The 72,089-nt window shown below is 32.5% G+C and overlaps 2 protein-coding genes across 4 annotated transcripts; both read left to right on the top strand.

Annotated features, from left to right (window-relative positions):
- Window positions 1–13,461: 13,461 nt before the first annotated feature.
- On the top strand, window positions 13,462–17,613 carry LOC18598765 (Haloacid dehalogenase-like hydrolase (HAD) superfamily protein). The gene is made up of 6 exons (XM_007028432.3): window positions 13,462–13,838; window positions 14,029–14,135; window positions 15,972–16,080; window positions 16,158–16,319; window positions 16,807–16,980; window positions 17,356–17,613. The coding sequence occupies exons 1-6, from the start codon at window positions 13,545–13,547 to the stop codon at window positions 17,383–17,385; spliced, it is 876 nt and encodes a 291-aa protein (XP_007028494.1). The 5' UTR covers window positions 13,462–13,544; the 3' UTR covers window positions 17,386–17,613.
- A 3,836-nt stretch (window positions 17,614–21,449) lies between these two features.
- Window positions 21,450–46,376, top strand: LOC18598763 (P-loop containing nucleoside triphosphate hydrolases superfamily protein). Of its 3 annotated transcripts, none has more exons than XM_088806807.1 (33): window positions 21,450–21,721; window positions 21,809–21,898; window positions 23,091–23,209; window positions 24,634–24,747; window positions 24,829–24,910; window positions 28,993–29,060; window positions 29,136–29,216; window positions 29,366–29,511; window positions 29,610–29,712; window positions 30,321–30,401; window positions 30,611–30,679; window positions 30,766–30,825; window positions 30,910–31,071; window positions 32,404–32,460; window positions 33,823–34,065; window positions 34,137–34,202; window positions 34,427–34,483; window positions 34,603–34,707; window positions 35,657–35,743; window positions 35,929–36,075; window positions 36,243–36,356; window positions 36,480–36,566; window positions 36,668–36,871; window positions 36,952–37,128; window positions 37,686–37,892; window positions 38,019–38,108; window positions 38,216–38,356; window positions 41,807–41,904; window positions 44,713–44,791; window positions 44,888–45,031; window positions 45,111–45,230; window positions 45,326–45,397; window positions 45,952–46,376. In XM_088806807.1, exons 1-33 carry the CDS (start codon window positions 21,598–21,600, stop codon window positions 46,177–46,179), a joined length of 3,822 nt encoding a protein of 1,273 aa, XP_088662933.1. In that variant the 5' UTR covers window positions 21,450–21,597; the 3' UTR covers window positions 46,180–46,376. The 3 variants fall into 3 exon arrangements, with proteins under 3 accessions (XP_088662933.1, XP_017977671.2, XP_007028489.3); XM_018122182.2 differs by having other exon boundaries at window positions 34,292–34,483; window positions 36,513–36,566; XM_007028427.3 differs by having other exon boundaries at window positions 34,292–34,483.
- The last annotated feature ends 25,713 nt before the right edge of the window (window positions 46,377–72,089 follow it).

The following is a 72,089-nucleotide window of genomic DNA, read 5'->3' as shown; positions in this document are numbered from 1 at the left end:
ACCCCATTTTTTTTTTTTTTTTAATTATTATTTTTTATTTATTTTATTTAATTTAATTATTTTTTGTTATTTATGTGTCTACAGTACACCACCCCACTTCATTCATCGTCATGTGCACTCCTTACTCGCACATAGCCAGGTCATCATCATCAGCTCATGTGCACTCCTTACTCGCACGTAGTTGGGTCATCATCAACTTATGCGCACTCCCTACTCACACATAGCTAGGTCATCATCATCAGCTCATGTGCACTCCCTACTTGCACATAATTGGGTCATCATCGGCTTATGCGCACTCCTTACTCGCACATGGTCGGGTCATCATCATCATACAACATTATTCATCAATGCACAACACATATTCATATATATACATACCAACATAATATAGGAGCACATGGATTCATCTTTTTACACATTTCACATTTTCACAACATCAAAACATTTTATCAAAGGCTTGTTCCCATGCATAATTTAATGAAAACCAAATAAAATCATTTAAATTCTTCATCCAACACATACGTATTTTCTAAAAACACTTTGATGGAAGTTCACTCACTGGTCTTGTTGATTCTTTTGCTTGACTCTAACCTCAACTAATGCTCCAAATGGACATGTGAGGCCTTGTTGGAACCTTAGTAGTTTTTGTAGTTGAATTCTCTTTCAAAATTCTTCAAGCTATTATGGAAGTTCCCTCTTTCTCTCTCTAAAACACCTAGCTAGTGAGAGGAAGTATGGAAGTAAGACTTTTCAAGGGTTTTAAAGTGAGAGAGTGAAAGAGCACAAAGTTTCAATGAAAAAGTGCACAAAAGCATAAAAATTGGAGCTAGAGAGAGAGAGTTATGGAAGTTGCAAAGCAAGCTTCCATGGAGGATAAAAGGAACATGAAATGGGAGGAAGAAGCTGCTGGAAATCTGCTGGAGCTTTAGATATTTATATCTAAAGTTTATCCAATTCTCATGTAATTTACCAAAATGCTCTCCATAAGGTGACTTTGTCTTATTATTTCCTTTGGTTCAACTTTTTACTCTTTAGACACTGAGACAAAGTCCATGATGGTCTAGAAATACTTAGGTTCACGAAAACATAAAAATTTAGACCCGATATGCAAAATGACCATTTTGCCCCTACCTTGAAAATTATCATTATTTTTATCTTCTTCATTTATTTACCATCATAAGCATCATTCATTTACCATCATAAACATCATTCATTCATTCCTTAAGTTTATTTAGACCTTAATAGCATCAAAAAAACCCACTCATAGGAGCCCACCAAGAGAAATTACGAAATTACCCCTAGTTCGTATTATCGCATCTACTTCTAGTTACGTGTCTATAGAGATCGAGATTTCACAGGTTCACTTCTGAATTACCCTTTTTAACTCGGTAATTAACCTCAATTGGCATACGTAAACTTTATTATCCACCGTATCAAAATACGGGGTACTACAGTCATTTTAAATCGATGCATTCTAAAATGACTTTGTTTCAAAATTTCTCATCCAAACCACACTTAGTACCACATGCTTATTTAATTAATTGATCAAATATTTATAATTTTACGAACTAAAGAAAAATGTTACGAACTTATGAATTTTACAGTATACTAAAAAATTTTTGTAAATGTGAAAGGGAGTGGGGAAGAGGGAATATAAATTTTAGGTGGGATCCAAGTAGAGTTTTACCATTCTTTAATTTATAAAAGGAAAACTAATGTTAAGTAGAGGTGGAAAACGAGTCAGGTTGGATAAGTCATTTTCTAGTTTGGGTAATATAAGGTCAAGTCATATTGGGTTTGGATCTCAATAAAGTTGAATCATTTTGGATTCGGAGTGTTTTAGGCTTGATTATCTTCAATTTGGATTGTCTGGAGCTTCGATCATTTCGTAAATAAAGTTGTTTTGAGTTTTGGATTAAGTTTGGGTTCAAATTTGAATAAAATTGATAATTAAATTTTATATATTGTAAAAATTTATTCTCTTATAAATATATATATATATATATATATAATTATTTTAACTTTTAGTATCAAGTTGGACGTATTACAAGTTGAAGTCAGTCAATGTTGGCTTCCATTCCTTTATAGCATGTTTGGTTGGGGGAATGACTTATTCCCAAGGAATTTTGGTTCTTTGATTTAGTTGAAAAATAATCTAAGGAATAGTCATTCCATAGGAATGACTATTCTCCAAAATCCTTTAAAACCAAGAAATAGCTAATACCACCATCCCTCCTGGTATTAGCTATTCCATGGTTGAGAAATAAATTCAAAAATTAATAAAAACAAAAATACCCTTTACAAGTTTGAAAAATTACAACTTCATTTGCATAAAATATTATTTTTCTCTCTCTCCTCTTTCTCTCACTTGATTATAATTTTTAATAAAATATTAATATTAAATTATAAATAAAATATTAATATTTAAATTATCAATTATTAATAAAATAAATTATAAATTATTCCTATTTAAAAACAAAATAAATTAAAAATAAATAAACATAATATCATTTAAATTATATAAACAATATTAATAATTAAATCATCAATTATTGATATTTTAAATAAATTACCAATTATTAATATTTAAAAAATAAAATAAAATAAAATAAAAAATTAATCATAATAATATTTAAATTAAATAAAATATTAATATTTAAATTATCTATTATTAATATTTTAAATAAATAATCAATTATTAATTTTCAAAAATAAAATAAAATAAAATAATTGATCATAATAATATTTAAATTAAATAAATTATTAATATTTTAAAATATAAATAATTAAATTATAAATAAATATTAATATTGAAATTAACAATTATTAATATTTTAAATAAATTATCAATTATTAATATTTTAAAAATAAAATAAAATAAAATAAAAATTAATCATAATAATATTTAAATTAAATAAAATATTACTATTTAAATTATTAATTATTAATATTTTAATTAAATTCTAGATTATTAATATTTAAAAAATCTAATAAAAATAAAATATCATATAAATAATAAATTATTTTTTATTTTTTATTTTTTTTATTTTAAAATTATTATTACCAAACAAATATTATAACAAATCATAATAATTATTCTTATCATATTTCTTTTATCATATCAAACTGAGTAATAATTATTTTATTATATTTTTATTTTATTTTATTTTTATATAATAATTATTTTATCAACCAAACGTATAGTTAATGTTAGAGAAATAATATTTTCGGGCCAAGTCGGGGATGGGAAGAAAACCGCCGTCAGTACAGGAAGTACTTCACCATTACTCGGGGATGAGGTATATAGAGACGAGGCTGGTCCATCAATAACCACATCGAGCGTCAGTTTGAAGGCTAGGGAGTGGGGACCCAACCCAACCGTTGTCTCTATCTTCTATTATTTGTATGTCCGAATGTTCACCTTGGCTTCCATCTGTAAAGGATGGGTCCCACTCAACTTTTCTCCTTTCCAAACCAATAATTCAGAATCTGTGGTTACGGTTCTGTTTCATTTGCATCCTCAAAATGCTTATGTGGTCCTCTATCATCCTCAATATAATACAATTAATTATATTAAAAATATATAAAATATATAAAAAATAAAAAATAATTAATAAAATTATTTATTCTCTCACTTTTTTTAATTATATGTCAAATAAATCTCAATTTTTTTATCATTTTTTTATTTCTAAAATGTTACTAATTTTTAACTATATTTTTTTATTTTCAATCAATTAACGATCATATATATTTAATCTCTAACAGTTATTTTTTTTCTCACATATTTCTCTTATTTCCAATCAACGCATTTAATGATTTTCAATAGCTATTTTTTTCTTATATATAAAACTAATTATTTTTTTCAATGTATAATATTTACTTTTAAATTTTTTTTTCTCATTTGCTCTTTCTTTCTTTAACTTTAATTTTTCTCCAAAGAATGCACAAGAAATTTGTTATTTTATTATCTTCATAAAGTCGTGAGCCTCATTTTCTATTTACAATAAGTATTCAACAATTAGGTACTATTATTTTAATTTTTACAAATTTTTTTATTTTAATTTAAAGTTTATATTATATTAAAAGAACTTAATTGTAAAAGTTTAATTAAAAATTTTATATTTTAAAAAGTTAAAAAAATATAAATTTTAATAATTTTTTTAATTTTAATAAAAAATTTATTTAAATATTTTATTTTAAATTTTTAAATTTATTGGACCGCCTATGATATTAATAATCATCCATCAAAACCACAAATAAAATCTAATGCCTTTAGTCCCAAATGTTGACAGCAAACAATTCTTGTGTTGACATTTGAGTAAGGGTGGGTATCCGGCAATCCAATCGGTTGACATGACGTTATTTTGTTTGTGAATTTGGAATCGGTGGGCTTTTTCTTGGGGTGTTTCGTGGGTGGAGTTTTGAGGCTAAGGTTTTTGGTTTTCTCTTTTTGCATTTTTTGTTTTTCTTTTTTTTTTCTTTGTTGGTCTTTACTTAGAATTTTGATAATTTGAAAAAAATTTTAAGGATGGAGATTGCTTTGATAAATATTTTTTATTCATTAATTTTTTTATATAATTATAAAATTTTAAATTTTATTTTTTAAGTAGAGATTTATACACTAACTAATGAACTAAATACTCAAGTACATTCATTATTATGTTTTTCTACAATAAAAATTATATTTAACATTTTTATTCATTCTTTTACTTTTTTTGCTTTAAAAATGAATTTATTATATGTATATATATCTATCTAATTTAAAATAAATTTAAGAAAATATATGTTAAGGTGGGAATATGTTTGGTAATATGCTTTGTTTGAAATCACTATACTTTCTATTTCACAAATATATTTGTTAAAATTACCACGATGGTAAGAACTAGAAAACACCCAAAACAAAACACGGGGCTATTTCAAGTTAATAAAGTAATAGAATCCACATATTATTTATATTTATATCACAAGCTGCTTTCACCAATGATTAATGAAAGATTTTATTTATTTTATAATTGGAATGCTTTTGACAGGTTATGGGGAAAAAACACACATAATTTCATTATTTATATTTTAATGGCATTTTAGTATTCTAAGGCGAAAGATTCCTCAGTGCCCTGACAATTTATGAGTGGAAGATGAGAAGGTGTCGAGATTGAAAACAATATAATAAAATGGTTTCATTTTCATGGAACTCAGAAAGAGTATACTAATATTAAAATTTTAATTTTAATTGCAGTGATGGATATTTTGTACTCTTCCATAAAAAGAAATGAATTCTCCATAACGATTTTTTAATTAATTTTTCTTGTAATTCTCATTTGCTCGTTTCCTTCCAGTCTCAACCCTTCTGTCCACTGGCAATGAATTGCAAAAAGAAATATTTAAAAAACAAATATAAAAATACCAAAAAAAAGAACAGAAAAACAACTTGGGAGGGTTTATTTTTATTCGTTTGTTTCTTTGCGGCCCCAAAAGCTGCCGTATTCCGAGGGGGAGACTTCAGGCCTAGTGGTTGGGGATGGCGATTTTTGGGGGGTACAAAGCTTGGGGCCCACGTCAGGTCAGACTCCTTGTAGTGGTCCCACTTTGCGATATGGATGATGCTTCGGGTTTCAGAATGTGATGACGTGGATCTTAATCATATTCCATCGTCTTGCCACACCGTCATTTTTGCATGTTATGGGAAAAGCAATTACCCGAAATGCCCTCTTTGTTTGCTTGTTGGAGCCTGCTCTTCAATCACTTATTGGATTGAAGATATTATTTTTTTTATTTATTATTTTGTAAAAATTAAAAAGTATAAATATAAACTATAAAGAATCTTATTTAAAATAAAATAAAAAATTCAGTATATAAAATTATGTCGTCATTTTGCTAAGAGCTGGGTTAACAGAGTATTAGATATTATTGCAAAAAGGAATCATCACAGCGTACATGCATATATATATTCTACTAAAATTGACTACATTAGATTGTTCACGAAAATTATGTACCATTAACAATGTTAAACTAATAAAAAGCGACTTAAATGATTTCGTGAATCACGCATGGATACGTGAGTTGTATGTGTATCTTCTTTCCTTAGTCCAAAGCTTTTGTTTTTAATTAAATTGGAGTGAAGTTTAGATAACATTTGTTACCTGATATGGTATCGATTTGACAATTTTTTCGCACATACCACGATTTTGATTACCAAAACCTTACTCTTATAAGGTTTAGGAAATTAATAACCTTTTCGTTTATTTTTAAAGCAATGGAAAAAAAAGTTTTATCAATAGATGTTATTTTCCTTGCATTGTTAAATTTCAAGATTAAAGTTACAAATTCCCTTTTCTATTTTGAAAATTTTAAAATAATAGTAGGTGTAGTGTTAAAAAAAACTATATCATTACAATTTACACAAAATACAATTTTTCTGAAGAGAAAAATTGTGAGAAATAGTTAATTTCATAAATTCAATTCAAAAGTAACTTTCAATATAAAGTTAATTGTTTTTACCAACTTTTATAATGACTTGATAAAAATACTTTTTAAACTATTTCAAACAAATTAAATATTCTCGATTTCTCTTTTGCCATCTAGACAAATTAAATGTTGTTTGTCTCTCTCGCCATCCACCTCTCTAATTTTATCACTATCATCATCTCTTTATCTATTTCTTGCAATCTCACTATATCGTCGTCGATTTACAGACCAAATAGTAAATATAACATCAATGTGTTCTTAGGTTTATTGGTTTACATTCATAAAATCTCAAAGTTGATGGATTGAAATTATAAGTGAAATTTATAGATTAGAATACTGTATAGAGTTATTACTCGCTATACTTGCATGTAATAACTTTAATGCACTTGATGTGTAACAAATTTTTTGAAAATGGTATAACATGTAATAATATTTTTTTTAAATGACGTGTAGTAAAATTTTTTTCAACATAGTGTGTAATAATAATTTTTTTAACATAACATGTAGTAAAATTTTTTTGAACATTACATGTAACAACAAAATTTTTTCAACATGGAGTGAAACAAAATTTTTTTATCTATTTCTTGCAATCTCACTATATCGTCGTCGATTTACAGACCAAATAGTAAATATAACATCAATGTGTTCTTAGGTTTATTGGTTTACATTCATAAAATCTCAAAGTTGATGGATTGAAATTATAAGTGAAATTTATATATTAGAATACTGTATAGAGTTGTTACTCGCTATACTTGCATGTAATAACTTTAATGCACTTGATGTGTAACAAATTTTTTGAAAATGGTATAACATGTAATAATATTTTTTTTAAATGACGTGTAGTAAAATTTTTTTCAACATAGTGTGTAATAATAATTTTTTTAACATAACATGTAGTAAAATTTTTTTGAACATTACATGTAACAACAAAATTTTTTCAACATGGAGTGAAACAAAATTTTTTTCAACATAACATATAAATTTTTTTTTTCAAAATGACATGTAACAACAACACTTTTCAATATGACGTGTAACAATTTTTTTTTTCAACATGGTATATAGCAATTTTTTTTTCACATGCGTTTGGATATGATGAGATTTTATTAAAGATAATTTTATCTAAAAATCTTTTCTTCTGACTAAAAATAATTAAAATATCTTTATCCTGTTATGAAAAATAACTTAAAAGAATAAATAAAGATAACTGAAAGAACAATTAAAGAGAAGAGAGAAAGTATTTAGGGGAAAAATAGATCTTATTGAAGTGTATATTTACAAATGAACTGAGGAGGCCTATTTATAGGCAAATAACTCCCTTATCTTGATAAAATTTACAAGATGAAGATAACACTTAGAGATTAAATGAATTAAATCATAATCCAATCTAATTTGCATCAAATCTAGATATAGATAGAATAAATGGATATTCACAAAAATATTCATAACACTTCCCTTTGAATATCCATTGTATTAAGAATATGCCTCGTTAAAACCTTACAAAGAAAAAACCTTATGAGAAAAAATCCGAGTGAAGGAAAAAAAGTACATAATTCTTTTCAAGAATACACTTATAAAATACTACCTCATTAAAATCCTTATCAAGAAAAATCTAATGGGAAAAACCTTGATGAAGGAAAACAGTACAGTGCGTATTTTACTCCTCCTAATGATTGCATTATAGAGATCTTTAAAATGATACATTCCAACTTTTTAAATGTTGCAATAAGAAGGGCTTTAGTGAACAAATCTGCTAGATTGTCACTTGACTCAATTTGTTGAATACTAATTTCACCATTTTCTCAGAGATCATGAGTAAAGAAGAATTTTTGACGAACTATGTGTTTTGTTTAATCGCCTTTAATATATCTTTCCTTTAGTTGTGTTATGCAAATAGTATTATCCTCATATAACATTGTTGGAATTTTCTTCTTGGTTGACATGCCACATGTTTCTCGAATATGTTAAATTACATATCTTAACCAGACACATTCATAACTTGCTCATGAGTTGCTAAAATTTCTGTATTGCTAGAAAAAGTAGCAACTATAATTTGCTTTATAAAATGCCATAAAATAGTCTTACCTCCATATGTGAACAAATAACTTGTCTAGGATCGAGCTTTATGTGGATTAGATGAATATTCTGCATCTGCATAAATAATTAAATTTTATTTTGATGCATTTGAATTATATATGTCATATCCATTGTTCCTCAGAGATATCAAAGTATATGTTTAATTCCATTCTAATGTCTTCGAGTTGAAAAAAACTATATCTTGCTAATAAATTCATAGCAATTGCTATATCAAGTCATGTATTACTAGCAAGATTCATTAATGCTCCAATTTCAAAAAGATATGGTACTTCATGACCATGAAGTTCTTTATTATCCTCATGAGGTCGAAAAATATCTTTTTTCACATCAAATGACCTTACAACCATTGGTGAACTCAATGGATATGCTTTCTCCATATAAAATCATTTTAGCATTTTTGTGATATAATTTGATTGATGGATAAAGATTCTATTTGCCAAGTGTTCATCTAAAGACCCACACAAAACTTTATTTTTTCAAGGTTTCTCATCTCAAATTCTCTTTTTAAGTAATCCATGATTTTTGATAACTCTTCAAGAGTTCTAATAATGTTCAAGTTATCAACATAAACAATAATTATAATAAATTCATATCTAAACCCCTTTTATAAAATACATAGGCATATAGGATTATTGTTATAGCCTTCTTCCAATAAATTTGCACTAAGTGGATTGTACCACATGTGTCTGGATTACTTTAATCCATATAAAGATTTATTTAATTTTATGAAATAAATTTCTCAAAAATTCAAATTTTGTGCTTTAAGCAACTTAAATCTTTCAAGGATTTTCATATAGATATCGATATCAAATGAGCCATATGAATAGGCTGTAGCTACACTCATTAGATGTATTTTCATTTTCTCATTTATTGCGAGACTAGTTAATATAGAATTATAATTGTGTCCACTACAGAGAATATCTATTTTCATATTTAATACCAGATCTTTGGGTAAAACATTGTGCGATAAGCCGTGCTTTATATCTCATAATCTTATTTTTCTCATTTCGTATTTCCACAAATACCCATTTATATCTCATTAGTTTTACATCATTTGATGTACAGACTACAGGTCCAAAATCTTCACGTTTTGCAATTAAATTCAATTCAACTTTGATTGCGTCTTTCCACATTGGCCAATAATTTATATAAGTTCAAGATCCTCGTTTTTCTTTCATAATAGTTACCTTTATATTATATACAAAATATTGTTGATGTTTATTTATCGATTCCATCTTTTCCCATCATAACATAATTGATTGAGATTTCTTCATTGTCAATGATTTCTGGTACCTGAATTTCTTCTAGAATTTTTCTCAATTATATCAAGGGTCTCTTCAGAGTTTATACTTCCTCTTTCTAACCATTTTAAATATTTGCTCTTTTTTTTTTTCGAGGATTTTATCTTTGGAATCGATTGATTTCTACGCTTTTGGCATGCCTTGTCTTACAAGGACATCAATGCTAATAAGAGCATTTGCAGGCTGGTATATAAGATTTAGTTATTCCCGTTAGGTTGGTAAATACGTTTGACAATTGACAAATTTTGTCATGAATAAATCTCCTATCGATAATTCTAAATATTTAATTACAAATGGAGATTTGTATCCAACATATATTCCTAACCTTCTTTGAGGACCTATCTTTGTGTATTGTGGTGGAGCAATTGAAACATATACCGCACATCCAAAAAATTCTTAGATGGAAAATATTTGGTTTCTAACCATAAACCAATTGTCTAGAAAGAATTTATAATAACTCGTTTGGCCTGATGCATATAAATGCTACTACATCCAAAATGGCATGCCTCCAAGTCAACATTGGGAGTTTGAATTTCATAACCTTGCAATCAGTTGGAAGTGTTTAATAAATAATTTTGCTAAACCATTTATGTATAAACATAAGCAACAGGTTGTTCAATAGTTATTTCAACTAATATGCAATATTAAAGGCTTGAGATGTATATCCACCAGCATTATCAAAATAAATAATCTTAATTACATAACCAGGAAAATGTGCTTGCAAATGAATGGTTGCAAATACCAAATTGCAAGCTATAATAAGCACACATATGACTATCTAGTCGATACATTGATTAAAATCATAAAATATCTAAATGGTTCACAAGATGGATGTATGAATCCACATATAACCTTGAATATTATTAAAAAATGTAGGGAATTCAATCCTAACTTTAGTTTGTGATAGCCTTATAGTTTATTTGCTTTCAGAGCAAGCAGCACATAAAATTCATTAGATTGAAAAATCTTCTGATTTTTCAATGAATGATAAATTTTCAATCATTTTTTTTGCATCATTATTGATCCAGGATGGTCCAACTGATCATGCCAAACATTAAAATCATTATAAACTTCTGATTTACTATGAGTTTCAATTAGTCTAATATTTATATAGTTTAATTCTAAGAACAAAGCGAGTAATTTTTTTCAACACACACTTTATGCTTGAGATAATTGCAATATAGAGGTATTAAGTGTCTCTTTCATTCATTGTCTTAATATGATATCTATTCAAATAAATATTTTTAAAACTTAATAAACTTCTTTAAGACTTAATAGAAAATAATACATTCTCATTACTTTATTCCTCCAGGTAGTAAAATATTAGCTCTTTTGGAGCCTTCAATTAATTTTAGATTACCAGATATTGAATTGACATTGGCCTTTTTTTTGTTGTCAAGTAGAAAAAATATTTTTTGTCTTTAAATATAGTGTTTGTTATAGCAATGTCTGCTAAACATATATTTACATTATTGATCTTAGATCCAACAAGATCAATATCTATATTTCTTCAATAAAATAAAATATATACAATAAGCAACTTACAAGTTAACATAAAAGAATATTAAATATAAAATTAAAACACATAATAAAAATATATCATTTAAATATAATGAAAACATATTCAAGTATCTTCATAATATAGTTATACTAAATATACCAATTACTATTAAGTCCATTCTCAGATATTTCTATTACCAATCATGTAATCAATTTTTTTTTTCAAAGTGGACAAATATCTTGATGTGCTATACCAACTTGGCCATGATTAAAATTATCACAAGATGTTTTAATTTTCAGTGATACTTGATAAAATTTAAGACGTACAACAAGTACGTGATCAATGATCTTTCATGTCACATCAATAACAATACATTTTTTTATATTTTTTTTTATTCTTTTCATTATTTATCCACTTCTGATGGGTTACAAATATTCATCCACTTTTTGATTGGTTATTCACTTCTAGTGGGTTAGTGGTTTAAAGTATCTATCTACTTTTTGTGCATTGAAAGTATTCATATATTTGTGGTAAGTTACAAGTATATATCCATTTTTGGTGAGTGATCCACATATGATGGGTTATCTACTTCTGGTGGATTATATATTTTTTAGTAGGTTTCGACATTCATCCACTTCTGGTGGTAAATTATCCATCCACTTCTCATGGCAAAATTATTCTTAAATTATAATAGTAAAATTATTATCCACTTCTGGTGGTAAAATTATAATTGAAATTAAAATAGTAATAGTGTAAATTATTATAACGACCTCTTCGATATCTATGATCATAATTATTAAATAATGTGACATTCACTTCAGGAAATAGATAGATTTATAACTATGACCATAATTATTAAATGATATCGCATTCACTTTAGGGAATGGATAAATTTATAAAATTTTTTATTAGCAACTTGTTTGTCACATTCACTTCAGGGAATAGACATTATGATTTTTCATTAATAGCTATATAATAGCAAATTCACTTTTCAATTAAGAGATAAAATATAATATATACTATATGATAGTAAAATTCATATTTAGGTTGATTTTAAGAAAATAAAAATACTAAAGAGATATCAAGTCACTTACTTGATTTTGTTACAATAAAAAATTAAAGACCAACCATTGAAATCCTTTTAAAGCTTTTGAGATGATGAAAATAAAGTAATAGCAACACTTACTTGATTTGCTAAAACTATAAATCAAAACTGAATCATTGAAATCTTTTTGAAACTTGAAGATGATGAAACAAATAATTCCAAAACTTGAGAGATCCGAGAAGATCGTGCTGAGAATGTGTTATGAAAAATAACTTAAAAGAATAAATAAAGATAACTGAAAGAACAATTTAAGAGAAGAAACAAAGTAATGAGGGGGAAAAGAGATCTTATTGAAGTATATATTTACAAATGAACTGAGGGGGCCTACTTATAGACAAATAACTCCCTTATCTTGATAAAATTTACAAGATGAAGATAATACTTAGAAATTAGATGGATTAAATTCTAATCTAATCTAATTTACATCAAATCTAGATATAGATAGAATAAATGGATATTTACAAAAATATTCATAATATATCCAACTATTTTTAAAAATGCCTTTTTCTTGAAAGTAACTAATGGCTCTTAATGAAGTTTAATAGAATACAAAATTAATGAGTCACATAAATTATAAAATAAAAAATTTCCTTCAAATATAGGGCTCAAGCATTAATTAAAATATCTTTCAAAAAATATAAATAAAGTTTTTTTATGTGATGTTTTAGATATTCAAAATAAATTCAAATATTAAATTTATTGACTTTGAATTCCATCTTTAAGAGTTTTCAATCTAAACCTTCAATGCTAATCAACAATTTTCATAATATTCCGTATGACTGATATTTTGTTATTTATTTATTTAATAAAATAATACATTAAAATAAAAATATTAAAAAGTAAATAATAAAAACATAAACTAAATGGAGTCCAAAGAAATTAAACAAATAAATTTCAAACAAAAATACCAATTCATGGCATGCTTTAGAAGAAGGGTATAATGGTAATATGAAAGAAGCGCAGATGCATATAATGGTAAGCAGTTTCTTTGTTTCATTGAGCTTCTTCTCTTTCTCTCCATGGAGCTCGAGAAGTGAATCAAAAACAAATTAGAGGAGAATTAAATGAAGCTCAAAAAATGGCATTAATGGCAACAACACGAACCAAGCTCTGTAGGCTCTTAACCCGGACTCTAAGACCGGGGTGCAGCGCTTTAAATGGCTCGATTCGGCCAGACCCATTTAACTGCAGCTTCTCTTCAGCTTCATCTGCTGCAGCTATGGCTCCTCAAAGAGAGGCTATGGGATTGGAAGTACTGGGAGTGAAAGACTATGAGGATTACAGGCGGTCTCTTTATGGAGAGATCACTCACAAGGCTCTTCTTGTCGACGCTGTTGGCACTCTTCTTGCTCCCTCTCAGCCCATGGCTCAGGTCTTCCTTTTACTTGTTTCTTATATTACATTGCGGAGAGCATCTTTATGCATAGGAGCATGTTTTATGTTTCTTTTGGGTTTGCAACTTTTGTTTTATGGAGAGTTTCCTTTAACGCTCTGCCTCTTGTATCTGTAGAAATTTGATTTTGTAAATTTTATTGTGTTGGTTTCATTTGTTTTTGTTGTAGATATATAGAGAGATAGGGGAGAAATATGGGGTGGAGTACTCAGAAATTGAGATATTGAACAGATACAGAAGGGCTTATGCTCAGCCTTGGGGTAGATCTCGTCTCAGGTTTCTTCCTTTCTTTTTGTTCTTGCATATTAATTCCGTTCTCTTTTTCTCCACTTTCTTTATTGGTTGGTTCTCTTCTTAAAATGAAAAAAATCCGTTCATTTGTTTGATTTCCTCTGTCATGCCATTATCTCACTTTCTTGTTACTGCTCTGGTATCTGAGTTTATTTGGGGCAAGCAAAAATAAAGAGTTTGTGGTTCGCTTTTCTACTGTACTTGCAGCGAAAGTCATGTAACCTTAATCTGGAATCAGTAATCTAAAATCAATTTAATGAGTTAACTTCTTAAATAAAGTTCATACTCTTCACGTCATTTGTGATCCTGGATTTTGTACTCATCTTACACTTACCGTTAACTATATGTAATTAATGAGTTTCATCATGGAATCTTTCACATGACTCGGTACTATAAACGGAACATGAAATCTGGGTGGAACAATTCAGTAAAGAAGGAAATATTTCTACTGTAATAAAGGCGAAGGTTGTAGTACTTGAGACATGTACAAATGATTCACAGCTTTAAAACGCGGTGCTTTCCATGTTGCATCATATTTGAAATCAAAATTTTGTAAATTCCTCCTAGGTTTTTCTTCATCTAGGATGTATCAATGGATTTGGTCATGGGATATTACACCTCACTTGGTCATTAATCGAAAACTGAAAATGAAATTTGAGTGGAACAATTTTGTAATGAACAAAACTTTGTATTCTAATGAAGGTAATGGTAGCATGGGATCAACACCTTTTTAAGTGTGTTTTTGCATGACATTGATAAATTATTGAAAGCTGTAAAATGTGGTTTTTGCTCATAAGTGATATCAGATTCTATAAATTCTCTTCCTATATTTCCTTATCCAACATTTAATCAATTGACCACAGTCATAGGATCTTGGCATGACTTGGTTATAAACTGCAAATGGAAAATCAAATCTAGGTATAATATTTTGCTAATGAAGGAAACTTTTATATTATAATAAAATTGGTGGTCTGTGATCAAGCTTTTTATACTTGTGAGTGCCATTGATAGATGACTCTGCTCAGCCATGGTGCATAAACATTCAATAATATCTCAACTGTAATATTTGAGTATCCTCATATCACTAACATTATGGCAAAAGGTTTTTGAGCTCTTAAATGCAGCAAACCTATGTTTCTCCAAATCTTCATTTTCCTTGCAGAACTTGTATCTGACACATATTTGACGGACATGGGAATGGAGGTCCAACCCTCCAAATATAAGGGAAAACTTACAAAAAATTAAACATACTCGTATCTCCAACACTGACCTCCTGAGTCCGAGTAACACAGCAGTCAACATTCAATGCTGAAATAACCCTTTTTGTTGGGAAATTATTAATTTGATCAGATGTATGCCAGTGGCTTTGAGTTATTTTTTTATTGTATCTGAGCTTTTATGCATTTCTAGTATTCATTGTTTCTTAATTCTAAGTGTTCCATTTTAACATTTACTCAATAAAGCTTCTTAGATACTTGTTTTTGTTTAGTTGATTTTACTAGTGTATTGAAAGGGCAAACTGCCTTTTTCTCGATCAATTGTAAGCTGGGAGAATGAATTAATTTGGTTTCTAATCATCCATCTTGCTGCAAGCTGTTAACTTTTATGTTGTTTTTCATTTTCTCTTCTTGCTTTCTTTTTATGTTCCAGTAATTCCAATAGTTCAGAGTCATTTCAACCTAAGAGGGATTCATGCTTTTGGTTTCTTATGCCATAGCCCTGAAGGATTTATTAGTTTTAAAGTTTACCAGCTTACAGCTATGAAGGATTTACTTTCCTCCTGGTTGCTAATTTGATCTTGTTTTTTTTGCTTTATTGCAGATATGTGAATGATGGGAGACCCTTCTGGCAATATATAGTCAGTTCTTCCACTGGCTGTTCAGATTCTCAGTACTTTGAAGAACTTTATAACTACTATACCACTGACAAGGTAGGTTTGTTAGTATTTACCTCCTCTTTTTTGTGAGTATTTAGGTCTCTGAATATTTACCCATTGATTTTCTAAAGGCTTGGCATCTCTGTGATCCTGAGGCTGAGAAAGTATTTAAGGCTCTTAGAAAAGCTGGTGTAAAAGTGGCTGTTGTGTCAAATTTTGACACTCGGTTAAGACCTGTCTTGAGGGCGCTGAATTGTGATCATTGGTTTGACGCTGTGGCAGTGTCAGCTGAAGTAATCTCTCTCTCTCTCTCTCTCTCTCTCTCCCTCTATGTGTGTGTGTGTGTGTGTGTAAAGTCAAACATTTACCCATGCACCATTGAAACATTGGTTTACTAATACCATTTCCTCTTCAATATCTTAATCTTCATTTGTTTTCAGGACTGTTGAAATCTGGAACCTTGTATCTATTATCATTTATCATATATCCATTCGTTTAATTGACTCAATATTTCAAATAAAAAAAAGTCAAATTTCCATTCAGTTCTTTTGATATATCTGTGAGTTGTCACATTAATCTGAGGAAAGTGAAATGTGAGTTGTGACATTAGAAGATTTTAATATTAGAATCATTCCAGATGTAAAGATGTTTTATGTTTATCTAATTTTCTTTGCAATTGTGATGCTAATATTAATGAGCAAAAGTTGTATTTATAAGTTGCCAATTTTCTTGGTAACAACTTTCTTCTCTCTTTATCTAACTTCCTCTCATCTCCTCCAGGTTGAAGCAGAGAAGCCAAATCCAACAATATTTCTAAAAGCCTGTGAGCTGTTGGGCATAAAGCCTGAGGATGCTGTACATGTAGGGGATGACCGTAGGAATGATATATGGGGTGCCAGAGATGCAGGTTGTGATGCTTGGCTCTGGGGAAGTGATGTTTACTCATTTAAAGAGGTATGCTCTAAATATTTTTAATTTGAAAAAGGTCAAAGTAGAGGGTAAGGGCTAAGGAAGAAACTATGTGTGGGAGATGAAAGTTGATTGAAATTCTGTTCTCCATATTTAGATTATTTAGTGATGTTTCACTAAAAGAAAAGGAAAAGGATCATTGAATGATGTCCATAGATCCTTCTAAGAAAAAATTTATGTTTGCATCTTTCCTTGATTTCTGCTTTAATAGCCTTTGTCATTCTATGTTAACCTGTTCACCTTGGTATTTCAATCCAGAATATAGTTATTGAATTATAACCCCCCAAATTCCCTTTTCAGAATCTGATTTGGTCTGAGTACCTTGAAAGTTTACATGACCCACCAGTTCTGCTGATGCAGGTTGCTCGAAGGATAGGAGTCCAGGTCTAGAGGATCGCCGTTTATGTTACAACATGGACATAGTTCCAGAGGATCGTCCTTTATGTTACAACTTGGACGTTGTTTCATACGGGCAGGTTCTTCTAGCTTGTTCTTGGAGGTTTTGTACATAGTCTGTTGTAGTGTGTAAAAGAGAGATGTTAGGCTATACATGAGGTGAGCATTACAGACAGTTTATCTTTTCTGGTATTGCAAATAGTTGAAAACTTTTACTTCAAAGTCCTGTTGGTTATTCATCATCTAACCTTAAATATATTCCTGCAAAAGATAGTGCGTTTTGTTCGTTTGTTTTCCTCACCAGGAGGGGAAAGAAATCCGGTTTTCAGGGATCCACCGGATACAAAAGAATATGTGAAATGGGAAGTTATACATCCCAAGGGAAGGGCTGTGCAATTTTAGTCATCCATTAACGCTATTAATTGCGCTGAATGTGATCCAGAAAAAACCGAGAGCAAATGATTCAGCAGCTAATCCGACGTGCAAAGACCTCACGGCTGCAGAGTGCGTCTGTCTTCACGACACGCAACTTTAGCACCGGCAATTTCTCAGTTCTCGCTAAAAGCATCATCTGAGTTTATCTTTATCATTCATCTTTAGTTTACTATAAAAAAAAAAACTACTTTAAAAGTGCATTAGAAAATAATAAATGATATATATACTCTTAACAATTTATTAAGTTAACTGTTTTGTCCTTAATTAATCATTTTTTATTAAATTAAAATATTGACTAGTAATTTTATTTATTTTCTTATTAGCATTGAAACCACTCTTAAAATAAACTTTTCCTTAATTGATAATCTTTTTAATAAATTAAATACTGATTAATTTTTTCTATTTCTTGTTAACCGTGAACTCTTTATTAAAATAAATTATTTTTAATAAGATTTAATTTTACTCATATAAAAAACTAGGTTCTTTATTCCATTAAATAAAAAAGACTTTAAATAATTGTAAAATTTACATAGCTGCTGAGTTTCAATAATTTTTATGTCCAATTAAGGATGCTGGGTGACTGCAAATATAGAAAGATTTTTCTTAATTAATAGATTAACCTAAAAAGTTAAGACGTATTTTTTTATTTTATTTTATTAAATTCATATTTTATCTCGATAAGTATGATTTATGTTATAAATAATTGGGTAAATTCCATGCAAACCTCTTGCGGTATGATCCTTTTCCATATAGCACGTTGAGATTATTATTTTTTTCTTATAAAACTTTGTGTTTTATTTCTTTTCCTGAAAATAATAATGGTGTTAAATTATTAATTAATTTTTTTATAAAAAAGCAATAACTTCCTTTGTGTTCTAATTTATTTATTTATTTATTTAATTAAAAAAAATTAAGGCTTGATCCTAAACAGAGAATCATCAAAATGAATTTCTTTAAGAAAATGGATGCTGGCCATCACTTTCGTCAAAATTTTTAACTGCGTCTATATTTGGCCTTGCCATTCAAACTTCAATAACCAAAGATTCCACTTGTCCAAAGCCAGCAGGCTTAAAGAAGACTTCCAAGTATGTTGGGTATGTGAACTCCTTCCATATTTGTAGCACAATGAGTCTAGTCTTTCGTGTTTCTGTACAATCGTTGTGGAGAGCAACAGATCACTATAACAAATTGTATCTTAATGCCTAAGCGAGTTATTTGTCCAGAGCAGCAGATTGCGACTAGGAAGTGTATTTTAATGCCCAAGTGAATAGCAGTCCCTTTGCAATTAAAGTCATTCATCGAAAAGCTTTCACGCCTCTTCAAGATTGAAGAGGTTCTGCATCTAACGCCAAGATGTTGGCACAGGATGATAAATGGTCAGAATCTGATTAGAATTTTTCTTCAGTAAATATGCTAATAATAAATTCAGCTTTAGATCTGCCCTTACCATTGTAATCCAAGTTCAGTGCTTTTTTTTATTATTTTTTTAATAAAATCTGGCTGGAATTTTTCTGTATGTTTTTTGTTTGGACAATATAGAAAGTGAAGAGAAAAAGGGTGGGAAAAGTTAAAAAATAAAGAAACTCAAACATACGTTAAATTTTTTTATTTAAAAAAATAGAAAAAAACCAAAAAGATTAAAACACAAAGGTTTTTTTTTATATAAAACAAAGGTTGTTATTGTATTTGTATAAAAAATTAACTGACAATTTAATACTTTTACTATTTTTGGGGAAATAAGTAAAATGCAAGGTTTTATATTAAAGAAAATACCTCAAGGTGCTATGTGAGAAAAAATCATGCCACAAGGGATCTATGTGGAGTTTACCCTAGATAATTAGAAATAACACATAAAGATTATTATTTTCATATAAAACCCACTAGAAAAGGGTTTTGCAAAGAGAGCAAATAAGTTAAATGTAGTTTTTTTTTTAGTTTTAGTATATTACTACTATAATATCACTAATTAGTATACTTTCTTTATTAAATTTTTATGTAAATGATAATAATAATAGTGAATATATAATTAGTATCAATAAATATGCACTAATATAGTAATTTAATAAAGTAGAACATTATCATTTTAAATAAATAAATTTAATTTAACCTTATTATTGATTATCATTCTTCAAGAGTGGTCACCACCAAGTCCATGGCAATGAGGCATACTTCATGTTCTTCTTTGATATCGTTTTGGAACATGATTTCTTAAGGTAGTTAAATCTACAAAAATAGAGTTTAAACTCTGATACCAATTGTTAACTTAATTAGAATGAATAATCTAATAAGGGAGTGCATTGAATTTTCAAAAATCTTTTTCAAAAAATAAACTTTCAAAAGAAATATACCTAATATTAGGATAATTATAAATTCAAAAAATATTTAATTGAAAGTAAATGCAACAAAGATAAATAGTGAAGCGTGGAGTGAATTGCAAACTCAATTTATTGAGGTTTGACCATCGTCTTGGTGCCTACGTTCTCTCCCTTATCTTGTTAATAAAGAGTGGAATTCACTATTGAATTTCAATCAATGCAAATACCTTTTGAAGTTAAGATATAACTTTTCTATTTTTTAAGGCTTAGGTTAAAGGTTAATGTATAACCTCTTTATCTCTCAAGGATTTGAGTATTTGAGATACAAATAAAAAAACCTCTAATAGGTGAATATTGCTTCGTGAATACAAGTTTGCAAATAGACAATATCAAAGATAATTACAAATAATAGGAATGACAACTCAAATGGATTTAAGATCACATTTGATGGCTTTGAAAAACTAAGAAGAATGAGAAAAATTCTTGCTTTTAACTTGTTTTTTGGAGAAAACTATTCTTATTGGAAGAACAGAATGAAGCTTTTTATCCAAGTAAATGATTATGAAGTTTGGAGGATGGTTGTAAATGGTCTTTATAAATCGATGATGATAAAAAAAAGGTACATGAGTAATCAAGAAGGAAAATAAGTGGGATGCAAGCAACATCAAGATGACTCAACTTAACACCAAGGCAATGCACACTCTCTTTTGTGCACTTGGTGTTGGTGAATACAATAAAATATTTATGTAAATAAAACAAGCTTGTAAATTTTAAAAATTTCACTACTGAATAAATTTTTAATTTTACCTCATTAATAAGGTAGCAACATTTGGTGAATACATTGTTAATACATCATATATAAACCTTATTTTTATTATTTTTGAATTTTTTTTCAACATTTGTTAAAAAAAACACAATACTTGAAAGAAGCTCTTAAATTATTTAAAAAAATTTAAATGAATTTTTATTTTTTAATTATGTTCAATTTAATTTTTATATTTTTATTTTAAATTAAAATAAACTATTATAATTATTATTAATCATTTGATAATCATGTGATACTAATATAATATTAACGTGAAATGTGAAAAATATTACAATCATATTATCATGCTTTATTATTTTGACTAACAATAGTTAGTCTATAATTAATTATAAAAATTTATTTAAATTAAAATAAAATATAAAAATTTAATTGAATACGATAATAAAATTAAAATTTATTTAAAATTTTCTAAATAGTTAATAATTTTTTAAATATTATGCAATTAAAAAAAGTGTTACCCGAGTTCTCTTGAGCCATTCTGGTAATTTCGACTATCACTCCCAAGTCCCCACGCTTGGGGGCAAAATCCACAGGCGGGAAACATAAAGCGAAGTCCAAAATAGGGTATTTTCAAACTTGTTACCAGCAATACCTTTTCTCTCTGACGCTGAGAACTTGAAATTGGACGAAATGGAGAGAATTAACGTGGCCGTTCGAACAAGGCCGCTATCTCCGGAGGATGCGAAGACAAGCCCTTGGAGAATCTCTGCCAATTCCATTTTCATCCCCAATCACGCCACCAAGTTCGAATTTGGTAGTTCCTCTCTCTGATTAATCAATTTCTACATCTTTTTAAAGTTCATCTTTGCTTATTGTTTGACAATTTTTTTTGATAATTTAGATCGGATATTTGGTGAGGATTGTAAGACCGAAGAGGTTTATGAAGCCCGTACCAAAGAGATTGTGGCGGCCGCAGTTCGTGGATTTAATGGTGCCATTTAATTTAATTTAATTTGTATTCAGCGTTTGTTTAATTTGAGTCAATATGTAGCTCATTTTAAAAGGTTTGGTAGGTTTTTGAAGTTTGCATTTTCTTCGAAATGCTTCTAGGGACTGAATTTTCCCCTATTATATGCTAACAGGCTCTTTTGAATATATGTTAGATGTGAGAAAAGTAAATTTGAAAGAAAAATAAAAAAAAGATGAAAGCACTAAAAATATAGAGAAACTTTCTTCATGTGTTTTAACAAAATTTGGGTTTTACATTTTTCATCTATTGTATATTTTTTTAAACAATTTTTGTCTCATCTTTCTTAGTTTTCAAACTCTAATAGAGAAAGTCTATTTTGATTTTCCTTGGAATTTGGTTTGAACACACGATTTGGCTATTTTGATAATGGAGGAATACTTCACTTTTAGATTGAGATGGAGTTTTTGAGGTATTTTACAGGCCAATTGATAGCTATTTTCACTTTCTGAGTGGGAATTGCTTCTATTCTAATGAAATGCTGTTGGAATCTTTCCATTAAACAAATGCAGCTTGAGTTTAACACACAAGTATCTCTCTCATTTGCTGTGAGCTATTCATGATCTCCTAATTTGGGATTGGTGCATCTGAAGCAAACTTTTGTGGAGATTGTTGTACTTTTTTAGTGGTGTTGTTGCATATACTCTAAATTTAGAATTTGCTATGGTCTTATGTTCACCTATTACCAATCGGTTTTAGGTTGGATGCCCAACATGGTGTCACAGCCAAAGTAAATTGTTGCCCTGGTTGTTATTGTTGTTATTTGTTGCCTCGGTGGTGTTATCTCCATCAGTTAAGTTTAGCATTTGCTATTTTCTTATATTTTTGTTGATTCCATGTTGCATGCTTAACAGTACTCATTCTAATTATTTGGAGCTTGTTAACTTGAGCCACCGGGGGTTAAGTAGCTTTTTCTAGATGATATACATGGAGTCACTTACATTAGAATTTTCAGTTAGTTAGATTTTTTTTTTCTCTAAGAGCCTTTTCTCCAATTGTAGGACAAATAAAGAAATTTCTCATTCCTTGTCCTGTAATTTAATAGGTTTAGTTAGTTGAAATTAATGAGCCTGTTATACATTGCATGCTCATTTTGTTTGTTTCCAAGATGATATGTGCCTGTTATACCTTCTCAACCTTAGTTACTTTATTTCAGGTACAGTTTTTGCTTATGGACAAACTAACAGTGGAAAGACCCATACAATGCGAGGTTCGGCTGCTGAACCTGGGGTCATTCCTCTTGCTGTGCATGATTTATTTGGCATAATACAACAGGTAGGCATACTGACACTTCTAGCTTTTAAAATCTTGTGCTATTTATATATTTTCGAAAATTTTAAGATATTTGGATAATCTCTAGAAATAACATTGCAAATTAAAGAATATCGATGAATTGCTATATAAAACAATTGAAGGTAACTACAGAAGAAAGATAGTTAAGGGTTTGAGGCATTGGTTAGCCCCATTGTTCTAATTATTACATTTTTCAGTAATATTGTTTTAGTTAGAGATTAATGAGTTGGTTGAGCTATTCAAAGATGGATTTCTTTTCGTGGAAACCATAAAACAATGAGTTTTGAAGTGTACTTAGGGTAGAGGGTGCCTTGGGAACCATTTTATGAGGTAGAGTCTAGTTCAATGCATGCTTGAATGCGAAATATATGCCTTTAGCTTTGTTAATATTTGGTAACATCAATGATTAATATGCCACATAAATGATAAAAAGTTGATTTTTCTTTCTATTGGAATTCCTACACTTAGTGACATCAAAATTTCAAATGAGGTGTTGCATAGCAGAAAAGATTCTCTTAACAAAAATTTTAGTTAATATATTTGTGGTTGGCAGATGCTGGTCTGATGCAACAAATGGAATATTCTGTGTATACAAATATATGTCATGTATTTTGTTCTTATTGATGGTTGCAAAGAGATGATTTGGGCCTAAATAGTGAAAAATCAAATTGCATAGAAAGTATGTTGAAATTTTGCTTACTGTTTTTAGCTAGAAATGGTTTAATCTGGTTTGCTTTAGGTGATAGATAAAACTTCAAATGTTGTACCAAGTTGAAATTTTTTATGTATTATCTTGTTCACCAGTCTAAAGTTGTTGAAGCTCAATACATTGCCATGTGCAACTGATCTATAATGTATTCATCTCTTTGGGGGCTTCCCTAAAAAGTTGGCAATTTAGACTTGTGTCCTAGCTAGCTGTTCTTTGCAACCCAAGGTTGGTAGTTGGTGGTTTGGTTAAGTAAAAGTTGCCATTACTATGATGATTAAAATGTAATTGTCGTATTTTTTTTGCTTGGTCAAATGTAGTAATTTGTTTCGTATTCTAACATTGGTTTAGCAGAGTATTGAGCTTGGTGCGTTGTATTGATTCATGTGGTTAAATCTTTTGGCTTGTGATAGCAATAAATTATTTGGGAAAGCTACCTATTAATCACGATTTCTTAAAGTTTGATTTTTTTAACACTTTTCAAATCTTAATTTCTTATTATGCATTTAAATGTTGAAGGTTCTGTTCAAGGACACAAAAATAAGCAAGAAAAATATCATCAAGTAAAATAAAAAATATAAACTCCAAATTTATGATTGACTAACTAGTCTGTGACCTTTTAAGTTCAAAGAAATTTCCTTAAAATATTTTTGCACTATGTCTGCATGCAAATTTTTCTATTTTCTTATTTTAATTTCAGGATGTGGATCGAGAGTTTCTTCTTCGAATGTCTTATATGGAAATATATAATGAAGAAATAATTGATTTGTTAGCCCCTGAGCATCGAAAATTACAGATTCATGAAAGTATAGAGGTATTAAAACTGCAATAGTATTTTTTTCTGCTTTATTTCCTATTTTCTTACTAGTAAATCATTTTCTCTTCATAAATGTAGAGGGGAATATATGTTGCTGGCTTACGCGAAGAGATTGTTGCCTCTCCTGAACAAGTACTCGACTTCATGGAGTTCGGAGAATGTAATTTTTTCATCTTTTTAATAGTTTATACTTCTGCACAAGTTATTTTTTAATATCTTCATTTAATTTTTTTTTGATTGAATTGTCATTAGTTTTGAAATAAAATAAAAAAATGTCTAAAATTGTGATGATTGCCCTTAAAATCAAAGATAGGAGAAATGTGAAGTAGAAAAAGAAGAGTTAGCTTACGTATATTAGTATATCTTTTTCAATTTTATTCTATTTATTTGAATTCACTCTTCTATTTTTATATTTTTTATTTTTTAAGGTTAATTACACATTTGATATCTAAATTATATTGAAATTGTCAATCTGTTACTTGAAGAAAAAAAAATCGCAATTAAGTACTTGAATTATGATTTTGTCTATCAGTTTGCACTTTTGACTAACTCCATTAGTCAAATTAGTGACGTGTTAAGAAACACCTAATTAGATCATGCCACATGTCTAAAAATTTCATGTCATTTTTTCTTTTTCATTTTTGATTTTTTTCCTAATTCTTTAATTTTTGAATTAAAAATTTAAAAAGAAAAACAAAAAATTCTAGAAAAGAATAAAAGTCAATAATAAAAAAAAAAACTACAAAAAATTAAAAAAAGGATGTTAAGGATATCGAGGAGAGAGAGAGAGAGAGAGGGGCAAGACAAGAAAAGAGGGGTCAACTAGCGATGTCATGTCTGCTCGAGTGTCACGAACTACGCTCCTTCACCTAAGTATCTGATAGTTTGTGCAGCACTTGAGTGGACGCTTCCACGCAAGTAAGCCAAAACTCGGTTATATCTCCCTTGGTCAAAAGGCATAACGAGAAATTCGAATGCGCCATACCGTGTTACGCAAGTGGTTTTCGGCTCACCTTCCTCGGCCACTGTTTTTTGATGGTAACTCGATCTCAAATCTAGTTTGGAGAAGTACTTTGCAGCACTTAGCTGATCAAAGAGATCTGCTATAAGAGGGGTAGGATATTTATTTTTAACTGTGATTTTATTCAAAGCTCGATAATCCACATATAATCGTAAACTCTCATCTTACTTTTTCTGAAAAAGTATTGAGGCTCCAAAATGTGCTTTTGATGGTTGGATGAATTTGGTTTAAATCAACTTGTCTAATTGTTTCTTTAGCTCCGTTAACTTTGGTTTAAATCAACTGGTTTAAATGTGCTTTTGAGCCATCCTGTATGGCCCTTTTGCAGGCGGCTTGACTCTTGGAAGTAATTCTATCTCATGATGGACAGCTTGTTGAGGCGGTAGGACTCTTGGTAGTTGTTCTGGCATCATATTTTGAAATTTTTCTAAAACCAGTTTCACTTCTTGGTGTATTGGGTTTCTGTTATTTTCACCTTTGTAGATGGACATGGCCACGTAGGAGGGCTCACCTTTCTTGATCCCTTTTTTAAACTGTATAGCCGATATCATCTTCTTCCCGTTTGTAGGTAGGATTGTAGCTAGTACCACACATGATCGTTCTCCAAAAAACATTAAACAACTTGCAGTAGGGAAAGGGATGACTTGTGCTTTTGTCATAAAATCCAAGCCTAGGACAAAATCAAAATCATCTATAGTGGCTACAGTCAAGTTTATCTTCCCTTCTCAAGAGCTAATTTTAATCTTTACGTCTTTATCATTTCCCATTATAGCTGAAGCTAGTGAGTTAATTGCTTTCATCTGTCCAAAATCCTTCTCAACCTTAAGACTGCACCTCTTTTCCTCTTCCGAGGTGATGAAAGTGTCTAAGGCCCTCGTGTCAAGCATGGTTTTGGTACTTTTCTCATTCAACAACACCTTTACATACATTAGACTTCGTTGGGGCTCTTTCTTCATCTTTTCTAATTGTGCTTGCAAGGCGCTGAGGAACCGAATAGAACTCATTCGTGCTAGCTCTTCCTCGACTACTTCGACTGTGGTGTGGGATGCTGGTGTCTCAACATTGGCAGTCCATATCGCACTAAGAGCTGCTCGATGAGAACAGTTAGCTACTCAATGAGGTTCCTTGCGTAGAAAGCAAGATATCGGTGGCCGTGGCTTGAAGTTCTATGGCTTGTTTGTTCTCGGTTGGGGTGAATCTCTAACAGGTGGTCTTTTATCACCTCCTTCACTTGAGGGTCTGCTTACTCTCGAAAATTTTACCCCATTGTTTGAGCTAGAGCTACTGGTCTTGGATAAAGGGTCTTTTCTTTTGTTGGAGTTTTCACTATAATCAGTAAGGCGCTCAATAGCTGTCATTGTCGAAGTCACATCCTGTACCTCTGTACCTCTGTTGTTGTAACTCTATCCTCGCCCATGGTTTTAGACCTTCTAGGAAATAAAATAGTCTATCTTTTTTAGTTATATTCCTAATATCTAGCATTAAATAGAGAAGTTTCTCACGAACTCCCGTACTGATCCCGTTTGTGACAACTTCTGCAACTTTCGTCAAGTCATATACTTAACATTCTTGAGGAAAACTAGTTCTTCAATTTCTATTTTAAGTCTGCCCAAGTGTTGATACGACACTCACCATCGGTGAATTTGGAACTCCAGCACAACTTTGCGTCCCCAACAAGATACATTGAAGCCATCGCCACTTTGTCCTCTGACTCCGTGTGCATAGCTCGAAAATATTTTAGAATATTAAAACGGAAGTTTTCCAACTCCTTAGCATCTTGGACCCTTTCGCATCGCTTGGGTATTGACACTTTGGTCCTTTTTCCTCGATTTCTTGGACTCCCACTGACATTACCTGCAATGATAATCACAAAATTTATCTAAGCTTTTAGTTTTCCAATCTCGCTTTGGAGAGTACTCAATGCATTCTTGGTCTTATCACTTAGGGTATTCATCATCTCAGATAGTTCCCACTGGATTGTCTCAATTTCATCTATTTGTTCGCTTGGAACCATATGAACTTTTACTGCGGCTACTAGTTTATCCATCTTTCAATGGTCCTTTGGTGCACTCCGCGTAGTCACCATTTTTATACTTTAGATCAGCACGTCTCGCCTGTGCTCTAATACCAACTGTCACGAATTATGCTTGTTCCACTAAGTATGTGATAGTCCGTGCGACATTTGAGTGGACGCTTTCAGGTAAGTAAGCCAAAATTCAGTTATATTTGATCCAACAATAATAATATCAACAAATTAAACTAAAAGAACTCGTATCAAAATCAAAAGGCATATCGAATACCATATATGCAACCACTGAGTCATAAAAAAGAAAAATATTTTAGTAATATGAAATTAATTACAAAGGATCAAGACACGTCATCGTCGGGCCATAGGGGTAGTCCTAGATGATTCGTTACAAACATACCTTTACCAGTGAGGCAGCCTAACAATCCGCTGATTGCTCATCTCTTATAAAGAGTTTACGAGATTTTACAAGTATTCTACTAGTAGCCATTACAACACTTGAAATGAGGACATTCCTTTCCGAAAGGGTCTTTCCCCCTAAAGACTTAACAAGTATATTTAGAAGTGTCACCACAAGCTATTACATTGTTTGAAAGATGAACATTTCTCTTACAGATACAAAAGACTTAATCTCATAGATAACTCTTCCCTATCATAGTCTGGTACAAGGTTGGCTCATTACATCAAGGTAGACTAGCACCCCAATCTGCCATGGTCTAGGTAGATAGAGTTAATCTGGCTAGAGCAAGCCAGATTGGCACGATTTGCCTAGCTTGAGGTAGATTAGTGCCAATTTGCTTAAGGCTAGCTAGATCTCTGTCGGCCAGCCCTTTTTCCCTTTTCTGTTTGCGTCTCTCTTCCTCTCCCCGCTTGCCTTCTCTTTTATTTCTCTCCCCATTTTTCTAGTTTCCAATTTTTTCGAATTTTTTTATTTTCTAGATTTTTATTTTTGAATTCCAACAACAAAATATTTTTAGAAAAAATAAAAAAGGAAAAATCACATTACTTTCTTCGACACTTGGTGCGACATGACACATTTGACTAACTTTGTTAGTTAAAGGTGCAAATTGATGGATGGATGCATATTTCGAGTGCTTATTGGTAATTTTTTTTTCTAGGTACCAAATTGACAATTTCACTCTAGTTTAAGTACCAAATGTGTAATTAACCTTATTTTCTATGATCCAAAATTTAGCTCACAGGCATATTGGAGAGACAAATATGAATCTACACAGTAGTCGATCACATACCATTTTTCGCATGGTAAGTTATAAGTACTTAATCTTATTTTTAATATGAGTATATTTGCACATTTGGCTTACTATATTAGCTAACTAGATCATTGAGAGTCGGGATAGAACTGAAGATGGCGATGGAGATACGGTTAATTCCTGTGATGCTGTTCGAGTATCAGTTTTGGTAGGTGATTAAATAGAACAACCATTTTTCTTCTTTTATGTTCAATAGATTAATAAAACGTTTTGGTAGTTGTCAATGAATATCTTGTTTAGTTTTATTAATACTAATTATCATTTTTTGTCAATTCTTTTTTGTTCTTTTGCTCATAGAATTTAGTAGACCTTGCTGGATCAGAACGCGCTGCTAAAACCGGTGCAGAAGGTGTCCGGCTAAAGGAAGGTTCCCATATTAACAAAAGCTTGATGACATTGGGAACAGTGATTAAAAAATTGAGTGAAGGTGCTGAAAGTCAAGGGTATGTTCATTCGTTCGTTCATTTGCTTTTTTGTTTCTGAGAAAAAAGTGAGGTGCTATTATTTTTCAAATATTAATGATGTTAAGAACATTTTGCAGGGGTCATGTTCCATACCGAGATAGTAAACTTACACGCATATTACAACCTGCTTTGGGAGGAAATGCAAATACGGCTATAATATGCAATATCACACTTGCACAGGTAGTAATCTTTAAAAACAGCTTAGTTGATTGCGTCTTCACAAGTAAGCTTCAACACAGCTGCAATCATTCCTCTTTGTTTGTTTTACGAAGACTAATTTGGGCACTCCCTCTGTCTCTAGAATGTTTCACTTATTGACTTTTCATAGAGTTGAGGAATAAAAAAATGAAAAAAGAAAGGATAAAGTGGGCAGATTTTGAAGTTAAAGTGTCTGTTTAGGGGGTTTCATTTCTTTAAAATGGTTTTGACAAAAGGGTAAAATAGAAAAACTTGGTTTTAAATCTATTGAATGTGACACTTTTAAAAGGGTAAAAGTGACAACGTGAGAGTAGAGGGAACAATGTTTAAAGAATATAACTAAAATTTAAATGATTAAGCATTATTTGGGGGTTTGTTTAGTCTTGGACAAACATTTTAGTTCAACCTAAAGGGGAGATTTATTTACTTGTGAAATTATGCAAGCCAATCTCAGCATCATATGTGCAATAAAATCACCTTTTATTTTATTTATTGTTAATTTTAATGCTTTCACATTTTTTTGTAACTTACAATGTGGTTGTTGGCTTTGATTTACTTGCAATTCCATAATCAATCTTTTATAATGGCAGATTCATGCAGATGAGACTAAAAGCAGTCTTCAGTTTGCAAGCAGGGCATTGCGTGTCACAAACTGTGCTCGTGTGAATGAGGTTTATTCTGATTTTTGTTGTGTTACCTATGTTGAGCTTTCATTTAGCATTTATTCTTCTAGCTGGCCTTGAAGATAATTCCTAGTACCCAGTGGCATGTCAAATACATTGGATCTTTATATGTGTATTGTTAGCTTAAGTTCTTATATCAAGGCTAACATGTATGCTTGTTTGCTTAAATCTTACTTAAGCTTGTTCTTTTATGTTAGATTTTAACAGATGCTGCTCTGCTAAAGCGTCAAAAGAAAGAGATAGAGGAGCTTCGAGCCAAATTGCAGGTTTGCAACTATCTTTGTGGTTTTTGTGAAATCTCAAGAGATGCTTTTTGGAAATAGTGACTCAGTAAATATTTTGTGTGTTTTAGGGTTCTCGTTCAGAACACTTGGAAAAAGAGATTCTCAATTTGCGAAATACATTATTGCAGGTATTATAGTTTTCACATGATGATTTACTTACATTTTACAGAATGTTTGAGTATGTTATGGAAGTTGCAAGGCTCATTTTACAGTCTGAACTGGAGAGAGAGAGGATAGCTTTGGAATTGGAGGAAGAAAAGAAAGCACAAGTAGAGCGTGAAAGGGTGTTGCAAGAGCAAGCAAAGAAAATAAAAAATTTGAGCTCAATGGTCTTGTATTCAAGTAGAGATGAGAGTCGAGATCAGTTTAAAAAGGTTTATCTAAAATAACTCTACCTTCTTTGTTCTGCAATTGGTTTTCTATTATTGTGTATACATTCTCTACTTTTGTTAGCTTATCTACTAATGTGATCACAAATTCTATGAATCTAAATAATTTGTGCTGTCTATATGAATCATACTAGAGCCATTCCAAGTAGATGAGCGGCTTGAGTTTTAATATGTAAAACGAGGAATGTAAAGGATTTGGACATTTATAATAAAAACCTGAATTGAAGAATCATTAGTTAGTATTATATGATTTGCATGTTACTCTATAAACAAGGAATTGAATAAGCAAATGATAGTTGTGCTGATGACAATGCCATGTATTAAGGGTTTAGTAAACTGGTTTGCAAATTTCATCATGATTGGCTTGATTTGTGCATTGAGTGAAGTCAAGTGCAAGTGGTTTCTCAGGACTTGAATTGGTTGATCACCAGCTTCTGTAACTACAAGCTGATCTTTGTAAATTCCATTGTAATGTGCTTAGTTCATTCAAGTGTCACTTTTAGAATTACTTTAGCAACCAAGTTTTGCTTTCTGTTCCGTTTCATCAGTTCACTTCTGTTAAAGGTTCAGTAAGCAGATAAATATGTAGGTCTGTGTTGATGCCACATTCAGATCCCTAGACTAAGCTTATATGCCATTATCCTTGATTCAGTTTTTATCCATTGGGTGATATGATAAAGAATCCTATATGTTGTTTAGTTGAAGAATCGGATAACACATTTATTATATGAATCAATCACTGTTTGTGCTTTTAAAATGAGAATTATAAGTGGCTTGTTTTGGTCTAATATTTGAGGGGTGGGTGTTGATTTTGAAGTCTAAATTCATTGTTTAGGATTGATTTAAAGAAGTTCGATTTGATTTTGGGTCAAATATACTCTGAATTTTTAAAAGGTCCAAATCGAAGACTGCATTTAACTGTTTGTTGAATTCAGCCAATTAAAATTCTCTCCTCAAATCTAAGATTATTTTAAAAGCTTGAATTTTGAATTCTAGATTTATCCAAACGAAGAATTTCACATTAAAAAATTATAAATTAAAAATTAACATCCAAATCTAAATTTAAATTCCCAAACACAACCTAGAGAGTTTTGGCATTATGTATTTGCTAGCTCGTGTTCTACTCTGAGTACATAAAGCAAGGATAAAGTTTGCAACTGCTAAACATTTACCTCAAATCAAAGTTCCTTACCTTAGCACTGTTTGGTAGTTTGTTGGATGCATATTGGATACATGTAGTCTTCTTTCGTCTACATTACATACCTATCTTGGCCTTTCATTTTAATTCTTGATTAAGTTTTTTGTTTGTTGCTGTAGGAAAAGAGGCGAGATACATGGTGCCCTGGGAATCTTGCACGGGAGGCTCTTCGAGAGGTAACTTTTATGTTTCTTGCTTCTGCTAGGATAACAAACTTAATTCAGGCATCATAATAGAATTTCAGTTTCATTTTTCCACCTTCCTTATGGGTGTGAGCCCTAAATCAATGTGAGATTGTACCTTATATACATAATAAAATTAAGATGTCTTGTTTGAGCAAAGTGCAATGATGTAGGATTCCTTTAATAGGTAAAAGCATGAAATATTTTGTGATGATGTTAGCACGTGGAGGAAATTGATGAATGCAAGATTTTCTTCTTTCTTCTTGTTGTGATGTATCGCTGTTTGCTAGTGTGTGGGAGCATCAGAATGTTGGGTTTTAAAAACGTATGATGATGTAGAATTCCTTTGTTAGGATAGCATGAAATATTTTGTGATCATTTAAGCATGTCAATGAAATTGATGAACTTTGAAGGTGGTTTTCTTTCTTTCTTTATTACTAGTCTTCTTATCCTCATACTCCTCTTAAACATAATCATGGTTTGAAAGAAATAATAGGGTATAGGAAAATGCTTCATAGGATATTGTTGGACAATTTAAGATAAGACTTTGTATTCTACATTCTAATTGATATAGGATGTTAAAAGTTCTGACTCTTTAAGTATATTCCGTTTAACAGAACTTCGGAAGGGGGTTCAAATGTTAAGTTGTTTCTTTTAAAGCTTTCACTTGCTTGCTTGACCTCTTTGTTGATAATATTAGACTAGATTAACCATTGACCGCTTCAATTCTTACTTACGGAGCACTCTGCATGTATTTCTAAATGTAAAGGTGTATAGCAACGGATACCATCCAAGTTTTTGAGATAACCTACCGGCATTGAAGGGAGGGTGAAATGTTGATAGAGTTTTGTTGATGTAGCTTAGTTTAGTGGTATTGATTCCTATCATTCTGTGTAATACGAATTTTAGTTATCTATATAATTATTTAGTGACATATTGCTTTGGTTTAAATTCCACAATATTAATCTATATTTTTTTCAGTATCAGATGGCTTGAATAAAGTCAAGTTTGGATAAATTGTTATTTTCTTTAGAATTATAGTAACAACAAATGACTATTTTAATGGTAAAGTGGGCTTCTTGGATGTGGAACTCCATGTAAGTTGGAGTGGGGAAGTTTCTATCCCCATAGGCTGGGATGGGGAAGAAGGGCTTTCTAAGTGGGGCCTTGTCAAGGAGTGACTTCTAGTGCCTGCCCTGTTCTGTTGCTGTTGCTACTTATGAAGTATAATTTATAATGTTATTCTATATTTTTTCAACCTCATGTGTTTTATGCAAATTCTTGAAAATTTTCTTCTTGTGCTTTAATGCAACTTTTGTTTTGGATGTATGCTAACATTAATTTTCTGCGCTGTAGTCCTACTCAAGTATCCAATCAAACTCATCTGCCATAAAACCAACTAAATCTCAGCGTGATATGGGACCACTTCTTTCATTCGAGGAGTTGGTGGATGAAACTGAAATTGCAGATGACCTAAGCAAGCAAGATGAAGATTGTAAGGCTAGTGTTTTGGAGGACTGTACTCTTCCTGATGCATGTGCTTTACTGCATGTAACGAACAGGAGAAAAGTGCTACCAAGGAAGAAAAGCTCCTTTGTGGTTTGTACTATGCCCTTTTGTGTAAATGTCCTTGTATTAATCTTGCACCCTAATATGTATTATTCATTCAGGAGGACAGCGAACTACTGGAACTGCAAACAGAATATGAGGATTTGCTTTTAAACTTTGAAACTCAGGTCACTCATAATACTTGTTTCTTGTTATTTTACTATGCATTAGCGCACAAATTTTCTCCATCTATTTATTGACGCCATTTTATAAGCAGAGGACTATGAGTGAGATAAAAATTGATTGCTTAATGAGAAAGCTGGCTGAGGCTGATTCCTTTCATAATATGAAACATATTGAGTCTAATGACCATTCTGCGTTTCATGCCAACAAAACCAATTGTGCTGACAAGAATATTGGTTTGAGGGAATTTGAAGCTATTCTTGTGATCAAGCAACTTCAAGAGAAGGTTTATGTTATTATTTTTAGTATTTCTCTCTCTCTCTCTCTCTTTTGTAAAGTGTCTTTCGTTGCACCCACCAAGAATATGTTGATTGATGGTTTATTTTTTCTGTTTATGTCTATTAGATTAAGATACTGGAAACAGAAAAGTCTTCAAGCCAACAAAATCTCAACAGTCTTGTTGAACTCGCAACAGAGCAGAATATATGTGCAAGGGAGAAGTTTGATGAGGTAATAGTTGTTGGACCAATTATTCATAACCTCGCTATGCTTCTTATCCTGTGGATAGCTAAAACCTATGGTCTGCTTCACTCACGTTTTGTAATCTGCTGGGCTTAACTAGGCTTAAGGAAAACTGAGACCTTTTCATGTACTAGACTACCAGTTGCAAATTGACACTAAAATTTCAAGTCTATTTAGGCCTACCCTACTTTTCAAGGACCGCAACTCAAGAGTAAGAGGAAAAAGGAAATTCAATTGAAAATAGATTGAATATGACATCTTTTGCAGCTTGGCTTTGGGTTTTTTAGTGCAAATTTGTGACTGCTGTGATCTTGTTTTCAGATGCTAAAAGCAACATGAAATGCTGGTATAAAGCGTTCTTGTAGAGTATGGTTGTACAAGAGCAGCATTAGAACTTTACAATTTTAGTCATTTGTCATGACTTGAAAGATTACCTTTTCTTGTGATGTGTTTCCCTAGGAAAGTATCTGTGTATTTTGTAGATGGTTTTCATTATGGAGCTGATGTGTGCATTAAACAGTCCATCATTCTTATTACAATTTTCAAGGATCAAATGTGAGGAATCGAACTTAAATGCCTTTGTTCTCCTAATGAAACTCCAATGATGACAAAAATCATCTTTCTCATTTTTTTGAGGTAGAAGGGTAGAGGATCTTCACATATGTCAATTTGTAGGCTTCTAGCACATCTTTTGCTCATTAGTGGTTGTATCAAGGTTATTAAGCAGTAATTTTGCATCTATCTTAGTTGATTGAGTGGATAGGTGGATGGATGACTTTATCTGTGCGTCTATTCCGTATGTGTACGCTAGTGTCACCATTATCATTTTTAGAAATTGCATAAAACTCAACCCTTTTGACTTTTCTGAGCTATGTTAAGGTTTTGTTTTCTTTAATCTAGTTTCAATATGGTTTTTAATTGGTGCAATCTGTTATAGCTTTGTGAAGAGCTTCATAATGCAAGGGAGGAGGCAAGGGTGGCTCACGAAAAACTTGCTCACAGTGAATCTGGAGGAAGAAAGGATGTAAGTTCTGCATGTGTGTTTATATAAGATTTAAACTGACATATGCGTGCACATCCTTGTCTTCATTTTTGCATGGATTTTTCCTTTTCTCTCGTTAACAATGTCTGATATGTATTTTCTTTATTATGTGTAAATATTCTCATGTCAGAAGTGCATGAAACTGATTTTGAGTCTTGATTTTGTAGGGGGACTGTGATTTTGCGATCGAGCTCTTAAAGGAAGTAGAGGATCTAATTTCTGAAGCTCAAGAGTCAAAAGAAGTAGTTCAAAGTCTATCATCCCTTGTGGATGATGCTTTTCAGAGTTTTTCTGCAATAATTCAGGAATTTCTTGTGAGTAATTGTGAAATATCTTTTGAGAACTACCCTTAATATCAACTGTTAAATTTTTTTAATAATAATTCTAAATTTGAAAGAAAACCGCTGAAGGCAATATTATTATTAATTGCATTTGCATCCTATCTCCATCTAAATTGTTTAGTTTTATGCATTGTATACAGGATTTTAATGGGATGATGTGTCAGAATTCTGTACAACAAAAGATAATTATTGCGAACACTGAGAAATTACATGGTTGCATGCGACAAAGGACTTCAGAACTTGAGAATGATAAGGTGAGGCATTTGGATTTTACATGTGCATAGTGTGTATTTTCTTAATCCTGTTTCTGTTATATGAAATTATCATTGCTATTAGGATTCCAAGATAAAATATGTGAGCTAATACCTGGCTTGTAGCTTCTTTTGCACAATCAATCTGTGGATCTGCAGAAGCAGGTACAGGAACTAATGGAAGATGCTCAAAACCATGCAGCATCCTTGACGGTAAGATTTTTATCTCTCATTTTACTTACTACAGTATGCATATATGCATATCATATATGGGTGAAGATGCCATTCTCTAACATTGGTTAATATTGTTTCAGGCACTCTCTGAAGAACATGACTGGGAAAAATCACAGTATCTTTCTCAAATTCATAGTTTTGAAAAGGAGATATCATATCTTTCGTCATGTTCCTTGGCAAGAGAAAAGGAGAGTTTAAGAAAAGATTTTGAAAAAACAAAAATGAAGTTGCAAGACACTGAATCCAAGCTCAAGAATACTATTCAGGAGAAGACAAAACTTGAGGTTCAGTGCACATGTTTTGAATTTTAAAGTTTGGCTTAATTATGTTATCAATCTATATTAATCTGCTTTCACATTTCTAGGGGGAGAAAGCATTTGCTGAACGAGAGATCAAGCGATTGCATGGTCAGAAGACTCTTCTTGAGCGTGACATCAGCAGACGTGATTCACTAGCTGGTAGAAGGCGCGATTCAGTTTTTGATAGGAATTCAAAGATGTTTGATCCCAAGAAAGCAAAAGCACTTGAGCAGACAATGCAGGTGATGATGATGGGACTTGGCATGTGTTTCATAGTTCTGCAATGAACATCTAAAATGCAAAAAGAGTTAATTTGATTTATTAATTTCAAATAGAAATTAAACATTCAACAGTTTTTTCTCTAAATTCTTGCAATAATGAACTTGTTTTTGGGTGAGTCCATTTTGCACAATCTCATTGAAATCTTACAGGTATTGTTTTATATAAGCCCTTTTGTACTTCTATGTAATCTTTTAATACATCAACAACTTATGGACTGAAAATTGAAACCAAATTGAATACAAGAAAGAATTGATCCACACTGAGCGAAACCAAACTCTATGGTTTGAAGCAGTTTCAGTTTTATTTGTTTTTTTGCTCAGCCCTAGTTGTCATTATGATGAATTTTCTCTCACCAAAGTTCTTGATAAATTTTCTCTAACTTAGGTTAAAGGATTGCCTTTCTGTAGCTTAAAAAAAAATTGCAGTTTGTTGTTTATTTACTAGTTCAATACTAAAACATTCAAAGCATGCTGGATATTTAGAATCTGAATACTCTGTTTGATTTTTATGCTCTTAGGAAGATTATAAAAAGCTGGAGGTTCTTGCTTTTGAAATGGAGACAACTATAGCTTCTCTGGAAGAGGAATTAGCAGCTGCACACAGGGAGAAGCGAGAGGCTATATCCAGAAATGAAGATTTGGCCTTAGCATTTGAAGCCCTGACCAAAAAATTCAATATCACAAGCTCAGAAATGAATGCTCTGCATGAAGAACTCTCTGGCCTTGTGAGCTTCCTGTTATTCTCTTGTTATCCTTTTGGTTACTCAATATTGTTATCCTTCTTTAAGGTTAAAATGGTAGCATGCATATTTTTGTTTAAATCTTAAATATGGCCTTCTCTCACTGTACAGAGACTTAGTTTGGAACAATCTAATTCTAATCAGCAAGAAATGGAAAGCTCCATAAAGAGGTTGCTTGCGGAGAAGGAGGAGTTGGCAATGGTAGTCTAATCCATTGTTGAATTATGAAGAGAGCCTAACCTTTTTTACCTTAATTGTGTATTTGTTATTGTAATCTTGTTCATTTGATTGTCCCTTTTATCTTGCAGCAACTTACTAGTTCTCTATTGGAAATGGAGGAAGAAAGGGCAATACAGTCTGCTAGGGAAAAGGCTTCAATTAAAGCCATGGAAGAGAACACAAAGTTGTACAATTCTGAGATAACGTCTTTATCAGAAACATTATCTGAGGTAAGACTTGAAGTTTCTCATAGAGAATTGTAGAACTTTGTCTGCATTATTGAAAAGGGTCTTATGTTTTGCTTTCACGAGTTCTTGTCCGTTTGCCATATTATTTTGGAAAGATGTGTGGCATTTTTATAGATTATGTGATTTGTCACTATGCTATCCCTTGGACGGCAGTTAACTGCTTGCTTGTGGAATTTTTTGACTTTTCTTATGCCATATCTTTTTGGAGTTCATTTTGCATCCTTAATAACTGGAATTATAACAATACTTGTTCCTTAGTGTGGAATAAGTTAGATGGACAGAAAGGTCTCAGTCTCTTTCATCTACTATCATTATGATCAAATATTCTAGTTCTGCAAATCCATTTTCAATTTATAATGATGTTTAATTCTTAGTGATTTTGCTGCTGAAGATGTATCTCAGTGGAAACTGAAGTTCTTTAGCTTTTAGACCTTCATGACTAGCATATACTAACTCTAGTAGTTTAATTACTTATCTTTGTATATTAGTTTATTCTGGTAGTCTACCTGTTCTGTGTAGTATTTTACTGTCAATGGACTTTTGATTGCAACTTTAGGATTTCTTATGATTGCATTCATGGTATTGTGTGTAGTTTTCTGGGGGAGAGTGATGGTTTGTGGAGTGACATTGTTGATTGATACTTCTTCATGGAAGAAGTGTCTTGTGTATAGGTGGCAATTGGGCAGAACTCAGTTGGGTCATTTCAGGTTCTAATTGATTGGGTATAAGTTATCTTCTCCAGCTTTCTTTTGCTAGAGATGGAAAATGGTTCAGGTTCTAACTGCTTGCTTGTCGGTTTAGGTCGCGTCGGGTTTGGGCTACCAGATCACGTTGTTATGGTCAGCTTTTGCCATCTCTACTTGTATGTTTTATGTCTCATTTTGTCCATTATATATTACAAAAGTTTTCAGCAGAACATATTTCGGCATGGAGGCTTTCTCTTTTTTTTTTTCTCCTATCAAGCCACATGTAATTGAAGAAAAAAAACGTGGAGTACTAGAATGTAAGAACAATCCCTAAAAGAAAGGGAGTTGGTGGGGGCTTGGGTTCAGTCTTATATGCATCAGCTTTGGTGGGGGCTGGGGTTCAGTCTTATGTGCATCAACTTCTTCGCTCTCCACTTGAAATTAGTGTTGGTTTGGGATCTTAACAATCCCATACATCTGTGAGAACTGAAATCGGGAAGGAGCACTGGTGCTTATAAATTCCCTTTGTCACAAAATAAGTCTAAAAAATCAATGCATTTGTTGATTTTATGCCATAGGAGAACCTTTTTGGTGTGAGAACTTTCAAATTCTATGCTATATATTAATCTAGTAAAAAGTCAGTGAAAGAGCTTTCAGCTTGAGTCGCATTCTTACTAGTCTGACCCTTTGCCAGACATTTGAGAAGTCAAAATTGTCCTATCCAATCAAGCTAATCTAATTTCATTCTTATTCGAAGAATATGTCTACATGCCAGACTAGGTTATGCAGTCATATATGGCCAAAATCTATAAGAGAGATCTCTGAATTTTTTTACTACACCTGTGAGACAGATTTCAAACTGTTAAAGAATAATATTTTCTTTCATTTGGTTTAAGTTTTCCACTAATTCATAGTTGCTTTCCATTGAACAATCTTTTAATTTTTACTGGCTCTTTTTTTATGACGATTCATGGTTCTTTAAAATCAATGAACAGTTTGATATATAACTTGTTTTAACTAAAAGCAGTTTGGTTGCCGTACTCTGCTTTTCTGGCAAAATAAAAATCAAAATTTGACTATCATAAACTTAATTTGGGGGTTAACAATTTTTAATTTTAAAACATCACCTGAATGCAACTATATTGAGATTTTAGGTGGTCGATGCATGTGCAGTATGATGGAAGAATTTTGAGATTTCAAGTGAATGTCTTTGAACATTTTTATAGGTGGTAAGGGAGGTGGGATTTGTGTAGAGATTCTAGTTTCAACTTTGGTCCAAAGTCTTAATTTGATTCTTTTACTATCTGAATTCAGCAGTTTTAGCCCCTTTACTCCAATACTTTCAATAAAAGTCGATTTAAGGACAATTGGTAATGGTGTTAAAATTCTATCACTAAATTCAGCAACATGGCCTTTTTATTGATGATGTGCTATGGAAACTTTGAATTTTTGGCCACATGGCACTCATTAGCACAAAGAAAGTTTAATTTTAACTTAAAATACTAAAAATTGATTGTTGTAGAATCTTAAAAAATATGAACTATTATTTAATTAAAAAAGAATGATTACCAAAAAATTAAAAAGAAAATGTCTACAAAAAAAAAATTGGCCAAAAAAATTGTAAAAAAATTAAACAAAACAACAAAAGGAAACAAAAGTCAAGGCGAGAGAAAGAACAAGTGTGGGAGAAAGACTGGGGATGCGGAAGGGGAGAGGGAGGCATCCGGCACCAATCTGCCCTCCTCTAGTGAGATCGGTGCCACTACGACTCCCTCTCCCCTATCTATCTCTTCCTTTCCTCTCTTTTCCTCCCTTTCTGTCTCTGTCTCTGTCTGTCTCTCTGTCTCTCTCTCACACACACATAGATACTAGTTCTTCCTCTTCTATTAATTTTTTTTTTTGTTTTGTTTAATTTATTTAAAAATTGTTTTGTTTCTAATTTCTAGTAGTTTTTTAATATTAAAAAAAATTTTAGATTAATATGTGCTACGTGGAAAAAAATTTTCCCTTAATCATGCCATGTTATCACCGGAATGCCACATCATTCAAGTAAATGGTAAAATACCATTATCAATTGTTCTTTAATTGACTTTAAATGGAAGTGTAAGGATTAAAAATCGGGGTAAAGGGACAAAAACCATCAAATGATATAGTAGAGGGACCAAATTTAGACTTCAACCTTCAGAGTTCAAGCCATAGGTAACAATGAAGGGTTCTTACCTGCACCTCTTTGGACTTATGTCCATGTCTGAATTTTGAAACTTTCAGTTCTTTCAGAACTCATGTTATGCATCTGTCTAATGTTGTGAGTTCCAGACAACCTGCTAGAATTTTGTTGTGTTAATTTCAGGTTGTGACATCTCTTATACAGGTTTTAATATATTTGTTGCTAGTTTTGTAGTCAAATTTGCTTGATAGTTTTTGTATATGACTTGTGGAAAAGTCCTCATTATACAAGTGCAGACAATCTAAAAAAGAATAGGAAAACAAATTAGTATAAAGTACATCTAATCCAAACTGTACCTGTAACTTATTTTATAGGTAAGTATCACATAGTTTCTTTTGTATTAATATCTCATTTTCTAGCCAATACTCCTATTTTTGAAAGGTATTTATGTGCCCTTTAGCCCAAATAGCTGCCTTAACTTTTTATTTTGTGTGGATGTTCTTTGCAACAAAATCTTAGTATAGAATGTTGAACTCCAGAATGCTATCTTGTTTAACTGAGGATTCTGTTATATATTAGGTGATGAAGGAGTTGGAGTCGTGCAGAAAAGAATGCAATGTCCTAAGGGAAAGATTGATATACTTTGATGAAGATGCAACATTGGAGAAAAAGTGCAGGTTTGTCTCCTGGATTTCTTTGCCATATGTTTTCGATTGCAACTTGGTTGTATTACCTGTGGTAGCCACAAAAAGATGAAAACTTTGTTTTAGTGCTAATCAAACAAATCCCTTAATGACATGGGCAGGAGCACTGATACGGTAGGCAAAATCTGATAAAATTATTATAAGTCTCTCACACTGCTATCACAGCCTTTGTTTTTAAGGGAGACATAATCCTGAATGCCACTAAATTGCATTATTTCTCTTTGTTTAATCCATTGTAGGTGTGAATAACAAAAATAAAATAAACCTGGCTACTGGGTAGACTGTTCTCTATGTTGCATTTGGACTCTTGAATTTGAAAGGATAACTTGAATCTCATTTTGAATTTAAATTGTTTGGTTGAATCTAAAATTAAGTTTGTGAATTCATTGATTAATCTTTATTACATTTGTATTTGAATGTACACATATATGGGTGATATTTCAAATTCATCACACCATTCTAGCTAAAGTCATTGAACCTTAGCTAATTTTCACATCTTTGTATTTATTTTCACGACCTGCATGACAAAATAAATCTGGAGTCACTGCCAGATCTTCATAAACCACTAAGGTTTCCCCATTCTTTGTACTCCACCATCTTAACACCCCCTCCCCCTACCCTAAATATAAATAAATGAATAAATTGAAAAAAGGAAACAATTGAAAGCAGTCCGCTGCATCCTTTGTATAATCACTAGTTTTATAGGTCCCTTATTGCAAGTTATGGACTTTATTTTTCTTTAATCAAACTAAATGAGAAGAAAGTGTTGAGGAAGTCACTTAACCTCGCCTATATTCGGTAAGAAAATACATTACCAAAAGGGAAGCAGCCTGTACGTGGTGTTTTTCTATGCTCTCAGAATTAAGAAGACTTGTACATCCATCTGCTTGTTAGATGTCCATCAGTTTCTACCTACTCTTCAAATAAAGTTCAAGACATCTTTTGGAATGTGAAAGGAATTGTTATTCCTCTTTCATTCCTATTGAAATAATTTCCCTTCCACCCTTCTCCCTAAATTCCAACAAAGAAAAGCCAATGCAAAGTGGTTACTATGATCATTGGTTGCTACTTATGAAGTAGCAATTCATTTTCATCAGGTAGTCTCAGTGTCGAAGATAATATTGGTCATTACCAAATATAAAATATCATAATCAGTAAGTATGCATAATGATTTTTCTTTTACCCTCCTTCCCCCTACTTGAATGATGCAGTAAGCTGGCAACTAACTCAATGAATTCTACAGATAGGTTTCATAGTTCAAACTATTGAGCAGACTTGGTCAATATTGCTGATGACCTTAGCACTCTCGTGTGATTATTGAGATGCAGTAGATATCCCATCCGACATATATGTTTTAATTAATCGAGCCTGGAGAGAATCTCATCTACATTAAATCTGTTGCATAGACAGCATATGTGTCAATTAATTGCTACCTCTGTTACTCAGACTCTTCATTTTCTTGAAGTACCTGCATCCAACACATATCCAACAGACATGGGTATGGAGTTCTGACTCTCCAAATGTATGGAAATGCATAGAATTAATTGAATGTACCTGTGTTGGACACATAAAGGTATTTGACACTGAACCCTGAGTCTGAATAACATATATTGCTACTAAATCATTTTTATAGGTTCACAAAACAGATGCTTTCTAGTGAGAAGGGGTGAGATTATGTGATGTTTGGTGTGTAGGTGACAAATGTATCAATGGTCCCTGTTCTCACTATTAGCTCAGGTCCAGTAAAGACTAAAGAGCCTTTTTTTCTTTTCCTTTTTCTTTGGGTATGAAACAAAAGACTAAAGAGCTTTTCAATGTCCATGTTAGCATTTCAGCCTTTATTGTTTGAATCAACTTCTATTAGCAGTATGTTAAAAATTATGACAGTATCCAGCTTTTGAAGTTAGGAAGCTGCAAATAAGTTGATGAATTTTGAGTAAGAAATGAGAACAATTGCTTCATCCTTCTTAGTCTAAAAACAAAAGGAGGTATTTCCTGTAAGATTCTTGTACAGATGTGGTTATGAGCTTTATCTTTGCAGCAATAGTAGCTGATACATTGTTCAGTTCTATCAACTCTTTGGTTTAATATATAATATGGCATCTATTTCTTTCCCCCCTAACTTAAAGAATTTGACCTAAGGACATGTCCTGGAATAGTTAGGTAATAGAAGAATAATAATTTATGGTAGAGTTCTTGGAGGTATATTTCCTGTAAGATTCTTGTATAGATGTGGTTATGAGCTTTATTTTGCAGAAATAGTAGCTGAGAAATTTTGTGCTAGAAATATATTATAGCTAGTTGTGTGGATATGAATTTTTGCTTGGGAAGTTAATGCTATATTTGTTGGATATGGCCCTTCTATATGTAAACTTCTTTGAATACATTGCTCAGTTCTATTAGCTCTTTAGGTTTAATATATAATATGGCATCTATTTCTTTCCCCCCCTAACTTAAAGAATTTAACATGAGGACATGTCCTGGAACAGTTAGGTAATAGAAGAATAATGATTTATGGTAGAGTTCTTGTGCCACCTCATTTTCCTTTATAATTTTCAATTTTCATTGAGTTGCTTAATAGGCTTTCCATTCTTGCTCTAAATAAAAGTCTTGATGTTACTTAAAAATGTTAAATACTCCTGTCTCTGGTCCAAATTATGGTATCTAAGGTTATAAGAAGTATTACATTTTCCTTTCTGCTACATTTATTGGACACTAGTTGTTCAAACTTTGAGATTATGGTTATAAAGTTCATTAAAAAGCCACTTTTTACTATTGCAGCATGCAGAAGTCTTTACAGATTGACCAGCTGAAAAATGACGTGGAAACTGCTGATGCTAAAAGCAAACAAAGCCAGCAAGTATTTTCTTTATCTTACCCTGTGCTAATCTTATAACTAAAACACAACACACAATATTAGCAAGGGATGCACAGTAAATAATTGTTTTCATTGCAGATATTGAAGTCAAATTTTGAGATGCTTTCTTTGGAGCTTCAACATGCTCAAGAGGAGCTGAGTATTATCAAAAGGGAACGAGATGATTTATCAGCTAAAATTGGACAGTTGGTTGCTAAATCTGACCTCTCAGACGAACTTCAGGTTTCATCTGTGTGCAGCACTGCAAAATAATCTAGTATTTATTATTTAGAGACTGAAACTTTTAGCATATTCTTGGCAGAAACTTAAAAACCAACTTCTCGATATGTCAAGAGAAAGGGATAAACTAGTGACACAAATTGAAGAGCAGCAAAGCAGTCTGGTTGAAGCGGAAATGCTCAAACAAGACTCTAATGATGTGGTTGGTGGATTCAGGAAAAAAAAAAAAACCATTTTTCTCATTAGTATCTTACTAGGTTGAGAATTATCTGATACCATGTGAGATTTTATTGGCAGTTAATGGAGGCCAAAGTTGAAGTTGAGGAACTGACTAGCAGATTGTCCTGTATGGAAGCCAAGATGCACAATGTAAGTAATTGGACACTATCATTTATTGGACCTGATTTGTCATTCATTTGATAATTATAAGCAAATGAGTTTGTCTCAAAGTGTATGTTCACTTGTTTCTAGAATGATCTCCGTGCTGATCTTTAATCTTGTATACCAGCATTTGGTATGGAGGAACAGTCTTGTCACTGTTGAAATCCCAAGTCTGGGATGTGAGCTTTCTACTTAGAAAATGAATTTCTAAAATGATTGAGGAATTAAGTTTATAATTCAAATAGTTTAGACTCGTGATCTTTTATCATTTCCACTGTTGCACGGAAGGGTACATGTCTATTTTTCTGGCATCATTTGGCTTTATCAATTGCCTCCCAAATCCCAACATTTGAACCATTCTAATTCCTTAATTTTGGTGCTCAGTGTTGACTTCTGACATGTCATAGCTAGTTAAAGTATGTTGGTATATAGCCTCCATATTTACATGGAAAAGATGATCGTTTTTATTGTGTACTTTTATTGAGCTTGTTCTCTGTGATTTCCATCTTTCTGAATATGTTTACGCTTTTCTTTTAATACAGGATCAAGTCAACAACGGCAAGGAAATGGCAAAGCATAGAATGAGGCTTCGCGGAACACAAGCACAGTTGGATGCCCTTCGTTATAGATACAAACAAGCAGTGGAAGAGTCAGATATCATGAACAGGAAGTTTGAGGAAGCTTCAGCAAACTTGAAGGAACGGTTGGCTTCAAAGGGAATTGAGGTACTCAACCTGAAGAAGCAGCTTGCTGCGGCCTCAGGCCAATAATCGAGTCAACACTCCTTGTGTTTTTAATCGAGTAGTTCGGTTTCGAATGGTGCCCATGATAGAGAAATTCATTGTGTACCTTCTAAATCTGTTGTAAATGGTTATTGTTAACAAGTTGTTATGCACACTGATTAAGATGTTACTTAGAAAATGTTTCCTCGTTTAATGCATTGTCGTCACCACAATCACAGGAAAAACCCTCAGATATTATCGTGTGATTTATATAACGCACACATTAATTCTGTTGATAATAGTATTTAAAAATCAAATAAAATTATTATAAACCTAGAGAGTAAAATGGCCAACGCAATTTGAAACATGAAATTGACGAGACAGGCATCTGTTTTCCCAACCTCTAATTCCTTGTAACACTATCTCAGTCTCCAGCTCCAATGGAAAATCTGACCAAGCCAAACACTTCCATCTCCTTGCTGGGTTTGAATACACATTTTCTATCTGTTACCGTAAGATGTTTGCATGATTGTCCTGAAAGCATATAAAAAGCACAATTCAACAAATATTTGCTGTGGGATCTTACAATCGACAAATATAAATTTCTAATTCCTTGATGGAATCTAATTAGTGACTATTACTTATATAATTATATTGTCATGCCTAAAATAGTTTTTTGAATTTTGTTTTTTCGTTTATTTGAACATTAGGCTGCATGGGTGTAATTCTTTTATTCTACCAACACTTTTTTTTTTGGTCTGATTTGCTGTCCAAATGATTCAGTTTTTCTTGATCAAATGCTATGTAAATTTTAGTTGTTCCTTGAACACAAGGAAAAATTTGGTTTAATTATTTTAGACGAATATTGAGGAGGCTTGGGTGAAGGGTTCTTGCATTACAGGAACCTGCTCAGTTCTCAAACATCATTCATCTTAACCAAGGAATGAATGATGCAATTCAAATTTATTGGCTGTGCAAAAACAAATGTTTGTATATATCTCGAGTCGAGTTGTCGCTTGTTTGTATGCTTAACCAAGGAATGATTAGTATTACTGGGGTACATTTCAGGACCCCAAGGTAGAAAGAGTACATAAAAGGATGATTATAGGAAATTAAAATATTATAACCTCATGTGTGCTAAAAGTGGTAAGATTGTATCAATTTCAAAGAACTCTTTCAAGCCAAGGCGGTAATCTAGGACTGCTTGCAAGGCTAAGATTAATGTCTCTGTAACTTTTGGTGGAAGGTTCGCTATTTCACGTGCCAATTTGGTCCATAATAATGAACTTAGTCCTATGTCATGTATCTTTAAGAGTAGTTAGAAAATAAGAGTTGAAGTACATGACAAGGTTGGTAACTAATTCATCGACCAAAAAAGCTATTTCGCTAGTAGTTGAAGCTAGGCGATATGATAACTTGCCATTACCTAAGGATTGCAGATATCGTTTTGCTAAAGCAAGTGTAAACTTGGGGTTGTTGATGTAGGGCCACTTCTTTACTTATTTTCAAGGCATGCAAAAATGGACTTCAAACTTCTCTTTATGTGACTGATATGGATGGAGAACGTCAATTAAGAAATGTATTCTGGACTGATGCAACGTCTATCGCAACTTGTGAATCTTTTGGTGATGTTCTATCATTTGACACCATTTATCTAACAAACAAAAGTGATATGCCAATTACTTTCTTTGTTGGTATGAATCATCCTGGCCAACCCATACTATTTGGTAGGGCAGTGCATCGGTCAGTTTCAATTTTGGGAGAATTCAAAATCGACGAAATCGATGGGAAATTTCAGCCAACCGAAACCCATCAGTTACAAAGAAAAACCGATCAATGAAAGCAAACCTCCATTTCGCTCGGTTGAAAGTTTAAGTGAACATGAACATGGGTCATGTTCATGAACATGAAAGCAGCCATGAAAATGACTCACATGACAACCCACAATAAGCAGACCTTGAAACAGAAGCGATCGGCAGCAAGGAGGAAGATAGATGCCTGTAGGAGGAGACGACAGAGAGCACCAAGCATAGGAAGAAAGAAGGGGGGGACAAATGAAGAATAAGGGAAGAGCGGCAAGGGAAGAAAAAAAAGGGGTGGGGGATTACTGAAGCCTATTAATGGAATTCTCTCCCCTTCGATTTTTCGATCGGTTCGGTTGTGGAGAGAGTGCCCCCAACGATGATGGAATTGCGATGGCCCCAGTACCGTCGGTTGCCAGCAACTACCATTGAATAACCGAGCAGGCGGTTGCTGTTGTAGTCGTTTCCAGTCGATTACTCGGTTGCAACTTATTCGGTGCTCTGTCCTACTATTTGGTTGTGGTTTATTGACAAAGGAAGATACACATGCCTATATTTGTTTGTTTAAGTCTTGGTTGGAAGGCATGGGCAATCGTTATCCAAATGCAATAATCATAGATGAATGCAAGGCTATCCAATCGGCAATTATAAAAGTATTTCCATCCTTTCATCATTGACTTTGCCTTTGGTACATGATGGGAAAGCTTTCGATGAAACTTGGAGGACTACCTCAATATAAAGAATTTAAGAAAGTTTTAAAGTGTGCAGTCTATGAATCTATGGACATCAATGAATTGGCAAAGGTCAAAATGGTTAAGGATTGCAATCCCGGAAAAGATGAATGGTTAAATTCCTTATTTGTAGATCTACATCGTTAAGTTCAGTTTATCTTAAAAGCATATTTCGGGCTAGATTGTCTATTGCTCAACGAGGTGAAAACAAAGAAACCTTTTTGGATGGTTATTTGGGCCTTTGATTTTCTTACATGCATTTGCCATTATTTCTTCTCAGATTGTTGAGCTTGTTCACTGATTCCTTAGATTTCTTCATTTTTCTCTTTAGATTTTTCCTCAATTCTTGCTCTTCATATTTTTCATATTCACAAATCTTTCTTCGTTATTCCATGGCTAGATCCATGAGTTTGAGAATTCTTCTTCTTCTTCTGAGGACCGTTAATCTCCTTATTTCCTTTATCATACAGATCACCATGGGTTAGTGGTGATTAGTTCCAAACTTATCTCTACCAACTATGTCTCTTGGAGTCACCAATTCATGTTAGCCCTTTCCATTCGAAACAAGGCTGAGTTTGTGGATGGAACGATCCAAGAACCCAAAAATACTATTAAGATTTATGTTTCTTGGTTACGTTGCAACAACTTAATCGTTGCATGGTTGATTGAATCAATCTCTCCACTAATTGCTTCAACTATTTTATACATGAACTCAGCATGCCAGATATGATAAACTCTTAAAAAGAGATTCTCTTAGCATGATGATTCTTGGATTTGTCACCTTTAATTCACTTTGTCAAACTTAAATTAAGGTATGAAAGGTATTGATGCTTACTTTATTGAACTAAATGCAACTTGGGAAGAACTGAGGATTTTTAGCCCTTTGCCTAGTTGTGATTATGGTACTTGTAACCAGAAGTGTTTTCAAAAGTATATTGACCAATATGAGAAGGATATGGTGTTTAAGTTTCTTAAAAGGCTTAATGAATCTTTGTTGCATTGAGGTCTTATTTGTTATTGATGAAACCTTTTCCCACCCTAGACGAGGCTTATAACCTTGTTATGAGAAAGGAAAGCCAGCGATCTATCTCTGTTAATCAAGTGCCTCATGAAGCCTCTACCATTGCTGCTATTACTAATGGCAAAAGGAAGGAGAAACCTACTACTATTTGTACTTGTTGTGGTAAGTTTGGACACACCAAGGAGAAATGTTATAAATTGGTAGGTTTTCCCTGATTTTAAATTTACAAAAGGCAAGGGAAATCCTAAAAATCCTAGGCCTACATCTCGTGTTAATAACTTTATGGTTAGTGTGGAGACAGATTAGGGTGAGGACATTATAGACTCTTTGTCTAATATTTCTCTTACTAAGAATCAAATTTAGAGGCTCATGGTTTTTCTTAGTGATAAGGGGACAAGTTTGGTTGATAATCAACCCTTAAATACCAACCCCGGGACAGATTTCCCTCAGCATACTCCTTCCATTGTTAATTTTGGTATAATAGGTATGATTCTAGTCTCAAAATTTTCCTCCATTTAACATTTACCTTCTATTAAACCCACTGTTAGGTTTAATCATCATACCTAGATTGTTGATTTTGGTGCAATAGATCATATAACATGTTCTTTAATGTCATTCATATCATCAAAACTTGTTCATATATATATATATATATATATATATATGTTGAAATGCTTAATGATACTAAAGCAATAGTGACTCATATAAGAACTATTAGATTATCACCACTAATCATTTTGCATAATGTGTTGTGTGTGCCTGAGTTTATATTTAATTTAATTTCTATGAGTTGTTTTACAAAATCCAAAGCACACCATTGGACATTTATTGATAATGATTGTGTGATTCAAGACAAAAGTACATTGAGAATGATTGGTCTTGTTAAAGTACAATCAAGCTTATATATATGGCAAATCAAGTTTCCTACCACTCAAGTTGAGCGTTATGCCCTTGAAGTCTCTGTTTTCAACTCTTATTCTCAAAAGATTTCCAAAACTGTTCCAAAAAATTTAGTTCATAGAAATTTTAATGTTTTTAATATCAATTGTAACAAAATTCCCAAAAATTTTGATATTTGGCATTTTCGTTTATGACATCCTTCTTCAAATAAATTGTCTATTATTCAACAGTTTTGTTCTGATGTAAGTACTTCCAATGACACAATTTGTGAAATATACCCACTTGCAAAGCAAAAGAGACATCAATTTTCTTTCCTGTTTTGAATTAATCTACATGGACATTTAGGTTCTACATTCTGTTGTTACTATTCAAGGTTACAAATATTTTCTTACCATTGTAGATGATTATAGCATATTCACTTGGACTTTTCTTATGAAAAATAAATTTGAAGATTTCCATATTATACCAAGTTTTTACAACATGGTTAAAACACAATTTCATCACAAAATAAAGCAAATCTGGTTTGATAATGGGCTTGAATTTAATCTTTTTGAATTCTTTTTATCAAACAGAATAGTTTTCTGGTGGTGGATATTCTGTAGGAATTTAAGATTTAATTTTATTTGTGAGTTTATTTAAACTTTAACTTAATTAGGATAGTTTATAATTTACTTTTCATTATAATTGTTTAAAATTTTAGAATCTAGAGTAATTAGTGCTAAATTTTAAATGATTTCCTTATCCAATGATGAGAATTTAGTTATCTTGTATCTTTAGCTCTTGATGAATATGGATATTGTTCGGTTCATGCTAAATTCTTTTGTTTAGTATCATTGCTAGGAAGTGATTTCCACATATATTGAGCTCTATATCTTTTGCTTTGAATTGTTGTGCATATCTAGAGAAAGTTTATATTGATGTGAATTGTTAAGAATTCTAAAATTTGCTTGATGTTCTCTTGAAGTGAAATCTTAGGCAATACTTAGTTAGGGAGATGATTTAGGCCATCCTTGGACTGCTTGAGCCTTTCAAGCCAACCTTGTTATATTTTTATCCCTAATACACCCTTTTGAGCCTATTTTTCCCTTTTCTTTGTTCAACCACATAATAATGGAGTCTACCCTTAAAATAAAATAAAAATTTTTAATTTTGCAACCTTCACTCCTAAGCATGTATATTATTTTAGGAAATATATATTGAGCTAAATGCATAAGGTAGAAAAAGGTGAAGTTGTTGAAAAAAAAATCACCCCACTACCTACAATACAAAGAAATAAGTATGAGAGTGTAAAATTGTGATAAAAAAAAAGAAGCAGAAAAAGAATAATAAAGTGTTGAACAAAAGAAAAGTTCAAAGTGAAAAAAAAAAGATGTATGTAGACAATGAAAATAGAGCTCTATATAAGTTCTAGAATGATTATGTGCTTAGGGTGAATTGAGCCAAATTATTATCCTTTATCCTACTTTGATCCTAGCCATACATTACAAGCTTAATAAAGACCTATTGATCCGTGACTTAGTATTAGTCTACATTGGTGGAGAGAGGTATAAAAAGCAAACCTATGGAGTTCTAGTACTAATTTGAATTTTGCATTGGCATAAACTCATTCGGATGACATGATATTCTTTGTAAGAAATTACACACACATAGAAATCATTCGAGAATGAACTTGCATTTGAATTGAAAACATGAACTTGAATGATGCCTATATTTTATCTTGAGTTGGAGATTTATAGATGTACTTTTGAGAAAATTATGGAGATTATTGATTTGATGCTACTTGTTTCTAGTTTTTTTTTTTATATAATTGGGGGAAGGGGGATTCAAACCTGACTCTTGAGGCAAGGGGTTCATGCACCAACCAATGGGCTATATGCTCGGGTGCTGCTACTTGTTTCTAGTTAGTTGTTCATTTAAGTTGCTTTCATCAGTTAAATTGCTTTCTCTTTTGGCTAGATTTTTCTTTCATATTTTGCTCAAGGACTAGCAAAATCTTAAGTTTGGGGGTATGATAACTCTATGATATAGAGTTATTTGGTCTTAATTTTAGCAATTAAGTTGCTAGATTCTTGAGTTTTAGCATAGATTATAGGTGTTTCTAGTTATTTATTTAATTATAGTTAATTGTATTGGGTCAATTGAATTTAGATTATTTTAGGTTAAATTAGATATTAAATTGCTTAAGTAAAGCTGCTATTGATTAAATTGTGCTTTTGTAGGTGTGCTTTGAAGAAAGACTTTTAATTGGACTAGGAGAATGCATTATAGGTGCAGCTCTTCACTGTACATGTTGCAGCCTTTTAAGAATATCTCCCACTACAGAAGTTCAAATGATGTGATTCTTCGACTATTGAAAAGCTAAAAGATAGAGATACAACTTTTATGTTTACCAATTTACTCATTTCAACCTAGAAAGGGGTTAAAAATCATGTTGAAATCAAAATAGTGCAGCAGATCATGGAAAATCAAGAGAGGCCTTCAAGGCCGCGGTCTTCTGATTAAAAATCACTCTTTCGGCCTAGGAGACTCAAGGCCATAGCCCCCAAAGCCAATGGCTGCAGGCCCCAATGAGAATAGCTAAAAAAATCAAAATTTAAGCCCAAAAAGAGAGAAAATTGCTTGTGTTTTTAGACTTCTATGTTGCTACAACATTGAGTCCTATGTAAACACCTTTGAGGAGCACTTTTAAAGCATCCATTAGGCAGCAATTAAACATCAATTAAGCAAGATTTTTCTAAAGAAAAAGAGGCATTAAAGCTAGGAAGAAAGCAAGGAATTCAAGGAAGAATTGCAGATCAACAATTACTAAATTATTAAAATCTTTTCTTCTTTAGTTTTATTTATACTATCTTGTTTATTTTTTATGTTTACTCTTTCGTTGATGATTTTTTATACATTATGTTGAACTAAGTTTTTAATCTAGAATCACAATTGAACCCAATGCATAGTTTGAGTTTTTAATATTCTTTCTTGCTTATAATTGATAATGCTTGAGTTGTTTATTTCAATCTTGTTTTTAATACTTCTAATTGCCTGATCACCAATAGATTGATTTACAAACCTAAACAGAATTGGAAGAGGGAGTTTAGTGTAGGCTTGGATGAAATAGTATATGGTCAATATCAATTGCATGAGATGATTGATTTGATTTGCATGTAGGGTAGGAATACACTTACAAGCCATATGTAACCAAGATTAAAGTTGGTACTTAATGAGTCTTTCTTAATTTCAATTTGCACAGGAATATAGTAAATTAGTTAAGTTAGTTATTTTTATAAGAACATCGGAAGAGACTTATAAAAGATTTAGAACTCTAGGTTAACAACTTAGACTTATAAAGTAAATAAATGAAGAATAAAAGAAATTTAAATGAAAGATTGAGGCGGTATTGTGGTTCTAGGCTTTGATTTATTGATTTTAATTAGTTTATTTGCAAGTTTTATTTTAGTTTTGTTTAGTTTTAGTTCTTTAATTTTCTACATTCTTAAATTCGTTTGAATAAAATTAAGGTGTGACAAGTTTAGTACTTAACAATTAGAAATTAAAACGAATTCTTTGTGGGAACGATACTCTATTTCATCATTGTATTACTTGTTTGTGATATGTGCATTTGCGTGAGAAATCAACAAACAAGTTTTTGGCACCATTATCAAGGAATTTGATTTTTAATTTTTTTACTGAAAAATAGATAAAAAATAGAAATTAATGTAGAAAAATAAATAAAATAAAAATGACTGAAAATAAAAAATAAAAGTTTTGAAAGCTTGGGTTGCCTCTTAAGAAGTGCTTTTTTATTGTCAATAGCTTGACTTTGGTTGAGTGCTTCATTCACCCTTTAAGGAAGTTTGAGTTTTGTATGGAAAAAGCTTGAGGTGTAAAAGTAGTCTTCTTTTAAGATGAGGTCGTAGTGGCTTTAACTCAAGATTTGGTGTTTGTTCAACCCAAGGTGGTGGAATGGGTTGACTTTTACCTAACTTCTCAAATTGAGTTCTTTTTGAATAATACACTTTTGGTATAACCTTCAAAACATGTGTAACATTTGTGAGTTCTTCATTATTGTCCTTTGTTGTTGCATCTTGAACCAAATAAGCTTCAAGGAGTTTCTTTGGATTTTCCATATCAATAGCCTCCTTAGGTAAGTCATCAATTGTATCAAAAAAAGGAATGGGAAGCACATATGGCTTGACTTGTGGTGGTGTAGATACTTCCTCCTCTTGCTTAACTTCTTAATTTTGAACTTGTTTATTAGAAGTATTCTTTTGATCTACTTTATCTCCATCATTTACCACAGTCTTGCCATTTACCTCATCAAGTTGCTTGCCATATTCTTCTTTTCTAGGATTAGGCTCAGTGTCACTAGGTAAGGTACCTTGAGGTTTGTTATTGATAGCATTAATAAGTTGACCCACTTGTATCTCAAGATTACAGATTGATTCTGCTTGACTTTGAATGATGGGTACTTGACTTTGAATGATGACATCATTCTTTGTCATGTAAGCATAATTCTTTGCCATGAATTGCATGAATATCTCTTCTAAAGTTGGCTTTTTCTTTGGTATAGGGGTTTTAACTTGTGACTAAAAACCATTATGTAAAACAGACTATGATGAATATGTAGGACCCTAATCATTACTCCATGAAAATTTTGGATACTTCCACCCTGACTTATAATTGTTGGAGTATAAACTATTTTGCTACTCATTGAAGCTTTCATCAAATTGCATTGATTCATAATAGGTTGGACAACAATCACTTGAATGCTTATCTCCACAAAGCTCATAAGTCATAAAAGGACTCTGAGAAACATTAACACCCTAAGTGTCAGTTTTTTTGAGACAAAGTATCTCTTTGGATAGTCAAAGCACTGATTGCATCCAATTCATAATCACTAACAACCCTTCTAGGCACAAATTATTCAGATGGCTACTAATAGTTATAATTATTCATCACCTCAGCTAAAAGTACCTAAAATAAAAAAAATTTAAATTAAGACTAAATTGTTTGGTATTAATGATAACAAAAGATTAGAAATCAATTTCTTGGCAAAGGTGCCAAAAACTTGTTGTCTAATTTTCTACCCATGCAAGTATATGTATCGAACATATAATATAATGGCAAGTAGAGTGTCGATCCCATAGAGAATTGGTCTAAAATTTCACTAAGTACTAAAATTAACACAATTCAGTCTTATTCAAACAAACAAAATCAAGTAACTAAATAAATTATAAATTAACTAAATCTAATTAACAAGAATTTAAACAAAAAAATCAAAGCAGAATAGAATAAACAACTTAAAACCATTAAAACATAAGCGAAAGAGAGATAAATAATTCAAATTACGCATTGAGTTCAATCATAATCTTAGATAGCTAAATTTGTTCCCCATAATGTCACACATCATCATTAAATAAAGTTTAAACATTAAAACTAAACCAAGAAAAATAAAGAATAACAAAAAGAATAAAGAAACTCTAAGAGTTGAAATCTTGATCTCTAAATCATCTTAAATCCTTTCAATTTCTTCTCTGATCCAATGATACTTTTTTTCAATGATTTTTGTGGCTAAATCTCAGCTCTAAATCTGGTGTTTCGAGCCTCCAAAAGTTTTCCGAAAGGTTGAATAAATAGGGTGCAAGTTCACGTCAAGAAAGAAATTTGATGCAAAAAGGATTTCTTCACGAGACTACGCAAGCTGCGGCCTACCTTTACCAAGGCTGCAGCCTTGATCATTTAAATAGCCAAAAAAGATGATTTTTAAGTCAAGGTGCCATGGCCTACCTTTTCTAAGGTCGCAGCCTTTCTTGCACTACTATAGTGCTTCAACTTCAACAAGATTTTTGACTACCTTCCAGACCAAACTGAGATAAGTGGTAAACATAAAAGTTGTAGAGCTGTCTCTTAACTTTCCAATGGTCTAAGAATCACCTCATTTGGACTCTGTAGAGAGAGTTATGGTCAAAATATCGAGATATATGCAGTGAAGGTCTGCATCTCATGAACACTTAACAACTTTTCACCCTTTTAATTGCACACCTACAAAAGTACAAGTAAATCAATAACAACTTATATTAGGCACATAACCATCAATTTAAACACAAGATTAACTAAGATCAGATTGACTCACATAATTAACTAACTTAAAATAATTAAATAAAACCTACTAATTTTTATGCATTATTACAAGAATTACTAATAAAATTAAGACCAAATAACTCTATATCATAGAGTTATCACTACAAAAGTAGCAAATGCTAGGATTAGATATAATTGGATTAGGTTACCTTGAGGTATGCTTATTTTGGATTTAGGCCTATTTTAAATTTGAGTAGTCTTGGATTTAGGTTGTCTCATGTTTAAATTTATTTGGAGTTTGGGTTATCTCAAGTTCATAAGGATTTCATGTTATTTTGAGTTTTATGTAGTTATTTTTGTAAATTAAGTTTAATGATTTTACTTGTTTCACAAAAATCGTCAAGTCAAAATTATGAATTCATTTAATATTGTTACATATAAAATTTGATGAAAACAAGGATTGAAAATATGAAAATCGATGAATATTTACATAAATAAATGTAAAATTAATAATCAAAATTTGAATTTGATATTTTATTATTTTAATTCGACAATTAGTCTCTTTATCTCAATTTAATGACTTCAATTTTTTTATTTTTATTAAAAATTGATTTCAAGGCAATTGATAATGGTGTTAACACTATAGTGATAATTTAGATTATGTGACACTTTGATGATAACATGACATGATGAGTGTTATACCATGGGCTTCAAGCCCAATCAACAAATGGCTCTAAGAGACTTCTTAACCAACTTGGGAAACATGTGACGCTCAGAGCTGACGTTATACGCTCATAACATCAAGTTATTAAAGCACACCTTCAATAATCATGACCAAACTCGGATTGTAGAAAACCAAAGGAGATTTGGGTTACTTATACTTACAGAGCCTAATGTTAGCTAGGGGTAGAGAAAAACAAACTTTTCTTTTCACCAAAAGAAATCAAAACACAACCAAGAACAAAGAGAAACACCAATGGTGACAAGGAGACAAGTTCTTTGAGCTAGGTGCAATATGTAGGCTTTCTTATTCTTAGTAGATGAACAAGGTTTTAGGAAATTATTCCTTAAGTCTCGATGAGTAGAAAGAACACTGAGAGTCATGACTTAAGGGAAAAGGAAACAATAGCCAAATTGGAGGAGGAAGGTGAATTGGTAGCTTATAAGGTTAGGAGAGGAGGAAAATCGATTCATAGAGTTTGATATCTTTCTTCGATTTCTTCACAAACCTCTCAAGGTTTTGGTTGTTTGTGGATTAATTGTAAAACGCTTTAAGGTGCAACATAAGCCTCATATTTACAGGAAATTATTTAATCCTCATCCCAATTGAATTGCATAACTTTTATGTTATTTGCAAAATTGCATTAAGCTTAATTAAGCCATTTTTTTAAGTCTTTAAAGTTCATAATATTTTTTAGTTAAGTCCAACTTAATGAACCATTTTTTCACATTCTTAATTAACATTCTTTAATTTGTGTGACCTATTAGGTCTTTAATATGTTGGCAATAAATGTAAACTATAATCCCAGTTAAACTAGGATTTGATTAATCAAACTCCTTTAAATTCATCAGCAATTCCCTAATCTTCCTTATGGAATGGGATTCTTTTTAGAATTAACAAAATCTAGAGTCTTGGATGAATCCTCTTGAAATGGATCAATCAACTCTAGAGGACTCAATGGTTGTTAAGCCCACTAAATAACCTAAGTCAAAAAGATAACCAGATCTTTAGACACTTGCCCTACTTCTAAAGATATATAGAAAAGGTTGGGAAGTTTAGCTATTGAGGTGGCATAATGATAGGTGAGAGCAATAATAACAAAAGAATTTGACTTAACTTTTCAGTGAACGTCTTATTGTGTAATTCTTATCCCTTTGTCATCTAATATCCCACCAAGACTTAGATCATGGTAAAGTGTCTACTCTAATTTGTCTTAACCATTTTAGCACTTGAATTAAGTAATAAAACTCATCATTAGAGAGTGCATAAAACCCTTTGTTGACATCTTTAACTTCTTCGGCCTTGGGCTTCCTTAAAGTTACTACTTTTCAAGTTTCAATTGAATATTCCCCTTAGTCTCAATAAAGGTGATCAATCATTTATTAATTACTGACTTACCTTCATGTATTTCATGCTACACCACTAACCATCCCTTTTTGACATCCTTGATTAGAACCATTTTAGATAGTATCAACAAATAACATTCTATGCATACGGTAATTTATTAATCTCAAGTATGAGGATCATTTACACAAGTACCACATGAGAATTTTTTCCATAAACACTTAAGTGATATACCATACAAAATTCTCATGGAGGGCCATGTTCAGCGAATTTGTTAAAGTAACAAATGTCCACACGTTAGTTCAAGTATCCTTATACTTTAATCTATGAGATCAAATGTACACTTCACAAGTGAGCAATATAACCATGTGTCAGTCAGTACACTTTATCAATATTCATTTTTCTCGATAAAACAATGACAATGAATAATTTAGAAATAATGCTTTAATGAAATAAGGATCTCATAATTATACCTCTTTTTAATTCCTTTGCAAAGCATATGACATTCCATGAACTTTATTTCATCTAATCAGCATTTACAAGTTTTATGGAAATAAAAAATGCCTTTTATTAATTATAGATGCTTAAAAACCAAAATGTATTTATTTATACCAATTGGTTGGCTTGCAGTGCAACAACTACATTATCAAATCAACTGGATATTACTTTTATAATCCCACCAAGTAAAAGGTATTTGTCCTGAAACATGCCACTTTTCTAGAGAAGGAAATCTTACTAAAAAAAGGCAATGAAAGTAAAATATTCTTGAAAAAGTTTGAGAACCACAAATTGACATAACTATAGAACTTGAGCCTATGAGTAGTGCATCTAATGCATGGTCAAAAGCCCAAAGTACAGAACAATTATGAAGATCTAGTAGGGTATTTCAAGTTTATGAGAGATATGGATTTCTCATGGACAAAAATATATTGCTCATGGATGGTGAGCGTACTATATATGAGGAAGAAGTGTCAGACATTGATTCCAAAAAATTACATGAGGCCATGAAATCTAAAGTAGATGTCATAAATGTAAATGAAATGTGGGATTTGGTTGATCCATTTGAAGCTATAAAGTAGATAGAATGCAATTGGATCTTTACAAGAAACACTAACATGGAGGCAATATATATATAAGGCTGTGCTTGTGGCTGAAAGTTACAAACAAATACAAGGTGTTGACTTTGATGATACCTTTTCGTAAGTGCCATGCTTAAGTCCATTTGGATTTTGCTTATAATAGTTGCATACTATGATTATGATTTGGTAAATGGATGTGAAAACTACAATAGCATAACTAGAATTCGTAAGAGAAGGTGTACATGACACAATTTAAGAGTTTCGTATCCAAAGGAAATGCCAACAAGGCATGCAAGCTTCATAAGCCCCTCCATGGACTCAAGCAAGGATCTAAACATTGGAACATCTGTTTTGGTAAGACAACCAAAGAGTTTGATTTCATAAATAATGAGGATAAGCCATGTATGTACAAGAAGACTACTAGGATTGAAAATTTTTTGTTAGTGTTACATGTAGATGACATATTGCTTATAGGAAATAACATCCTTATGCTATAATCGACTAAGTTATGGCTATTTAAGAAATTCTGCATGAAGGATTGATATAAGTAGCCTATATACTAGGAATTAATATCTATAGAAATAAATCTAAGAGGTTGGTTGTGTTAAATAAATAAGCTTAAAGTGATATAACTAAAAAGGGATGAATTGGTTATGAAATAATTTTTTTTTTTTTTAAAATTTTTAAAATACAACAGAAGTATAAAGAGTAGAGTAGCAAAAGCAGAGTATAAGCTAAATGAAAAATAAATCAGAAAGTAAAGAATACTCAACAAAGCTTTTATAGAGGTTCGGCTTTTAATGCATGCGTCTTCTGCCTTGATAGTACAAGGAGCTCAAATCCACTATAAGTTGGCTTTCAAGTATTAGGCACAGCCTATACAAAAGTCATTACCTTTTTAGGATCAAGCACAAACTTTACAACAAAATGCCTTTTAAGGATCAAGCACAACCTCTCAACCTTTTGGTTGAAAGTATAACCTTAACACTACCTTTTCAAGGAGGTATAACCTTAACACTACCTTTTATGTGGAGGTAACAACAGTGGATTCTCAAGGAATATGAGCTTAAAACCTCTATGAAGGTTGACGAACTGTTTAGGTACAAAAAGATGAGAGCTTTTTCAATAATGATGAATTATGAAAGAATATTTAGGCTCAAGAAGTTTAAGATAAGAGATAAAAATGTAATCTTGATTGTTTTGTGCTTAAAGGGAGGATTTTTCTGCTCTTAGTTCTCTAATTGTTTTTCCTCTTTTTCTAGCTCTCAATTTCATGCTTTTAGTGTCCTCAAAGTAAGTATTTATAGGCCCTATGATTTCTTGCCAATTGGAGTAAAATTTGAAATGAATTTTCATACGTTTTGGCCAACTTGATCAAGTTTATTGTACTTTGAGAATCGATTCTTTGTCCCAAAGTTATCAATTCTTCATATAGTTTAGGACTTTTTGTCTCCAAAGAATTGGTTTTTTCTTCTTGAGATGTTGATTTTTTCTTATCTTGGCTCAAATGTGGCATATTTACAATTTTTGAAGAACCAATTATTCTTTTTCAAGGTGTCGATTCTTCACTATAGTTAGGTGCCAAAATTTGAATTTCAGTTTGATCTTTGATGCTTTAATCTTATCCATTTGTCCCATCTTTTCCTTGCTTTCCAAGTTTTTGATTTTTGTCATTAATGTTTCAAGAATCGGTATCTTCTTTCTCAAAAATTAATTCTTTGTCTTTAGAGTTGTGGATTTCTTCTGTTTTCCTAGAATCGATTCTTGCTTTCTAAGTTGTTAGTTCTTTCCTATTCCAGTAGCTTTTTGTCTTTCAAGAATTGATATCTTCTTTTCATAGAATCTATTTTTCTTGTAGAGAAATAAAGAATTTTGCTTTCTGTGTAATGAAAAATCGATTCTCATTGACTAAAAGTCGATTCTCGAGGTTGACATTTTGAGTTTGAATTTGTTCAAAAACATTTTTCTTTGTAAGATCAACTTCAAAACTCTTGAGGTTTTTCTTCAAATTTAAAGATATTCTCAAACATTCTCAAAGCATATTTAGATCAATCAATCTGTCATTTCAAAACTAGGGTAAAGCTAACAATCTCCCTTTTTTTGATATGGCAAAATTAAGAGCTAAATTTGCTTATTGAAGAAACTCCCCCTTAATTTGTGCTTATCATTTCAAAAGATTTCAGAACCAAGGTAAACCTATAAAGAGATTTTATAAAACAATTTTCTTAAGAAGAACTCTCCCTGAATTTGTGCACTTTTCAAAAAGATAGCATGATATTTTAAAAGCACTTTGAAATATATAGGTTTATTTTATAGAATTATTTTGTTTCATTTTGTTCTTAAAAGTTAGCTAAGTTCTTGAGTTTAGATTAGGATATAGTTATTTTTAGTTATTTTTCTAATTAGTTTACTCTTATTAAGTTATTCTATTTTATGCCATTTTTATGTTTATTTGCTTTAGTTTAGTTATTATTTATTAGGTTTTATGCTTTTGTAGGACTTTAAGGAATAAGGCTTCAAATTGGTGAAGAAAAGTGTTTGAAGGACTAAGACTCTGTTCATATATGTTGTGGTATTTTGAGCATAGCTTCCACTCCAGATGTCTAAATGACATGATTCTTGCTCTATTAAAAAGCTAAGAGAGAAAGCTACAACTTTCATGAAGACCATGTTGCCTAGTCCTGCCTCTAAGTTGGAGAAAATGGTATTGGAATTTGATGAAGTGCCGCAGAAGACTTGAAGCCATGCTAGCGCCATGACATTGAAAGCCTGTGCCATAGCGTCAAAATCTCACTTTTAATTTTTTAGCCCATATGCTAAAGGTTGCGGACTGGTGCATGTTTTGGAAGATAAAAGAGTTCTAATAGGTTTTAACACCTATTCTGAGCATTTATAAATAGTTAATTATGCTCGATTTAGGTTAAGGAAGAGAAGAAAAAGTTTTTAGTTTTTTAACAGAAATTATGTAAAACCCAACCTTATAAACACATGTCATGACATACATGCACTGAGTAGCATGTTATTATGCTAGAAAAGTTCCTAAGAATAGACGAAACTCGGTATTGTACCTAACGGTACACTTGAGTTGATTTAACCTCGAACTAGTTCAAATAAGAATCGTAGGATGAAATTTAATATTATACAGTTCAGGAATGACTAAAAATGATTGTTCGGAGTTCGAGGGTTCATTTGGGGAAAAATTTAAAATTTTGATGTTCAGGGGAAAAATCGTCATTTTGCCACCTAAGATAATAATTTGATCATGGAGTGAAATTTTTGACCAAGATTAACTATTTGGAGTACAATATAATGATAAGAATGAAAAATTTCAATTCCGGCAATTTTCGGAACATAGGGGCAAAAAGATAATTTTGTCGTCTCGGGGTAAAAATCGTAATTTTCACCACCCAAAACTTGTCAAAATTATAGGATTTATTTATTTTTGGTATGAATAACTATGGTATTCTAAGTGATGAAAAATTGAAGTTTAATGGATGAAATTTTAAAAACGGGCCAATGAGAAAGTGACACATGGCACTTTTTAATGATTTAATATTATTTTAATAAAAAGTTAGCCCATTTAAATCCCATATTAAGTGATGGCCGGCCATAAGGAGAGAACAAGAGAGAAAATAGAGAGGAAAGGAAGAAAAGAGAAAAACCAAAGGAAAACTAGAAAATTCAAAAGGGAAATCGCGTTTTTCGACCGTTTACGCGTCTAACGGTAAGATTTTTCGACTTTAGCTTGATTTTTACCTTTCTTATGCCTTTGTTTCCATTTAGCATGCTTGAGGAGAGAGATCAAAAAGTGATATCAAAGGCTGGACGAAATTCAAGGGGGAGGAATTTGAAATTTTTATGTTTTGATTTTTGGTTAAATTGATAGTTTTAGTTAGTTAAATGTGTATAGAAATCAAATTGGGCAAGAAGGCATGAAGTTTTCACAATACCCACCCTTGGCTGAATGTTCAATGATGTACAATGATGATGAACTGATTTTTATTCTAAGAGAAATGAAGAGAAAATGATGAAAAATGGTTAAATGTGATAGAAAAACAAAGTAAAAAATTAACCGAGTAAATGTCCCATTTTTGACCGAATTTTCCAAGGAGGAAAGTGAGCTGATTTTGGTGATTTTAGTGAGTTATTGGTTGATATTTAATGGTTAGAAATGTTGGAGAGAAAATGGGACAATTTACAGCTAAAATGGAGCGCGTTAGCAATTTGTCGGGTAAAGTGTCAAAAATAGGTTAATACTGCATTTAAGCCGTTTTAGGCTATTGCATTTCATACCATGCATTAGTATATGATTTAAGTCAATTATATAGTGATTTAGCATCAATGTAGTGAATTGTGTAATTTTTGCAATGTGTCAGGATGAGAGCCTTCCGGTAAAGGCAAGGAAGTCGTACCCGACGAACAGTGATCGGGGCACCTAGAAAGCATTTAATTTGTACAAACGGTGAGTAAACCTATTATTATTGTAAATTATCTAGAGTTTATTTTTAAATGCTCTTCATGGATTTTATGAAACGAAAATGAGATGAAAAAGGGATTTTTGATGTTTTAGAAATAAATGTGACAAATAAATATATTGTCTTGATTTTCTGAAATAAGAAACTTTTGATTATAAAATTGAGTAATTGAAGGCTGCCAATTGTCTTGAAAAATATATTTTCCTATGAATGGCTTATGATATATGAGTATATATGTGGCTATATTTGATAATTGCATTAGGAATTGATGTAAGTTATCTTTTACAATGCAGGCTGGGTAAATAAATAAAAGCCATGTTATACTGTCAAAAGTTTATTAAAATTAGTGGGTTTAGTCACTGCAGTAACGGGTTTTCGTGGACTACGTATTAGAGGGGCACGGTAAACCCGGTTATATAGTTACTCCGGTAGTAGAGGCGAGGAGGGTAACTCCCGGGGTAGTGTTAGAGCTCACTTCACGTCGAACCCCCACGTGAATGTGTAACTCGGCCAACGCCAAGGAATGACCTGTTTTCAAAACTAACATGTGTTTAACATGTAAATATCTTAACAACCTTGGCGGACTCGGTTAGATGCCTTGACCAAGGTATCCCCGAGGACTAGTTTTGGCTTCAGACCTGTTTTTAATAAAAGTTATAAGCCTTAACAACTGTTTTAGTAAATTATAAATATTTTATGGTTTAAGAAATAAATTAAAAACCTTATGAAATGGTTTGTAATTTATTGTTCAAACTTGCCTCCATGTTACTCGCCTTTAGATATTTATGATAATATCTATTTACTCATTGGGATTGCGAAATCTCACCCACCTTCTTTCCAAATATTTCAGGCCTGTGGTAGCTTGTAGATATCGATTTTGTCGAGGATTCTAATTGACCCCTCTATCTCACAGATAGTAGGTTACTATCACCAACACTTGGTGTATTTAGGGGCCACTTGTCATTGTAATTATTATTGTACCTTATAACTTTGTAAATTATTGTATGTATGAATTTATTTTACTTCTAAGTTACAAAAGATTTTAACACGTATTTCTATAAATATGTTTTATATAAAATGCTATATTTTAATCAATATTTTGAATAGTAAAATTTATCTATAAATCCTTTTAAAATAATTTTGTCTTTTGATTTACTTGAGCTGGAAACGACTGGTAATTGTTTAAACCAGAATGTTTAAAAATGATTGCTCATAGAAAAGGTAAAAAACTGATATGTAAGCCTTGCGGGGTTTCGATTGGCATTTCGAGCAATGAGTGTCAATCGGGACGTCGCGACGATTGTCATGGGCCCGAGGGAGGTTCCTAGTCGTGATAATTCAGTTGGTATCAGAGCTTTCAGTTTAAAGCTTATGGTTTTGAAAGAAGTTTTTGATTTTTAAAGTTCTTGGATTTAAAGTTATTTTAAAATAATTTACAATGTCAGTGTGGCCCAGTTAAGATTAGTTAGTTACATGTAGTTGCATATAGAGTCTTAAGTCGTCTAAACCAATTCCGTTCTTTTTGTAGATCATTATGCCTTCTCGACGTGAGCTACCACCTATCACTAGATTTACCGATAGGGGAAGAGGTCACCCCAGACAGAGTTGACCGGATTCCATAAAAGAGGAGTCGACTGCGTATTCTTTTAGAGCAGCATCTACTGTTGAGTCTACTGACATTCTTGTACCTCCTCCACCACCTGTTGCTGCTCCTAGCGTACCTACCATGTCACCCGAGGTAGATCAGGCATTAACGGCTTTTCTCGCTGCTCTTATGGGTTAGGCTCAAGCTGGTCCACTTCCACCCGCTGTTTCTCCTATAACAGCCCCAGTACCACCACCTCCTATTCCACCCCAGACACCGGACATCTCCATTTCTAAGAAATTGAAAGAAGCTAGACAGTTAGGTTGCGTCTCGTTTACTGGTGAGTTGGATGCGACCGCAGCTAGGGATTGGGTTATTTAGGTATCAGAGACACTGGTAGATATGGGATTAGATGATGAGATGAAATTGAAGGTGACTACACGGTTATTTGAGAAGAGAGCCCGTACCTGGTGGAGTTCAGTAAAGTCTCGCTCTTCTATACCGCTGACTTGGACGAATTTTCTTCGAGAGTTTGATGGTCAGTACTACACTTATTTCCATCAAAAAGAGAAAAAGAGAGAATTTCTGAGCTTGAAATAAGGGAACATGACCATTGAGGAGTATGAAACTCGTTTTAACGAGCTGATGTTGTATGTACTTGAGTTGGTGAGATTGGAGCAAGACCAAGTAAACTACTTTGAGGAGGGACTTCGTAATGAGATACGGGAGCGTATGATAGTGACTGGCAAGGAGTCGTATAAGGAAGTTGTGCAGATGGCCTTACGGGCTGAGAAGCTCGCCACTGAGAATAGATGAATTCGAGCTGAGTTTGTAAGGAGAAGGAATCCACCTCCGTTCCCGGGTCAGTCTTCAAAGAGAGGCAGAGATTTGACATCTGCTGTAGGAAGTACTACCTCAGCGTGATGAGTAGACAGGGGGGGACTTCAAGAAGATTGGACATATGCCGTAATTACGGAGGATTTCATGTTGGGTCATGTAGAAAGCCTGTAACGTGTTTTCAATGCGGCCAACAGGGGCATATCAAGAGAGATTGTCCTTAGTTGAGACGGGGTCCAGTAACTACTTCTACTCCTTCGACTCGTCCTAGTATACCGCGGAGAGACATTTCAGGATCACAGTCCAGACAGGGCCCAGTGATACGGTCAAGCATGGGGAGTAATACCCCAGAGCAGCCATTTTCCAGACCGTAGCCCTAGATTTCGATCAGGGTTTTTGCAGTGACTGAGGATGAAGCCCGAGTTTGACCTAGCACAGTGACAGGTACTATGATTGTGTTTGATAGAGATGCACATGGTTTGATAGATTTGGGCTCCGATAGATCATACTTGAGCATATCATTTGCATCATTCTCAGATAGGAACCTGTCACCATTAGAGGAAGAGATTGTAGTGCATACTCCTCTAGGCGAGCGGTTAGTAAGAAATACGTATTATAGAGACTGTGGTATTCAAGTTGGGAAAGAAGAATTTATGGGTAATTTAATCCCTTTGGAGATTCGAGACTTTGATTTGATCTTGGGTATGGATTAGTTGTCAATTCATCTAGCAAAGGTGGATTGTTTTAAGAAAGAAGTGATTGTCCACAGTTTAGAGGGAACATAAGTTGTATTTACGGGGAAGCGTCGAGTATTACCATTTTGTGTAATCTCGACCCTCAAAGCTTTGAAATTGGTGCGAAAGCGATATCCGGCATACTTGGCTCACGTGATTGATATATCGAGGGAGGAACCTAAGTTAGAGAATGTCCTCTTAGTAAGTGAGTTCCCTGATGTACTTCCTGATGAATTATCGGGAGTTCCTCCCGATCGTGAGTTCAAATTCACCATTGACTTGCTTCCCGGTACTACCCCTATCTCTATTCCTGCATATAGAATGGCTCCGACAGAGTTGAAGGAGTTGAAAGTACAGTTGAAAGAGTTAGTGGACAAGGGTTTTATATGCCCTAGTACATCTTCATGGGGAGCACCGATTTTATTTGTGAAAAAGAAAGACGGTACACTTCAGTTATGTATAGATTACTGACAGCTTAACAGAATGACCATTAAGAACAAGTATCTGTTGCCGAGGATTGATGACTTTTTCGATCAATTACAGGGAGCTACAGTGTTTTCTAAGGTTGATCTGAGGTTTGGGTATCATCAGTTGAGGATTGAAGAACAAGATGTACCCAAGACAACGTTCAGGACTCGGTACGGTCATTATGAGTTCTTGGTCATGCCTTTCAAGTTAACAACGCATCGGCAGCTTTTATGGATCTAATGAACAGGGTGTTCCACCCTTACTTGAACAAGTTTGTTATTGTGTTCATTGATGATTTCCTGGTTTACTCGAGAGATAATGATGAGCACGCTACCCACTTACGTATAGTATTACAGACTTTGCGGGAAAGATAGTTGTATGCAAAGTTTTCAAAGTATGAGTTTTGGTTACAGGAAGTGGTATTCTTGAGACACGTAGTATCGGGAGCTAGAATATATGTTGATCCTAAGAAGATAGAGGCAATTTTACAATGGGAGCAACCTAAGACAGTGACAGAGATTCGTAGTTTCCTCGGATTAGCCGATTATTATCGGAGGTTTGTTCAGGGGTTTTCCTTAATAGCAGTTCCTTTGACCCGTCTAACTCGTAAGGGAGTTAAGTTTGAGTGGGATGATGTTTATGAGAATCTATTTTAGGAGCTAAAGAACCGGTTAACCTCCGCTCCCGTTTTAACACTTTCTGTGAGTGGTAAGGGATTTGTGGTCTACAGTGATGCATCTAAGTTGGGGTTGGGGTGCGTACTAATGTAGGATGAAAAAGTTGTGGCTTATGCTTCTAAACAGCTAAAGAGGCATGAAGCAAATTACCCTACCCATGATTTAGAGTTAGCAGCTATGGTGTTTGCTTTAAAAATCTGGAGGCATTACTTGTATGGTGAGCATTGTCAGATATTTACGGATCACAAGAGTTTAAAATATTTGCTCACTCAGAAGGAGCTTAATTTGAGGCAAAGGCGATGGTTGGAGTTGATAAAAGATTATGACTTGGTGATAGACTATCATCCGGGAAAGACGAACGTTGTAGCTAATGCCTTAGATCGTAAGTCTTCATCGTCTTTAGCAGCACTTCAAAGTTGTTATTTTCCAGCATTATTAGAGATGAAATCTCTTGGGCTCCAGTTGAAAAAAGGTGAGGATGGATCCTTATTAGCAAGCTTCATTGTGCGACCTTCGTTACTAAATCAGATCAAGGACATTTAGAGGTCTGATGAAGAGTTAAGAAAAGAAATTCAAAAATTGATCGATGGGGGAGTCAATGAGTTCAGATTCAAAGAAGATAACGTCTTGGTGTTTAGAGATCGAGTTTGTGTTCCTGAGGGAAACCAACTAAGACAGGCGATCATGGAAGAAGCCCATTCTTTTGCCTATGCATTACATCCCGGAAGCACCAAGATGTATAGGACTATCAGGGAGAAATATTGGTGGCCAAGTATGAAGCGAGACGTAGCAGAATTCGTAGCAAAGTGTCTCGTTTGTCAGCAAGTTAAGGCGGAGCATTAGAGGCCAGCAGGTACACTTTAGTCTTTAGCTATTCCCTAGTGGAAATGGGAGCATGTAACTATGGATTTTGTTTTGGGACTGCCGCGGACACAGAGGGGAAAGGATGTGATCTGGGTGATCGTAGATCGGTTGACTAAGTCCGTTCACTTTTTAGCTTTCCATAATACATACTCTATTGAGAAGCTGGCTCAGCTCTATATAGATGAGATTGTGAGGCTACATGGAGTTCACGTTTCTATAGTGTCAGACTGAGATCCTCGATTCACTTCTCGATTTTGGCCGAAATTTCAAGAACCTCTCGAAACCAAATTGAAATTTAGCACTGCTTTTCACCCACAGACGGATGGTCAGTCGAGAGGACTATCCAGATTATGGAGGATATGTTGAGGGCTTGTGTCATGGATTTTCTTGGGAGTTGGGATAGACACTTGTCGTTAGTGGAATTTGCTTACAACAACAGCTTTCAGTCTAGCATTGGTATGGCACCGTACGAAGCTTTATATGGAAGGAAATGTCGTACTCCACTTTGTTGGGATGAAGTGGGTGAAAGAAAGTTAGTTAGTGTGGAATTGATCGATCTAACTAATGACAAGATCAAGGTTATACGAGAAAGCCTGAAGGTAGCCTAGGATAGGCAGAAGAGCTATGCAGATAAATGGAGAAAAGACTTAGAGTTTGAGATCGATGATAAAGTTTTTCTTAAGGTTTCTCTATGGAAAGGTGTGATTCGATTTGCGAAGCGGGGAAAGCTTAACCCGAGGTATATTGGACCATTCCGAATCATTGAGAGAATTGGACCACTGGCTTATTGATTAAAATTACCTCCGGAGTTAGATCGGATCCACAACGTTTTCCATGTCTCTATGCTTAAGAAATATGTACCAGATCCCTCTCACATTCTCGAAGCACCTCCGATCGAGTTGCATGACGATTTGAAGTTCGAGGTGCAACCTGTGAGTATCTTGGATCGAAAGGATCGAGTATTGAGGAACAAGAGTATTTCAATGGTCAAAGTGTTGTAGAAAAGTGCTCGAATGGAGGAAATGACATGGGAAGTAGAGCATCAGATGAGGAACCGATACCCGCATCTATTTATCGAATCTGGTAAGTGAAATTTTGAGGTCAAAATTTTATTTTAAGGGGGGTAGAATTGTAAAACCCGACCCTATAAACACATGTCATGACATACATGCATTGAGTAGCATGTTATTACGTTAGAAAAGTTCCTAAGAATAGACGAAACCCGATATTGTACCTAACGGTACACTTGAGATGATTTAACCTTGAACTAGTTCAAATAGGAATCGTAGGATGAAATTTAATATTTTACAGTCCAGGAATGACTAAAAATGATTGTTCGGAGTTGAGGGTTCATTTGGGAAAAAATTTAAAATTTTGATTTTCAGGGGTAAAATCGTCATTTTACCACCTAAGATAATAATTTGATCATGGAGTGAAATTTTTGACCAAGATTAACTATTGGGAGTATAATTTAATGATAGAAAGTGAAAAATTTTAATTCCGGCAATTTTCAAAACATAGGGGCAAAACGGTAATTTTGTCGTCTCGGGGTAAAAATCGTAATTTTCACCACCCAAAACTTGTCAAAATTATAGGATTTATTTATTTTTGGTATGAATAACTATGGTATTCTAAGTGGTGAAAAATTGAAGTTTAATGGATGAAATTTTAAAAACGGGCCAATGGAAAAATGACACATGGCACTTTTTAATGATTTAATATTATTTTAATAAAAAGTTAGCCCATTTAAACCCCATATTAAGTGATCGCCGGCCATAAGGAGAGAACAAGAGAGAAAATAGAGAGGAAAGGAAGAAAAGAGAAAAACCAAAGGAAAACTAGAAAATTCAAAAGGGAAATCGCGTTTTTCGACCGTTTACGCATCTAACGGTAAGATTTTTTGACTTTAGCTTGATTTCTACCTTTCTTATGCCTTTGTTTCCATTTACAATGCTTGAGGAGAGAGATCAAAAAGTGATATCAAGGGCTGGACGAAATTCAAGGGGGAGGAATTTGAAATTTTTATGTTTTGATTTTTAGTTAAATTGATAGTTTTAGTTAGTTAAATGTGTATAGAAATCAAATTGGGCAAGAAAGCATGAAATTTTCACAATACCCACCCTTGGCTGAATGTTCAATGATGTACAATGATGATGAACTGATTTTTATTCTAAGAGAAATGAAGAGAAAATGATGAAAAATGGTTAAATATGATAGAAAAACAAAGTGGAAAATTAACCGAGTAAATGTCCCATTTTTGGCCAAATTTTCCAAGGAGAAAAGTGAGCTGATTTTGGTGATTTTAGTGAGTTATTGGCTGATATTTAATGGTTAGAAGTGTTGGAGAGAAAATGGGACAATTTAGAGCTAAAATGGAGCGCGTTAGCAATTTATCGGGTAAAGTGCCAAAAATAGGTTAATACCGCGTTTAAGCCGTTTTAGGCTATTGCATTTCATACCATGCATTAGTATAGGATTTAAGTCAATTATATAGTGATTTAGCATCAATGTAGTGAATTGTGTAATTTTTGCAATGTGTCTAGGAGGAGAGCCTTCCGGTAAAGGCAAGGAAGTCGTACCTGATGAATAGTGATCGGGGCACCTAGAAAGCATTTAATTTGTACAAACGGTGAGTAAACCTATTATTA

This window comes from Theobroma cacao, chromosome 5, assembly GCF_053813885.1.
Source record: "Theobroma cacao isolate CCN51 chromosome 5, ASM5381388v1, whole genome shotgun sequence".
NCBI lineage: Eukaryota > Viridiplantae > Streptophyta > Magnoliopsida > Malvales > Malvaceae > Theobroma > Theobroma cacao.
The sequence above is the reverse complement of the archived record's forward strand: the minus strand, read 5'-3'. Positions and strand labels throughout refer to the sequence as shown.

Coding starts and splice junctions, on each gene's coding strand:
- LOC18598765 (XM_007028432.3), top strand. CDS start 13,545: ATGGCATTAATGGCAACAACACGAACCAAGCTCTGTAGGCTCTTAACC. Junction 16,081..16,157: donor ACTACTATACCACTGACAAG/GTAGGTTTGTTA, acceptor GATTTTCTAAAG/GCTTGGCATCTCTGTGATCC. Junction 16,981..17,355: donor ATGTTTACTCATTTAAAGAG/GTATGCTCTAAA, acceptor CTGCTGATGCAG/GTTGCTCGAAGGATAGGAGT.
- LOC18598763 (XM_007028427.3), top strand. CDS start 21,598: ATGGAGAGAATTAACGTGGCCGTTCGAACAAGGCCGCTATCTCCGGAG. Junction 30,826..30,909: donor TGCGAAATACATTATTGCAG/GTATTATAGTTT, acceptor CTCATTTTACAG/TCTGAACTGGAGAGAGAGAG. Junction 37,129..37,685: donor CACTTGAGCAGACAATGCAG/GTGATGATGATG, acceptor TTATGCTCTTAG/GAAGATTATAAAAAGCTGGA.